A 72089-nucleotide genomic window follows, 5' to 3' on the forward strand; every position below is an offset into this window, starting at 1 on the left:
GGATAATGATATTAGGAAGGGGACCAGAGAGTCCCAGTTCTCTGAGAACACACCATAGCTTATCTCTAGGGGCCATGTCAAATGCCGCCTTAAGTTCGACAAAGGCAACATAAAGACATTCCCAGTTTAAGTCCACCACCTTCCACCTTATTAGTTGAAACCTAAAAACCTGGTCGACCATATTAGTTTTGGTGCAGAATACAGTTTGAAATGATGTTAGAATCTTAGTCTCTTTGATCCAGAGTAACAGTCAGTCTAGTGTTAGCTTACAGAAATTCTTCTGACTGTAGTCGATGAGGCTAATTGGGCGATAATTTGCCTGAACTGCATTCAGACCTTTTTTGTGATTAGGAGTAATTTCCACACCCTTCCGAGATGTAGGGATGTCAGCTCCCTCCAAGCTTACTAGTGTACTTAATCTGAAACTCTAAGGTTTCTTAACGTGGGTGGATCAATTCTCTTGGATTTAATAATTAATGCCAAACGTCTTTCTCCAGTAGTGGAAGATTAATCACTCCAATAACATCAATATGTCAATATTCATATTTGAATTTCATATGTTGATGACATATACTCATTCATAGGTATACAACCCAATGCATTACGGGTCACGACTGACCCTTCATCAGGGGTTACAATTATGGATCTACAACAAAATGAAACAGGAGGCTTTACTCAGCAATCCAAAAATGTAAGTTAAAGAGATAGGAAAAACAGTGAATTCTAAATAGACTGTGTACATTGGTCTCGTCTGGTAATAAGTGATTTCATGCAGGGATTGTTAAAAACGCGAAGTCATACACGTAGATACCGAAAATAGTGTCAGTGCCAACAGCGTGATCATACAAAGCCAAGAGAATCCCTAGAGGTTTACGAATAGCACTGAAACCTATGCTGTGTGAGACAAATAAGATGTTTATGGAGAAAGGGTACCTAATTTTTAAAAAAATGTTCTTTGGATTTGATCCTTTTAATTATTGAGGAACTGTCTAATATTCTGAAATCTTTAGAAGAAGAAATGAAAACTGTGAAAGACGAGTTATCTAAATGAACTCTAGAAAATTGGGGAGATCTCCTTGAGGAACTCAATGTAAAGTTGGATAAACACACCAAAGAGATCCACGAAAGGAAAATCAAAAAGTTTCGTAGAGATACGATTGACTATAAATTGGATTAGGTCTATACTTGGGCCGAAGTGTACAACCAACGTAAATGGCAGAAACAGCCCAATGTGAGCTCGTCACAAGAGAGCTTAGTATCCGATTGGGAATTGGCACAAAATAGACCACGTTTAATTACACACACTTCTACCCAACCTTCAACAAGCTAGGGTGATCAACAAGCTTCGAAAGCTGCTGTTTTATCTATAAGTCCGGCATCAAACGATCAACGGGACAAAGATCACCAAAAACAAGGAGGAGCAGAAAAACCTGTCACATAGAGCGACATGAGAAATCTCCGAAGCAAGACAAAACTAATTTAGTGGTGAACATCTCTAAATCAGCATTAATATCTGCCCAAATAGCGGTTCTGAATAAAGGCACCTCATTTGTGCCATCGTACCACACAAACTTAGCTGAAACTGAGATCTCTTTCTTCAAATTTGTCAGAATCTTGAGACTTTTTCAGTACTTTAGAACCTACCACAGTCGCTGTTCAAGAACCTGAATTCTGAGAATTCAAAGAGAAAAACTCATTTTGTGCACCTACCTCACACAAATCAATTGATACTTTTGAAAGATTGGTCAGATCCGAGCTTAACCAAATAAAGTTCAGGAAAACGAACAAATCCAACTTTACAGATAAAGAATGGAGTACCCTATCGTCTCTAGCAAAAAACAAACAATTAACCTTTCAGAAAACAGATAAGGGTGGAGCGTTGGTTATAATGGACACGGAATTTTATGAAAGAATGTAATAGATCATTTACTGGACACTAACACTTATGTTAAGCTCGACCAAGACCCCATGAAAGCATATCAGGACATTTTACAACAAATCTTAGCCAGAGCATTAGAGATGAATTGGATCAACACCAGCACTAAAAACTATCTCACAGTAGCCTACCCAAGAGGTCCAAGAATATATATGCTTCCTAAAATTTATAAACATATGACAAATCCACCTTTTCGGCCTATTGTTTCTGCATGTGGATCCAACTCCGAACCGATTGGAAATACCTTGCTTTTTTCCTACAACCAATTGTGCAGAATTGGGTCACCTACGTTAAGGATACCACATCCTTATTGAACTTGTTTAAAACCCTTGACACGACCGGCATTGAGGAATGGTGGCTTTGTACGGTAGATGGTACAGCTCCAAACTGAACCCGCTCTTTGTCAACGTTTTCCACAAAGTCCAATATTTGGATACCAATGATCTAATAAACTCAAAGAGCTACTTTCAAAAAAACAAGTTTTGCACACAAGAACATTCAACGGCATGCACAAATGTATGAATTGTGTTCATTGTAACAACGTGATCACTGGTAACATTTTCATTCACCTTATCAATGGAACACAAATTAAACTACAATATTCCAGCACATCTGACACAGTTTACGTGATATATGCTCTAAAATGCCCATGTGGTAAGATTTACGTGGGCAGAACAGAACACAAAAAAAAAAAGTGCGTATCACGGAACATAAAAGTAATTTCAGACTCCATAACATGATATCAACAGTGGCAACACTTTGACTAGAAGCCAGACACAACATAGCGCAACTTCAATTTGCGATTTTAGAGGCTTTGCAGCCCAAATACGACAGAGACCCTCGAAAGATGTTGGCCAGATCTGAATTTTTTGGGATCAGAAAATTACAAGCCATGAAGCCGCAAGGGATGAACGACAGGCTTGAATATAATTGTTTCCTATGAATTTCATAGCACAGGATTAGTGTCTTTGTTCATGTAACATTTGCGATTGTTTTGCCAGTAAGATTCAGTTTTTTCAACTTAGACTTCCTTTGAGACTTAGATTGTTGCACGTTTTTTCATGCATTGAGTATTTTTTGGCAAACGCTAGATGTCATTCTGAAATAATATGATTTCATGACTAGATTCAGGTAATTATTTTGTGTATAAGCAAATGTTATCGTTTTCTCGGTTATCCATTCCTTTGTGATCCTGAAGGTATGACACTCAGACATTTACCTTGAAAACACCTTTTGCTCCTGTTTCACTTTCTAGTCACACCTTTTTCACACTACAACTTTATTTTTGTTGTTAAGATTCACATTTTGCATGCACACGCGTTCCCTTCAAGACGAGAGAGTTTTGTTGCTCTCACGTAACTCGTCACATCTAATTAAGCTCCGTCACACGCCGAGCGGACACTCTTCCTTTGAGTCTTCAAGGATGTGCAACGCGATTACTTTGGTATGCATTATTTTCATCTCCCATATTTATTTATTTTTTCACCCCTATAAGTCACAGTGTCATGTTGTTATAGTTTTTCTAAATTGCACGTCTGTATTAAACTATTGATGCAAGTTACGCTTAATTTCACTACCGATCATACACCTCGTTTATGCATCCTCATTTAAAGATTGATCCACAGACACGGGCACCATTTTTCTTTGAGTGCACTGATGTCATTCGGTTCACGAGTAAATTGATTCGGTCACTGGACCCCGCTGTTCGTATGATCACGCTGTTGGCACTGCCACTATTTTCGGCATTTACGTGTATGACTTTGCGTTTTTAATGCTCTCTGCATGAAATCACTTATTACCAGGTTGGATGACGAGACCTACGTACACAGTCTATTAAGAATTCACTGTTTTTCCTAGCTCATTAACTTACATTTTTGGATTGCTGAGTAAAGCCTCCTGTTTCATTTTGTTGTAGATCCCTTATTGTAAGCCCTGATGAAGGGTCAATCGAGACCCGAAATGCATTGGGCTGTATAACTATGAATCAGTATATGTCATCAACATATACATTTCAAATATGAATATTGACATATCGATGTTATTGGAGTGATTAAACTTCCACTACTGGAGAAAGAACGTTGGCATTAATTATTAAATCCACAAGAATTGATCCACCCATGTTAAGAAACTTTGGAGTTTCAGATTAAGTGTGCCAGTCAGCTTGGAGGGATTGTCCTTCCCAGCACCCTTGTGTTATTTCAGTCGGCGCCAGTGGACATGGCGTACTGACAGGGACGCATGTGGTAAATAAAATACCGGACTGAATTTCATACGGAATCCTAAAATAAAGTAAAATAGCTCAAAATAACAAGAGGCAGAATCCGTGGTATAAGAGGTTTTCTAAATGGGCTTTATTCCATTCAAAATGGCCGACTCGAGTCGCGGCCTTCAGGTTCCGTCACCACGAGGGTTCAGGAAGTGAAGTACAATAATTTATTGACAGACATGTATTTTTATAATAAGTGCATTACAATGAAACGAATGTAGAAGGCGTAACATTTGATAAGAAGAGTGACAAAACAGGTACGTAATCGAAACTAGGCGTAATAAGGAATAAAAGAAACATGATTGGTTTGCATTATCAGACATAGGTGGATCTATAAGATAATACTTGGCATAGATGCGCGCGCAGCAGCATGACGTGTAATTGACGTGCAACTAGGGGGTGAAGGGGACTTGACATTTAGCTCTACATGTGGAGACGAGAAGTCTGGGGGGTCAAGTCAACCTAATCCCAAATCATATCTACCATCCTATGTTTGGAGAACTATGTTATCCACAAGGAAGGACTCTCGGACAGAATCTATTCTATACTAACTGTGTGTGCGTGTACAAGCGTCTAAGTGTCTATATGAGATGCGAGGGGCAGAAAACTTTCCATGGCAGCAGGGCTATGAATCACTTGCAGGAGGACGGAAAGGCTGAGTCCTTGCTTGTGAGCTAAAGGAAATGTTTACCTAAATCACTTGACAGGAATGCATCGGCTGAAGAGCAAAATAGATAATTCGAAGGTGAAATACAACTTCTTGGCAGGCAGGCGAAAACTGGCCGAGGCAGACATTGTTAGCTGCACAGGGAGTAGGACAAAGTTCATGGATACAGATGCGAGCTCAAGCTGAAGCTGTCAGAGACAGAGAGCAGGGAAAGGCTTTGAGGACAGAATCGGGCCTACTTGCCTGAACTGTAAAAATGGAGTAACTTAGCCATATAAAGTCGGTGGCCTTTCATACCTAGGAATCGAATATCCAGCCCATCGATGGCGGATCTGACAGAGAACATGTCGACGGTAGACACACATATGTTTGCGTCTTAGAAACTGGAACTGGAGGGAACATACATGTACTTGTAACATGCATATAGAACCGTTGGGGTCCAAGATAGGGGACATAACTGATCAGGAAAATCCACATTTCCACATTCCCTCCTTGTCCCCTTCTTGCCCTTCAAGAGACATCAATCTTCATTATTCCATCGATTTGCTCATGGAGCATCATTTCTTCTTCCTTCTTCTTCCGGCATTCTGAACGAGACCTTGGTGGTGGAATACACGATGTGGCACACAGACCACAAATCGCTGGTCCACATTGTAGACATAGACAGCAACTGAATAGTATGAGAAGGCCAATACCTAGGAAGGATAGAACTCTCCATCCCCAGGCTGATATCACACTCCAAAACCACCCGGACCACGTCCAAGTGCCTGGATTCTCGTGTATCTGGCTTACAATCTTATGAAGGCGTGTTATAGCTTTATATACAGATGGCGAATTTTCTGGTATGAATATGCAGCAGCTGGATCCGATGACCCTGCAAGCTCCGCCCCTATCGACCAGGATGACGTCAAGGACAAGACGATTCTGGAGAACAACAATTCTCATCACTGATTGTTCCTCTGTCAGATTGCCTAGGGCGGCTATAGTCTCGTTTACTACAGCTTCAAGAGTCTTGGTGAGTCTGCGTATCAGCTTACTATTTGATATAGTACCTATATAGGGAAAGATACCTTTATTGAAATCTACATATTTGTCCCATGCTGTCTCAGTATAATCGACAACTGGGAGATCTCTTCGCTCTCTATTGTGTACTAAATGAACATTTCGATAATAATCAGGGGGAGCTAGGAAAACAGGTGGCAAAAGGAATGCTATGTAACAGGTACCATCCCAATCTAGAGGCAGACGCATATATGCCGTCTGGCCACATATGAAGTAAGAATGGCGAGAAGCTCTAAATGAAGATTTACCTTGATCACTATATTCTACTATAGTAACGCATTGGCTATGGCCCATATGTATGGAACCAACTTTTCTCACACATAATTCACCCTTAACTGGAAATACTGACATAGTGGGCAGAATTAGTTCAACTTCGGATTTGACATTCAAAATCATAAGATTAGGCGTAAAATTACCTAATTTATACACTTCATTTTCTAAATCAGTTCCTGTTCTACTGGGGTGACCCTCCTTATTAGGGTGACAGACTTTGAATAAAACTAGATTCAAATTTCCCCATATCCAATGTTGTTGATAAACTGCTGTGTCTGGGTCTATGGAATTTAATAAACTAAACCATGCTCCACAGGAGCCATTGTGTGTGAACGGATGTGGAAAGAAAGGCAGAACTCCTTTGTTATTCTGATAGGGAGGAAGTCGGCCACACACCCAACAATTGGTGGCATTACTAGTCTGATGGAAATGATGTAACATACTAATGAATGTGTTATTGCGCAGCGCAAGTCTATAGGACAACTCATGTGGGGGTAAGTCACTAAAAGAATGTTCATCAGTTATATTGAAAGCACGTTTAGAAACAGGATAATACATATGCAACAATATACTTGCAGTAACTATTAAAAAACTCAAGAAAAACAAAATTAATAAAGTCACAATACAGTGGCTACGCAGTGATTTACAATAAGCATGTTGTTTCATTATGATTCTGGACTCTACATGATTCAGACCTAAGGGATACATGTCGGGACAGATTCAACCGCTTCACCTTGGAGAGGACTTAAACAATCAAATCGTCCGACAGTTTAGATCTGGACCTGAGTTTCTGTTTATAGAGTTCGGTGCTACTGGCCTCAGCCAAAGGTAGCTTTGAGTCAATGGGGGAAGACACACGGGGAGTACTGTTTGTGTCAGGAGGAAGTCCATGAAATTTTTTTATATGGCTGGAGTGCACCCAGCCTTTCCTCCCTTCGATCTTCACAGCTGTTCTGGTCGTCAGCAGGACCAACTTAGGAAGCCTCCACCTTGGCTCCAGTTGGGTTTTCCGATCAAAATTCCTGACGAGAACATAATCGCCGGGAATTACGTCATGAGGTTTCACCTCGGTGTTGTCAGGAAAAGCTGCGACTACCTGTGAACGACAAGATTGTAGTGCAGACATCAAGGAAGCCAGGTAATCTGTCAGCATATTACAGTCAACATCAGTTATTTTACGGGGTATAGGCGTCCCCCACATATTCGGTGGCCTACCAAAGATCACCTCATAAGGCGATAGCCCTGTTCGAGAGTGTGCTACCATCCTCATGTAAAATAGCGCAACTGGTAAGGCTACTATCCAGTCCACACCCTTTTCCTGACATATTTTAGACAATCTGATTTTTAAAAGTTGATTATGTCGTTCCACGAGACCTGCTGCCTCGGGGTGTCGGACACAGTGGAATTTCCACTGATATCCCAACAAGAGTGAGACATGTTTCATTAATTCGGATGAGAAAGGCTGACCGTTATCTGAATATACAACACGTGGTAAACCGTACCGTGGGAAGAATTCTCTAATTAGCTGCTTGGCAGTAGTCGGGGCAGTGTAATCTGATACGGGATACGCCTCTGTCCAACGGGAGAGAGCGCAGACAACTACGAGAACATATTTGAATCCTCGACAACGTTCCATCTGAATATAATCCATCTGGAGGACTTCAAAAGGATGGTCAGGAGGCTGAAATCCACCCTGCTCTACGGGAACACTCTTTCCTGGATTAAACTGACAACATATCATACAGGTACGAACTTTTTGTTTAGCTGCTGCTCGTAAATGTTTATTGAACCAAATGTGCTGAATGCTGTCTAGCATAGCCTTCTCTCCTAAATGTGCTGGACTGTGAACTGTAGCTATAATGGCTTGAACCATGGAATCAGGGAGAAACCATACAGATTTCTCCTTCGTCATCCATCCTTGATCTGTCTGGATCCCTCCTAGTTCAGTCCACTTCTTTATTTCTTCTGCTGTGGCATGTGTCTGTATGTCAATTACGTCAAGTGCGGGGTCCTTAATTGTCATACACTGTGTTGGTGTCTGAACTATTGGCTTTGTCATGTCTAATGTGCGATTCTGAGCAGTCTGTTTAGCTGTTTTGTCAGCTAAATCATTGCCTTGAGAAATGGTATCAGTAACCTTCGTGTGTGCTTTACATTTCATAATCGATATAGCAGTGGGTAGATGTATTGCGTCTAACAAAGCATGAATGAGGGGTCCGTGCTGAATGTGGGCACCATGGGAGGTTAAATAACCTCTCTCTCGCCACAGCACGCCGAAGTCGTGTACAACTCCGAATGCATAACGTGAGTCAGTGTATACATTAACTTTCTTATTTGTGGCTTGAATACAGGCTTGTGTTAGAGCAATAAGTTCTGCTGCTTGGGCTGACAAAGTATCTATACAATTTGTTTCAATAACTTCAGTGTCTGTTGTGACTGCATACGCGGCCACTAAATCTCCTGTACTTGTTCTCATGCACGATCCGTCTACATACAACGTCAGGTCTGGATCTAACAATGGAACGTCTGTCAAGTCTTGTCTAGGTTTCGTCTTTATTTCAATGATTTCAACACAATCATGAGCTAGTGGGTCTGTTCCAATTACAGGTAATAGTGTAGCAGGATTCAATGTATTACACCGTCGGATCTCTATGTGTGGTTGAAACAATGTCAGTTCATAACCGGTAAGTCTTGCTATGGTCAAGTGTTGTGTTTGTGTTCGGTTCACAAGAACCTCTACTGCATGTGGTACTTGTACTGTCAATGGGTGTCCTAATACTATGGCATCGCTTTGTCTGATTGCTAAAGCTGTCGCTGCCACTGATTTCAGGCATGCAGGCAAAGCCTGAGCTACGGGATCTAATGTACTGGAAAAATAAGCACATGGCTTGCGTGATCCTGCTTGATCCTGAGTGAGTACTGACAAGGCAGTACCTTCGCGTTCTGTAACAAAAAGTGTAAAATGTTTGCTATAACATGGCGTTGCTAAAACAGGTGCTTGACATAAAGCTTCCTTTAGGCTTTCAAAAGCTTGTGTATGTTCCTGAGTCCAAGGGAGAACAGTCGATGTGGCTGCCTCCTGTGTGGTTAACTGAATGAGTGGTTTTGCTAGAAATGCGTACTGAGGGATCCACTGCCTACAATATGAAGTGAGGCCTATGAAAGCCCGCACCTCCTTCTGTGTCTGGGGTATTGACATGTTAGCAATTAACTGGATGCGATCTGGTGTAAGCTGCCTTCCCTCCTTGGACAGCGAGTGACCAAGATAAATAACTCGCTGAACACAGAATTGCAGCTTAGAAGGGGACACCTTGTGCCCCTTGTCGGCTAGGAAATGTAAAACTGTCAGAGAAGCCTTTTCACATTCTGGCTCGCTTCTTGCGGTGATCAGCAGATCATCGACATATTGAAGCAGTGCAGTATTGACTGGCATGTGGATACTGTCAAGTTCTCGTTTCAGTGCTTGGCTATAGATGCTGGGGCTTTCTGTGAATCCTTGGGGAGCGCGTGAGAATTTAAAGCTGCGCCCATTTAAACTGAATCCGAACAAGTATTGGCTTTCCGGATCTATTGGGACGCTGAAAAAAGCATTCTTGAGATCAATTACAGTAAAGAATGTTGCTTCGGAATCAATTGCTGTCAACAATGATGATATATCAGGGACCACAGGGAATTGTGGTACAATACACTTGTTTAGTTCACGCAAATCAATAACCAATCGGTATACTGGTGGGGCAGTAGGGTCAGTTCGTTTAAGAATCGGAATTATCGGTGAATTACATATATTGGAGTCTGTTTCTATAACTACTCCCTGGGCAATCAGCTCATCAATGATTTTCAGCAAAGCCACTACAGCATCATGCGGTAACTTGTATTGTCGCATTCGTGGTAGTACCACTCCTGCTTTCAATGTAACTCGATAGGGTGTAATGTTCATGCAGCCAACATCCGTAGGGCCTTGTGCCCATAGATGTACTGGTAAAGTCTGTAGTCGGGGATCCATGTCTCTAGACACATAGTGACCTTTAAAATCCCGCAAAAACAACCTTACTCCTTCCGGAGAACAACATATTATGGCTCCTAGTGCTTTCAGAGTTTTAATTCCTAACAGATTTTCTGGGCATGATTTAGTAAGCAATAAATCTGTAGTTCGTGTCAAAGGTCCTATCGTAAGTGGTAGAGGCTGTGATACTTCATTAACAATAGGTTTTCCCGAAAAACCAAGGGAAATATTTTGAGAGCCTGAGAGGGGTGCCCCTGGAACTTCACTACGTTTTATAGTTGTTCGACTTGCCCCTGTATCGAGTAAGAATTTTCTATCTTGACCTAATAATTCACTATGTACATAAGGTCCTTCTTGATCTACAGGAATCTCGATAAGCGGTAAGTCAACTTCCCTCTCTAGGCTGGTTCATGCGTAATGCTGATATTCAGGGTATTCATACTGTGCAGTCTGATACATTTGTCGTGTTGTTGTTTGTGTGGCAGGAGCAGGCAACGGTGGTGCAGCTGGCACAAACTGTATGGGTTGCTGTGAGGCTGGCATGGACTGTTGCTGAACTGGCATGGACTGTCCATGCTGCATAGCTCCTTGTTCATTCTGATCTTGTCTAACTAATCGTGGTCTCTCTTTTGCAATACCCGTAGCTATATTACGTTTCAGGACTGGACAATCATGTACATAATGGCCTAGTTGTTTACAGTAATTGCAGGTTCCTTTTACAGGAACTGCAGAATCACCAGAATGTGTCACACCCTTTTTGTGACCATCTGCTGGTACTGTCTGAGAAACTAGCATTTTCATTTTTGTATCCTTCATGCGTCTATGCTCGTGTTCTTGTTCATCCCTAATTCTATTGTGATGATACTGTAACATTTGTAGCATTTGCGACGGAGTGTTACTTTGCCAGGTACTCTCGAATTTCAATATTCTATTCTTCACTGGAGGCAATGCATTTTCCACCAATTTTGTCACAAATAAATGTGGATATGAGTCACTACTTGCTTTTATACCACTATTTATACCAAAACATTTTTCAAATCGAGCATAATAATCGCTTGTGTCTTCATCTTGCTTTTGTTTGCAGGCTGTGATTGCACCCCAATCTTCCTTTTTTGTAGTTAATAAACGTGGCAGTACCTGTACTAGTAAACCTGGTAACAGTTTAACTTTATCCCCGAGCCCCGAACCTGCAGTTCGGCTCCTTTCTTCCTCTGCTAATGCTGTCCAGTCTATCTTTTGGTCTCCTACTTCCCACTCTTTTTCTTTCAGTTTTTCATAAATGCCAGCAGGCAAAAGCACCTTTAATATCGTCATAATATCAGGAAAGGTGTACTCTCCCATCAGTAACATGTCTTTAATTTCTCGGTGGAAACCCGCTGGGTCTTTGTCATGACTAGGTACTACTTTCTTCATTTCTAATAATTCCATTTTTGATATGGGTGTGTAAACAAATACACGATGAAACTCATTGTCTTCGCCTTTTATTGGGTGCACTTCTCGTAAAGGATTTTGTCTATCCATATAGTACGGCGTTCTTTCTCTGTGGGGCAGCGAGAGAGAATCCGGACTTACAAAAAGGACATACTGTTTACGTGACACTAATATCTCTTTAATTAGCTTATTACTAGAACCTCTCCATCTGTTTGTGAGTAGTTCCGTTAATATATCAGGTAAAGGACCAGGGTCAGCATGTTGGCACTTATATAATATGAGGAGTTGCTGAATCATATAGATTCCAGCTAAGCGTTGTTCATCTGTACTGAGATTGAGAAACGTGTGTGCTACGGTCTCATCACCGTATTTTTCAGGACTGTCAATCCAGTGAACGGCTGATCTGGCTAATTCTTGCTCATCCATGGAATCGAGGAGGTGGTAACCCCTTCGTTCTCGTAGTATCTTATCTGCGGCTTGAAACGAATGTTCAGGAGACTTCAGATTTATTACAGGCGTCGGATACGTTCTGCTGTTTTTTGGGCATACAGAATGTATTGGATCAGGAAAACATCTAGTATTTTCACAGGATCTTCCTCTGCCTACATAGGCTATGGTCTCTGACTGTCTTGCGGAATTCCCTGATTCGGACACTTCATCTTGCTCAAACTCGTCTGTTCCCAATCTTTCTTCATGAATACGCTCTATTTCTTTACGTATTTTTCGGCACATGGCTATTATACAATTTTGCTTATCGTGTCTCCCTTCTGATATATTCTGACTCCATCTTGTAAGAATAAGCATTGCATTCGGGTCTACCCCCGGACGATCTTGATTTCTGATCATACAGTTTATGAGGAAACGTAACAGTTCCCCCTGTATCTCTACTTTCTGGAATTCCATAGCTCTGTTAATACATCCTGGATCTCGTCCTGTTTGAACAAAATGATATATGTTGTCTAGATGCGTAGTCATCCCTGGTAACCTCGCTAAATACTCTGCGGCTCGCCTGATACGTAATGATGCCAGGACCATTTCGTCCTCTTTACCAACCACCGGGTCATATCTACAATTTACAAGGAGTTCCTTAAGCGTACGTTCACTTACGAATTTAGGTGTACGTGAATGTGCTGACTCTTGAAAGACAAGTTTATTTATTCTAGGTGGTGTAAAAGTACTGCTAGCACCTCCCGTGGCCCTATCTGGGGCGTCGGGTGTGAATGGGTTCGTTGAACGTGACACAGCAACTATGGGTGTCGATACCTCTGTAGAGTCGACTGCGGAGACAGATGCGGAAACAGATGTGCTTGCCGACGCTTGTGTCGGAACTTGCTGTTGCACGGGGACAGATACCTGATCCTGACGTTGAACCCCTCCGCCAGACGGTCTATGTGGTGCGGCGTTAGCATACTCGGGAGCTGCGTCATCTAGATATGAGGAAAGAAAAACATCTTCTGCGGTTCTGGGAAGCCCCTTTGGATGTACCTTAATTGGAAATAATGGGGGTGGCAAGTCTTTTGGTATCTCTGGAGCAGCCTTAGGTAATCCTTCGGCTAGTAGGGGATACATACCATTCATAAGAGCATTTCTTTGTCTATTTACTTGTTCTGATCTCACTCGGATACCTTCCTCAATTAATAGATTTTCTTGAACTTTATTTGAACTTTCTTTACTCCTCTCTTCTTGTCTACGTGCTTTTTCTGTTCGTCTATGAGATTCTTTACGCCATAACTCAACAGCGTCTTTCTGTGACTGTCTGACCTTTCTTTTCCATAACTCTTCCTCCACTTTCATGATGCACTCTGCATCCCAGGTTCCCGCTATGGGCCACCTTTGACTTTCCGGTAATCCCTTGGTATAATCTACCCATAGATCAAGAAATAATATGGCATCTAAGCCATGTTTATGGTACATAAAATGCCCTGGAGTGTCCCTAGGAGGAATAGGAACTGCTTCTTCAAGCACCCCTTTTCTGGTAGTAATCTGTCTTAACTTCGAGAAGAGCGGCATATTTACAACTGATCTGATACTTACTCTTGAATTTTCTTAATACGAAAAACACAATAAATGAACAGTGAACAATGAACAGTCATTCATACTACAATATTTTGAACACTTTAAACATTAAACATTAAACATTGTAACAATGATCGACAATGATGACAGTCTGCCTAACTAATCACCACGCTGAATTCTTGACAATAACTGAATTCTTCGGAATACTTGATATACTGCTAAACAGTACATATACACTGCTAAACAGTGCAGACCGGATTTGTGTACCCAAATCCGTCTTGACCGGCACAACCTATGTGCGCGTCAACACGCCTCCCCGGCGATGGTACTCACCGAGTAGCTCCTTGAAACGGAAGGCCTCAGAGAATGGACAGGACTCGATGACTGCGGACAGCGGACCCTCTGGACATCGGGATTTCGGAAAACCTGGTGGGCCTCTGTATACCTCGGATCTTGCTCTCTCAGCTAGGCTCTGGTCGGGATACTTCGCACTTCTCACCGCCTCGTCTGGGTTGATCGCAGCCTCAGTCGCCCCCGCTTGACCGGAGGGAGCTTACAGGAAATCCTGCTGGTACGCGTTTATGGTCCGTCCAGCTGTGGCAGGAGACCGGGCCTGCAACGCACCGCCGGCGCGTGAGATGAGAAAGTGTCCCTGTTCGGGCGCCATTATGTGGTAAATAAAATACCGGACTGAATTTCATACGGAATCCTAAAATAAAGTAAAATAGCTCAAAATAACAAGAGGCAGAATCCGTGGTATAAGAGGTTTTCTAAATGGGCTTTATTCCATTCAAAATGGCCGACTCGAGTCTCGGCCTTCAGGTTCCGTCACCACGAGGGTTCAGGAAGTGAAGTACAATAATTTATTGACAGACATGTATTTTTATAATAAGTGCATTACAATGAAACGAATGTAGAAGGCGTAACATTTGATAAGAAGAGTGACAAAACAGGTACGTAATCGAAACTAGGCGTAATAAGGAATAAAAGAAACATGATTGGTTTGCATTATCAGACATAGGTGGATCTATAAGATAATACTTGGCATAGATGCGCGCGCAGCAGCATGACGTGTAATTGACGTGCAACTAGGGGGTGAAGGGGACTTGACATTTAGCTCTACATGTGGAGACGAGAAGTCTGGGGGGTCAAGTCAACCTAATCCCAAATCATATCTACCATCCTATGTTTGGAGAACTATGTTATCCACAAGGAAGGACTCTCGGACAGAATCTATTCTATACTAACTGTGTGTGCGTGTACAAGCGTCTAAGTGTCTATATGAGATGCGAGGGGCAGAAAACTTTCCATGGCAGCAGGGCTATGAATCACTTGCAGGAGGACGGAAAGGCTGAGTCCTTGCTTGTGAGCTAAAGGAAATGTTTACCTAAATCACTTGACAGGAATGCATCGGCTGAAGAGCAAAATAGATAATTCGAAGGTGAAATACAACTTCTTGGCAGGCAGGCGAAAACTGGCCGAGGCAGACATTGTTAGCTGCACAGGGAGTAGGACAAAGTTCATGGATACAGATGCGAGCTCAAGCTGAAGCTGTCAGAGACAGAGAGCAGGGAAAGGCTTTGAGGACAGAATCGGGCCTACTTGCCTGAACTGTAAAAATGGAGTAACTTAGCCATATAAAGTCGGTGGCCTTTCATACCTAGGAATCGAATATCCAGCCCATCGATGGCGGATCTGACAGAGAACATGTCGACGGTAGACACACATATGTTTGCGTCTTAGAAACTGGAACTGGAGGGAACATACATGTACTTGTAACATGCATATAGAACCGTTGGGGTCCAAGATAGGGGACATAACTGATCAGGAAAATCCACATTTCCACACGCACACGATTTATATTGACTCTCAGTTACTTGACGAAGAAGAATTTTTGAGTGCACAGTGGCAACATTGCTCTGGGATGTCAGCTCCTGCCATAATGGCATTAGCAACACAGTCTGATGACCAATTAGAGAGTTTGGAGATGAACAGGTCCACTCAAATTCAATCGAGCCCTGGGGCTTTCTCATACTTCTGCAATTTAATGGTGTTACAAATTTCCACCAGAGTGAAGAATTCTTCATCTCTGGGGGAGTCAGAATTATGGGTAACATGGGTCTCAGGATTGGGGTGGGTGGAAGAAGGGGAGTATAGGATTTTAAAGTATGTTAACCAATCCTGGGGGAAAATGTGAGATTCAGGTTTTGCCCTCGCTGGCTTGGAGCCTTTTGCGATGACATGCCAGAAGTCTGCCTGATTCCATGCATGCACAGCGGTCAAAAATGTTGGTCCAAATGGCCTTATCCCAGTTTGATCTTGCACATTTTTGGACTGCTTTGCAGTTGGCCCTAGCAGACTGGTTGTCATGTCAAAACACTTCCTTTCACTTTGTTTCCATGGCATAAAAAGTGCATAAAATTCATATCACTATAAGCTTGATATAGTCAAGGCTAAAATCAGAACTAAGATAATGATGAAAAGTGCTCATACAGTACATTATCATCCAATCATAAAAGCTACCAAACTGTGCAAACTAGACATCCAATAAAAGCAGACTGGGGGTAATTTGGCAGCCGTCCCTCGGTGGCTCTTTGCTACTCTGTAATCTCTGTTGAACCACAAGTGTGCTGCAGTCACAGTAGAGCTCTTCTTTGAGTAGGGTTTAGCAAAACACCTGTGTCTTAACTCCTCGTACCATTTACCACGGACGTCCATTACCCTATCAGAAGGCAGCTCGGGATCGGCTGATAGGAGCAAGATAGGGACCAAGCCCTGCTGTAAATGGGCATATTTATTGTCATTGTTCAAAACGGACTCCCATCCTACCTTCCAGTGATTATTATTATTATATTATTATAGATTACCACAATGCAGTCGAGGGGCCCTGTTTTCCCTGCTGTATTGTCACAGACTGTAAGAAACAGAGCAAAATGATCCTTCTCTGCCTATGTATGGCCTCCATATCTACACAGTGTGCCCAGAGTTGGAGGTCCGCAAGGAAATAATCAAAACAACTCAGGCTGGATTTGCTTTTAAAGGTTGGGAGCCTCCCTACACCGCATTTAGTCCTGCCATTACAGGCCCTCAGGTCACAACAAACACAGAGATCCAGCAACTGCAGGCCTTCCTTAGGGGTGGACTTTAGACGAGGACCCTCAATTTGGGACATACCCCAGTATTGGTCTTCGTCACTGGGTATTTCCCTTTGTAAGGTGGTAGCTTCAAAACACATGTTAAATTTCCCTCCAACAATTACGTCTGCCTCCCGCTTTATTTTTTGAGTTAATAATATCACTCACTTGAGCAAAAACAGAAGACTCTGCTGACTTGGGAACACTCCTGCTACAAACCTCAATAAGCAGCAGCATTACAGTTTCTTGAAGGGCAGCCTCGGGGCCAAGCAGATCCGGTGAACTGATTGGCCGTTGCTTAGCATGGTGTCCCGTGGAGATCTTAACCCATGTGGATAAACCACCTGAAGTATTACCCGATTTGGGTTTGCGACGAGCAGGCACATGGAATGTCTCACACCCTTGTATATGGATGGGGACAACCTCCCAGGTCTCTTTAATCATAATAATATCTGTAATATCCATAAAAGTCCCCCAATCCCCTTCTGCATGTTTACCCCCAGTCCCATAATATTCCAGGAAATTATATAAAAATCCTTAGAAAGAGAGCTCTTGGGAGAGACTTGCGCATCCAGAGAGTGAAAAAATGGTTCACTGCGCAAGGGGCAAGGACTAGTTAGAGAAACCTGTTCTCAGGGATGCTCTCGATCATTACTGTTAATTTGTGAAGGATTCACTGGACAATCTAGTCAATCCACACGGGAAAGGGGAGAGGTGGCTCGAGGGTGCTCCTCAATCTGCAGTTGGGAGAGCCTCCTTTTAAACTGTATCTAGGAGTTTCTGGGGGTAGAGGTTCGTGCCTGTGAAGATTGTAAACCATTCACAATTGCAAACTGTAAACTAATGCAGTCAAAGGAGTTGGAGTATGGAATACGGCTAGCTCTAAATTATGCCAGAATGTATTACACTGCAGCATTTCCTCCTCAAGTCTCTAATCCACTTTATTTATCAGGGAAGCTTCATCTTCTTTGATGCGCAAGGGCAACTTTGGGACAACAGTCATATATAACATACAACTATGAGGAAAAAGCGTTGAGTTTAGTATTAGACAGTAGACAATTGAGGGTGCAGGCCTCCACAGGGGAAGTGTATTTCTTAACAGTCGGGAGTGAAGCAGGTGGGTTGGGGAAGGGTTATTTGGGGAAGTATCACATGGTTGCTCACCTCATACAGGTAGTTACCCTTGGCTACAGGTGAGCAGATTCAGGTTGGACACAGTTGACTCAAATTGAATATACTTTCATGTCCATTTGGTGTACTGTGTAATTCCTAGAAATGTGGAAGTGTGGATTCCGAGGATGATGATGAACTTTTACCAGCCTGGCATTGTAATGCTTGTGTTTCATTGGTTCTAGACCACTGCTCCAAAAGTTTGAAAAGAGTGGATTGCTCCTGGGTCGGTCTCTTGTTCAGACTAGAGCTCTGCATGTCCCCTTCAAGAGGGGATACTTTCAGAGCGCATGTAAGTCAACTTTCAATCTATATACACTTATGTCCCAAGGTTCCAAACATGATGGTGCAGTGAAAAGGCTGTGGAATGCAGGAGACAGGCAACATTGCGATGGGCCAACCAGGCAGATGGTGGGAATGAACTCCATGCACTCTGAAATTAGTAAACATTGATGTTTTCTTGTATGTATGTATGTTTTTCTTTTCTTTTTTGTTGTAACTTTTTTAAACACCACACAACATCCATTCTGATAGAATGTTCGGTAGAGGATTGATTATCAAATTTAATTTTTGCAACCATGAAGGTATCTAGTAAAGTTTGCCAAGCTAATATCACCATGTAAATGCTGATAAAAATGGTTCAACTGAGATATGTCACATGATATAACAGTTATTGTTATGAAAATGCCTCTTTTGGCATATTTCCTATCACTACAAGCTAAAGTGTTCCTTGATGAGGTATGGCTCCGTGAGCTGAGACAAAGGTCTTGGCTGTGTGAAGGTGTTTTGTTCCACTTACAAGATGACCAGCTGGGCTGTGCCCATGAATGTAATTACCTTTAAAGGATTTCTGCTCTGTCACTGGCAGATGTAGCTCACATTTGGGCCTGTCTCCTTTTGTCTCCCTTGCCAGCCAGGCTACAATACCAGCGGGAGAGGAGCTGCCTCATAAACAGTTTTAAGTGACCACAGAGGACGAGTTGCTCATATTTCTTCATACACCTCCAGGGTGAGCACATGTGCTCTGTGCAGGGGAATAAAGGTTCTACCATGTTGGATTTAGGTGGAGAATAGCACTTTGGGATTGTGTGCAGTAGGGCACACAGGCACTGGTGCAAATATGAGAAGGGTTACCCCTTGAGTCTGCACCACTCACAGACTAGTGTGAGATATAAATGTGGCACCCCTGGGTACCTTCTTCAGAACACTACTGGACCTGTGGAAGACAGAAGAAGGACTACACCTGCTGTTGAGACCGGTGAGGAGAACCCTAAGGGCTGGACCTGCTCCTACTTGTACCTAGGACAAAGACATGGACTTCAAGGGTCAGTTGGCTGACCTCCTGTTAAGCTAGAGAGACCCAAAAGCTGCAAGAAACCCACTTTCTTGAAAGAACTCTGCTGACAAGTTTCAAATGGACCTGTCCTGGAACCTGCTGGTGGCTTCCATTGGAATGAGTCCTAAAACCCAAGTGGTGCCCCCCCAGGTCCTGAACCCCTGACTATTGACAGAGTGCAATCACCATGTCCCCAAATTGCAAAATGTGGGACTTAGAAATGTCTTACCAACATTCTGCTTGGAGAACCAACAGAAACCGGGATCCCTGTTGAACCTGCAGCCATCAAATCACTGGTTAGTCTCCGCTCGCTGGTTTACCTCTCTGAAGGAGATCTGACTTTCAGAAAAGTTTCTAAGTCCGAACATAGAGGGCTTTACTGGGACCAACACTAAGCAGCATCTGATCAACATCAAGGCCTTCCTGGGTATGGACCTCAGACGCTCTTAGCTTACTGCTTTTGCCGATGGCTGCACTGGAACCCCGTGCTTCGGCAACCCATTGTCGTTGAGCCCCACTTTGAATTCCGCTTGCCGCACACCCCATTGACGAGTCGCCTATGACTATTTTTTTCCAGTAAAGTTTCTAAATCATACTTGCTGCGAGAGAAATATTCTACATACATTTTCCAGCATGGAAGTTTGTTGCAAATTTGCAGGTAGTTTGAAGTGCACCTTGCAATTCGAGTTTGGCTTGGCTGGGATCATTTAGCATGCACATAATCTCGCTATGTAGAAGCAAACAGTCCTGTAGTTTGTGCTTATTGCTTTGTTTTGGAGGGTGCAGGGCTGTTGTCTTTAAGCTGATGACTTCATAGATGGATCTGAGAAGAGGGTCCAGTGGATAAAGACGAACTGTCATCCTGCAAGGAGGCAAAACAAGCTAAGTAATAGCTGCTGACATTTCTGTGATTCAAGGCCAAATGCAAGAACCTCAGAATAGAGGAGTCAGCCTCCAATTCTCTTAAACCATTAAATTGTGCACTAGACAAACCTATATTTATTCAGAGATGAGAAACAGCAAACCTTTTGTACACGCACTACTTAAAAATGTACGTTTACTCACATTAATCAGAGAGGGTTTATAAAGAATGAAGATAGGGATCCAGAACACAATTAACTTCTGTAGTTATAGTTTCCATGGTTTTGCCAACTCACATCACATCAACCAAATAAAACAAATTATCCATATGGGTAGTCATATTGTCCTTCTTTGTAGTCCCTGTATTCTGCTTCTCAGAATTCTGGATGCAAATGCCCTACCAGCACTGAGTTTATCTCCAATCCCTCTTCGCCTGTATTTGAAAACATTAACACTGTTTTGGAAGTTCATAATATAATGCATAAATAATTCCTATTTGTAAAGCGCTGGAATATCACCCTTAAGACTTTCAAGGCACTGGTGGTCTTCAGTGAGATTAAGTCAACCATTGCCCAGAGTCACATGATGCTGAGCTGGGATGCCGCTAGCACTGGGGATCAAGCCGTGACCCCACGCTTTGGGGTCGACACCTCTGGCTGCTGCGCCACCGCCCCCCATTGCTGACAGCATCCTGGGGCATATTTACAATCCCTTATCGCCACCACAACGTCACTTTTCAGAATGTTGTGGTGCCGATAGGGGCTTTGCCTTATTTACAAGACAGTGTTAAGTCACTTAACGTGACTTAATGCTGCCTTGTAAATAAGGCTCCCATTTAACGCTATACTTAGCATGAAATTGGAGGGCACTGGGTGTTGCTGTGGGCGTTCCACCACAACCCCCATTGATTTTGTCGCTACCCCATATTTACAAGGGTGGTGTAAATATGGGACAGTGCCAGAATTATGACCAGGGAAAACCTGGCCATACCCTGGCACAATGAGGAGAAATGTTTAATTTCTCCTAGTTTCTGCTGATACCATGTGTGCTGCATTGTGCAGCCGGTGGCGGCTCCTCCGCTATGGTGGAGGAACATCGCCCCACTGCTTTCAAGCAGTGCGAAGAAGAAACATAAAATGATAATAACTTTTAGTTATTATTATTTAATGTTGCATGCTGTTTTGTGGGTGGGCGGGCTGCTCAGCTCTCGGAGTAGGGCAGGGCAGGAGTGGTTTGCCCACTCCTAAGGGAGCAATGACTTTTTGCTCGGCCACCTTGGTTTGAGTGTTGAACAAGGACACTCAAAACCGATCACAACACTGCACTTCAGCATTGTAATTGGTCAGGGGAGTCTGGGTGCTTACCAATCACAAGGCTGCATTGCAGTGCTGTGATTGGCCCGTGCGGCCTGCTTCCTGTTCTCAAGCTCCACGAGGAGAGCAGTAGCAGAGAACCAGGACCCAGTGCGAAGGTAAGATTTTATTTAATTTAATTTGCGACCCCCCCCCCCCTTCCCGGCATGACCCACCGACCCCACAACCCGTTAGTCATGCCGGCTGCCTCTGAGTGCAGCACATATGGAAATAGCAAAACGCTAATGATTGTTTATGTGCAGTAAGTTGTCCCTTCCTCCACATAAGCAATCATTAAAAAAAATTATGTTTTGCAACTTCTTTGTGTGCTGCATTAAGCAGCACACATAGAAGTTACAAAACGCCATTTCATATTGTTTATGTGCAGGAAGGTAGACCATCCTGCACATAAACAATCACTCCCCTCAATGCAGGCACCTAGGCACTAGGTGTGGGCGTTCCACCACAAAACCAATTGATTTTGTTGCTCCCCCATATTTACAAGGGTGGTGCCAAAATTGAGACGGGGGAAAACCTGGCCTTACCCTGGCGCAATGAGGAGAAATGTTTAATTTCTCCTAGTTTCTGCTGTTTCCATGTGTGCTGCGTTGTGCAGTCGATGGCTGCTCCTCCGCCATAGCCCAACTGCTTTTAAGCAGTGCGAAGAAGAAACTTAAAATGATAATAACTTAGTTATTATTGTTTTATGCTTCATGCTGCTTTGCGGGTGGGCGAGGTTGCTCTGCTCTCGGAGTAGGGCCGGGCAGGAGTGGTTGGCCCACTTCTAAGCACGCAATGTTTTTGGTCGGCCCTCTCCGTTTGAGTGTCGAACCAGGATGCTCAAAACCAATCACAACGCTGCACTTCAGCATTGTAATTGGTCAAGGGAGCCTGGGTGCTTACCAATCACAAGGCTGCATTGCAGTGTTGTGATTGGCCTGTGCGGCCTGCTTCTTGTTCTCAAGCTCCACGAAGAGAGCAGTAGCAAAGTCCCGGGACCCAGTGCGAAGGTAAGTTTTTTATTTTATTTAATTTGCGTGTCCCCCCCGCGCGACCCCCCCCGGCGTGACCCACCGACCCCACAACCCACGAGTCATGCCGGCCGCCTCTGAGTGCAGCACATATGGAAACAGCAAAACGCTAATGATTGTTTATGTGCAGGAAGGTGTCCCTTCCTTCACATAAACAATCATTTTTTTTAAAATGACGTTTTGCTACTTCTATGTGTGCTGCTTTAAGCAGCACACATAATGCAGACATCCAGGCACTATGGTGCAAGGGTGCCTGTTTTGGCGTTAGGCAGCTAAATTTAGCGTCAGCTCAGAGTGAAACGCAGGGCTGAACAATATTCTTGTAAATATGTTGCAGCCCTGCATTTCTAAAGTAACGGAGTGTTACCTTAGCCTTCATGGCTTAACGACATTCGTTCCCACTTTCCATATACATATGCCCCTCAGTTACTTAAAAAAAAATCAGAAATGCATGTGACTGGCATAATGGTGTTTATTGCTCTGTTTATGTTCTCCAGGCCTTGAGGCTGCCAGGGATCACCGAGCTGTATCCAGGATGGATAATGTATTTTATAACTAGTTTCCTTTCCTATCGCCTTGGGTACCGTTGCTTTGCAATTCAATGAGCCAAACTCTCTTTGTGTCATCCTGTTGCTACAATGGCAGCTGTGGAGCTGGTTCTCAGCAGTCTAGCTGCTTAGCTTGTGCTTTCTACACAATGCAATCGAAATGCAGGTTTTCTCATTTTACCTATTGGAGATGAAACGTGACTAACAAGAGATTGAGGTCTCACTTTTGCAGTAATATGGCGTAGATTAAGTAGATATAAACCCTTTTGAAACTCCGTGATGATATATGTATGCTGGTGGTATATCTACGACTTGACAATTTTAATATAAATTTTAGTATAGCGCCTCTACTTTGAAGTGGTCATGTTAATTAGGCCTGGGCCAAAATTCCGTTCCGTTTGCGGAAATTGCGATAATTTGGCATCTTCGCGTTCCGCGGAAAACACGAGAATGTCAAAATTTCCGCATTCCGTAGCTTAGCGATAATTTGTTTCTTGCTCGCGCTGTAAAATAATACATTCTCGCGTGCGCGCGATCACCTTACCTGAATCCCCGCATTCGCCGACAAGTTTTCCCGATCCGGTCACGTTCTCCACAAGATGTTGGATTGTTGGTAGCCATTTGCGCTGTCTCGCGACAGTTCGCGCCCGCAGTAGACGTCATGCGTCGCGCGATCACGTCTTTCTTCTCGCGATCATGCACCGCGAAACAAGTGAAAACAAGATGGCTGCGCCGACGAGCAACCGCATGGGTAAGTTGGTGAGCCGCGACCACGCAGAAAATACCGCGAACGGGCGGGAATAAAACTTCCGCATCTTCGCGATATTTCCGCGTGTTTGCGGAGATTTTTAAAATGTTCGCGATAATTTGCGAAAGTGAATTTCGCAAATTCCGCCCACCCCCAATTGTTAATCTACCAGTTTATTCCGTGAAAGATATGCAACAACATACTTGCTGAACATAAAGTGCTCAATGGACACAATACAGAATGGTCCGCACCCTTTCTTTAGGCCTTCCATGTAAAACCTTTTGTTTATCAAACAGAAACAAGCAACCGAGGTGTACGGATCACAAACTCTGCTACAGTCTACCTTCATTGTTATTCCACTTTTCCACATATGTGCCACACTGGCATGGGCAGTACTCGTCAACACTCTGTTTCAGTACATGAATGAGTGCTCCTTTGGAGCCTCATAGAAACATTATCAGAATGGAGCACTGACAGGAAGCAAGGACCAAAGAAAAGTTGTGCCACCTTTGAGACTCTTCACAACATCAGCGCACAAAGTACCATAGGGAGCATCTTCCCAGGAGATGAGCTGCAAACAGTTTTCTAATATGGATGTCGAAGGCAAAACAACACATTCTAACTGCAGGTGGCCTTTTACCATAGTGGAAAGATGTGCAAACAGGTCCCTTTAAATTCTGTTGCCTTTCCTGTGCTAAATGATAATTCCAGCTCACAGGCAGACATGCTGGGGTCTGCTGTAGCCTTCATCCACTATGGGCGCCATTGCAAGCTGGGACTCTCATTCCACCCAACGCTTCTGCTTCTCTTGGGCGGGGGTTACACCTTTGAAGTGAGACCTGTGTTGTGTTAGCAGAACCTAGTCCCTGGACAGCAAAAACAGAGGCCAATCCGAAACCAGAAGAAAGGGGCCAGAGTGATACAATTGACCGTCATGCACAGAACCTCTGCATAAGAGCAGCTGTATTTCGTTCAAGGCTTACACTTGTAAGGTATCCTCTTCACTTGAACAACTTTTCTTGCTGGGTTTCAGGATCGTTGCCTGATTCTTCACTGGATGAAAGTCTTATCTGAAAGAATCGAAACTTGAAGACAGATGGTGTGCAGTTCTGGTCTGTACTTTCGGCTGGGGCGCAAGACCCAGCCTACAAACATGGAGGCGTCCTACTCAAGTCAGTGCTTCTTGTTTACCAAACACTCTCTATTGGTGCCAATGCTTCCTTAGGCTGCGAGACTTGCAGCTTCCATTGTTCTCATCTGGTTGAACTAATCGAGGATCTACCACTAGCGCCACTGACATGCTCTTCTGCCTGAGCATGGCTTTCCCTTATGATTGTGCCACTGGATATCGACACCAACAACTTTGTGGCATACTAATATTGAGGACAGACTAACGAGGGACAACATATTGAAAGGTAAGTGCACATAGAGAGATATAGTTTCCTAACTCTGCATCCACCTTCCTTGAAGATATATATACCTCTTAGGTGCCTTTGTATGGACTTAGGTATTGAAAATCTAGACTTACTTACCTGTCAGTATTTTAATTTCAATATACTATCCTCTATATTTGGTCTAATCAATATTGATGATTTGTTATTTAGGGAGCACACCTTTCCTAACCTATGCTCCTGATTTCTTATTTAAGTGTAGAGAAAATATTGTTAAATGACACAGCACTAAAGTATTTAATTAAAACTTTTATTTACTTATACATTTAAAAAAATAAATCTAATATGTCTTCATTTGTATAATAAATATATGCATACTAGTTTTTTTGGTTAAAGAACAAGTTTAGCATTTAATATATTTAGTACTACTCGTAGTGCAATTCATTAAGTAAGTCAGCCTTATATTCATAATTATGCAGGTAGTGGAGTGAGTCCTTACAGTTGACAACATTATTAAGGGATAGCTGTGGGTGATATACTATCCTCCTTCTTCTGCCAGTTGTCTACATTCAATAGTATATACTATAATACCCTACAGCATAGTCTGCACTAACAGACTCCACAGTTAGCTATTGCATCTGCCTGTTAGAGTGAAAGATGGAAGCTGATTTAGTCTAATAAGCCTGTACAGCCACTTTGATTCAGGTTTCATAGACATAATATATTAGTATGCTAGGCCACAATGGTGGCATGCTTTCAGGAACCTACAGTGTGAGGCTTTCCCATTTAGGTACGCTAGATCAGCAGTGTGTGACCAGCATCACATTACTTTGTTGTGCAGTTGTTCACACCGGTTGTAGTAACAACAGAAACAACAGACTAGATAAACACAAGAATTTTAATACAGTAAATCTGACATACTTGGGTTGGTAGTCCCCCAAACTTTTTGCCTTAACCCCTTCTGTTTTTTCTAATTTCGTTTTTTGTTGGCATTAGGACTCTGTGTAGTGATAAACTGCGTGTGTTTTCCATAAAATATGTTAACATTGCCTACACCTGATTGGCACATGCTAATTTACTTATAAGTCTCTTATATGTGGGGCTACATATACACAGGGCCTGTAAACTAAATTATTCCAGTGGGGCTGCATCACTCATTGTGAAACCCACAGACGTAGTATATTACAGCATGTCCCAGGCCTAACACTGCAGCCTGTAGTGCAGTTTTAAACTGTCATTTCTACTTGGCAAAATAATCTTTATCTGGTCTAAACATTCATGTTTTAATAATTTAAAGTCACTCCTAAGGTAGGCCCTAAAGGTCCATAGGACAGGGTGCTTTGTATTTAAGAGGTGGGACTTGTGGGTTTGTTTTACGTGTCCTGGTATTGAAAACCCCTAAAGTCATTTGACACTAGGTTACCTCATTACATTTAAAAAGTGCTAATGCTAACCTTGGATTGTATGCAGATGGAGATGTGCTGTTTAGACTCAAATGAATTGTAATCGAAAATCCCTTTTAATGGCCGAGCCATATTTTAAGTCAGAATTCAGAAAATTGCATTTTTTGAAAGTTAATCAACCAGAGAGGATTAGGCCCTTAATAAGTAAGGCTAGGCCTGATCAACAATCACATAACAACTTGTATGCCAGTACTGATACCAATTAGTTGTAACACCTTTTTTTTTTAAAGAAAGCCTGTACAAGGGCACAATCCAAACAGTGTACCGGTAGGCTTTGAGATGTTGCTTTCTAATTACACCATAAATACATTTATATTATGAGCCTCAATGGTAAATCCTACCAACAGACACACTTGTTTAAAACCAAAACATTCCACACGTTTTGAACCCCTTTTCATGTCTCACAGGGTTCTCCTCAGGACTCAGAAAACTCTTAGAGCTGAAAGAATAATGAAATACGTATTTATTAACTGACATCCATATACTCACTTGCACCAAACCTCACATACATCATCCATACTCTATTTACCTCTTTCCTCCACGATTGCTCTCATCAGATAATTTTTTCTTCCCAGCCTTCAAAAAATGGCCACTGCTTCATCACGCTTTTAAATATACAAAACACTACAACGAAAGACCAACTCAGGACTGCATCCTGTTTTTCTTGTTCTAACAGCTTACACGACTAAAATCCCAAACTAGATTCATTTATCACAAAGATCCGTTGCAGCAGTGGCGCCAATTCTAGATCTCTAGGCGATGTGCATAAATTCATTAAATTATAAAACAAATGAAAAAAGAGTTTAGGGGCATATTATCAAGAAAGGGCGTTAACATTATCGCTGCTTTAGCGGCAGAAAACAGCCGCTAAAGCGGCGATAATGGGCTTGATAATATGCCGCGATTAATTCCAATAGAAGCCCATGTTCTGGTGTCAACATGGGCTTCTATTGGAATTCTCTGCGGCATATTATCAAGCCCATTATCGCCGCTTTAGCAGCAGTTTTCTGCCGCCAAAGCGGCTATAATGTTAACGCCCTGCTTGATAATAGACCCCGTATGTCTTTTACAACTGTCACTCCACGGGAAAACAGATCACCGAAGTGCGGAACTATCTCAACTGAAAGCCCGTTTCACAGTCATCGTGGGTGACTCGATGAAAGAAGGAAACTAATACCTTTTACTCGAATAATCCTCTGGCTTGGCTGGAACTCTCCGCAGTCGCATTCATCGCGGTGTGTGTGGCACTGATATTGTATTGTGACTGTTTCTCCTGAAATTAGAAATGTCTATGAGTCTCTTTGCAGAGTCATAGTCAAGAATAGAATTTGCATTGAATCACTCTAACAGAATAAAAAACAAAAACAACCTTTGAAGGTTCATGAGTACAAGTCCGTTTCTCTGAACTACAACTACCAGGATTCCACACTTCAAAACGTACAAGTGAAATTGGTCAGGAATCAAAGTATTGTGATTTATCATTACAGTTTTTCCTGAATTTAGTAATGCAGAGATGTGTTTACAACACGAAGATTGAGCGCAATTTTGGACAAGAGATCCGAAATTACGAGACGAGCGGTGACCCGGAAACTAACACTGGCCAGTTGAGGTCAAATATCAGTGCCACACACTCCGCAATGAACGCTACTGCGGAGAGTTCCAGCCAAGCCAGAGGATTATGTTATCCGAGTAAAAGGTATTAGTTTCATTCTTTCATTGAGTCATCCACGATGACTGAAACAGGCTGTCAGTTGAGATAGTTCCCGTGGAGTGATGGTTTAAAAGACTAAGGGGGCATATTTACAAGGGCTTTATCTCAGCTTTTTTGGCTTAAAAAGCCAAAAAATCGGAGATAAAACTATGGCCCTATTTACAAGAGGGTGCAAACATGCATAATCGCATGTTAGCACCCTTTTTCCCAGCGCCTCCCGTTGCATCTCTAATGAGATGCAAAGTGGGCATCACTGGGCTTACCCCGAATGGACTACCTTGCAAATATCGCTGATGTAGGATTTTAGCAGACGTTAGATTTTGGCGAAAACTGCAGTTTTCGCCAAAATCTAACGTCTGCTAAAATCCTGACTTACCTATGTTTGACATAGGGGGTGGATTATGCTGATACGATCAAAGGGTCGTATCAGCAAGGTTATTGCCGTTTTACAGGGAACATCGCTGGAAAACCAGCGATGTTCCCTGCAAAACGGCAATAACCTCGCTATCTCTGGAATTTTTATAGCCCTGGAGAAACACGTTGTTAATAACGCGCTACCAGGGCGATAAATTCCAGCGATAGCCTGCGATAAGAAATTTATCGCTAAGCACGGCCAGCGATAATTATCGCTGGCCGTTGATATTATGCCCCTAAAGTCTTTTTTTGTTTGTTTTGTATTCTAGTGAATTTATGCTCATCGCCTAGAGATCTAGAATTGGCACCACTGCTGGAAAGGATCTTTATGATAAGTGAGTCAAGTTTTGGATTTTAGTCGTTTAAGCGGTTAAAACAAGAAAAATAGGATGCAGTCCTGATTTTATCTTTCGTTGTCATGTTTTGTAGATTTCAAAGAGTGGAGAAGCAATAGTCATTTTGTGAAGGCTGCAAAGAAAAATAATCTGATGAGACTAATCGTGGAGGAAAGAGGCAAATAGAGTATGGATGATGTATGTGCAGTTTTGTGCAAGTGAGTATGTGGATGTCAGTTAATAAATACTTATTTCAGTATTCTTTCAGCCCTAAGAGTGTTCTGAGTCCTGAGGAGAACCCTGTGAGACATGAAATAAGGTTCGAAACGTGTCGACTGTTGTGGTTCCAAACAAGTGTGTCTGTTGGAAGCATTTACCATTGAGGCTCATAATACAAATGTATTTATGGTCAGTGGCGGCTGGTGACATTCGAAAGCGGTGCAGTGTAAAACAATAGCCATACTACAATGTTGCGAGTGAAGGAGTGGGCAAATGGTGCATTTTCCAGCAAATGTGAGAAAGAAAGAAGGTTCATAAAGCAATTGTAGTTAGAATATCATTAAGGCACAAAAGAATTTAAGCATGTAACGCGTGACACAGGCTAATACTACTTTGCATATTATGGAGCCTCTTGTGGTCTTTTAATAAAAACACCTCTGTATTCCAAGAGCGTCCACTGTCCTATCGTAAGGCAGAATACAAAACCCATGTAACGGAGGGACCTATGGCATCGGGCCCATGCAGGTGGGACCATGGGGAGGAAATATTTACAAGGCTGCACTGTGAACGAACAAGAATGGCCTGCTCACACTGTTTCCCTCAGAAAAGGTTTGAAAACCCTCCTCTTCAATCAGTGGTGAAACAAAGGTGACATGCATATTCTAACTTGTCAACTAGAAGGAGTGGTGGGTGCGGGAGGGAGCCTAGGAGAGGACGAGAGGAAGCAAGTTAGACAGAGGGGTAGGCAGAGAGACAGAAAGACAGAGAGCAGTGTGTGTGTGTGTGTCAATTAATAAATTGGTATTTGTATTGTGTGACTTGTCAACTGAGAGGGTATCCAGGTGCTGACACACTGTGTGATCGTATGCTCAGCCTTCTCGTGGTCCTGAGGGTATCGTTTAAAGTTGATGATATGCACCAAATGTACTTCCAAACTGTTTCAACTGTAAAGGCACAAAGAGACTTTCTAATTTTGTAATCTTTCATGAGTGAACTTTTCTACCTCATTTGAGCAATCCGTACATCGTGGAGAAGGGGTGCCACCATCCCTGAAGGATAACATTATTTGGTGACCCCATTAGCCTGCTGTCTCAGCAGCAGGGCTGACATGTCTATATTCATACAGAATAAAATGGCTATACCATAGTGCTTTTCACTTTAGCCCAATAAATAAATACTATGTATAACAAACCAAACCAGATGAACATTTCAGGTGAAAATAATGTGGAGCAAAGTGAGCATAGTATGGAGAGAAATAGGGCACCTATATATATGTTAGAAGGTGTGCTATTCACACCCTCTGGCTTTTAGCTTAATTGTAATGCGGTATAACTTGCAGTGTAAACACTACATGTTTGTCGTTTCAGGAGCCTCAATAGAATGATTAGACCACTGCTGTATATTCTTCTGACAGGCCTGCCTACAGCCTGGATCTCTGAATGCCAGCTTCACTCAGAGTGAGCTGCCAGGCCTCAAATTCACACCACATTTCTGCGGGGGCGACGGGGAGCCCCACTGCCTCGCACAGGCCAAGTATGAGCTCTGTTTACTCAAGCTCGCTGCTGCGCATGGGGTTTGTTCAGGGATTGTTAGAGCACTACAGTGTGTGACATCAGGGTAGTTAGAGTCCCAGAATGGGTAGAGCACATCCCTGATCCTGGGACGCTAACAGCCCGCCCACCAATGACACTAGGAATAGGATGTAGGAGCCCGTCACTTACCAGAGTGCTGTGACACTGCAGCCTTTGTTAGGTGTTAAAAAAGCCAAGCCTTGTCTCCCTAGCTGCTTCCTCACCGCCTGCAGCAGTACGCCTCCCGCTGTCTCAGCTCTGTGTACTCAATCGCATGTAACTCTCCTGCAGCCTGTCCCACCAGCATGGTCCTCTGCTGAGTCCTGTCCTGGTCAGCATCCCACTCTTCTCTGGAGCTCTCTGAGCCCGGCTCGCAGTCCGCCTCTCTCTCTCCCCCACCCTCGGCCTCCAGTGCAATCGATAGTGCCAGCCGAGCCAGGCCTCTTCTCCCAGCCACTAGCCTCCCTCAGCCAATGGCAGCCCAGGGCCCAATCCCTCATTGTGGTACTGCGAGAGGCCGCTGGCGCAAGTGTGGCAACCCCTCTGAGCCAATACAGATGCTGCTCCAGCAGCGCCAAGATTGGCTTAGCAGGGATACTCGCCGCCCATTAGGAGACCGAGGGCTGCGGCATTGATCAACCATCGCTCTCCTAATGCATAGCTGCAAGCCAGAGCAAAAACTTGTTCGCCTGACTGGGCTGGTCGGAAAAATTCTCCGACCCAAACCCCACATGTGCACTGCTGCTTGCTGTGCGCTCCGCGCCACCCCCTGGCCTGCTGAGTCTGACAATGACATGTCAGTCAGCATGACGCCGGGAGTCAACCTGCTGGCTTCCCCACCCACCCCCTTTAGACAGAGCCGCTGAGGGAGCTGAGCCTGTCTGCTAAATGACTGCCTCGGGAGTCGGCGGGCGCGGTTTGTGGGTCAACCGCCTAATGAACGCACCACCACTGTTTATGGTGTAATTAAAAAGCAATATATCAAGCCCTAATGGTACACTGTTTGGATTTTGCCCTTTTACAGGCTTACTTACAAAAAATAGGGCGTCACAACATAAAAGGGCATTGTTTTACTCTCGAGTATAAGAAGAAATAGCACCAAAAATTACAGAACTAGAGCTAATCTGTATTTTTTACTATGTGTTTTAATGTAATGTATTGTCAAAACATTTTTTGTTTGGTCTTGTGTATAATCAATGGCATATATTGTTGTAAATGTAAATTGTGCCTCTCTGTGATGTTATGCTCCATTAGATTGATGATTCTAAGTTTGACCAACTCATATGAAATATCAATGAATAATATTTTTTTTTATTGAAAATAAAAAACGTATGGTCATATTGAGTGAACCGTCTGATCATGTTGAGAATTCACTATTTGGTATCAGTACTGGCACACCAGTTGTTGTGTGACTTTTAGACACTTTGGCATTTTTTTGTCCTAATCATTTGTGACATGTGCCAGTGTCCTGGGTCACATGACTGTAAATGGCTTTGCTGTTGGTGTTTGTGTATTCTTCCCAGATAGGGAGACATAGGGTACTAGGTGCGGGCAGGATCTATTATCCTGCCAAGGGTGGATGGGAGTGGAGCTGTGGACTTCCTCACTTTCACTTCAATGGGCTTGCCTCCAGAATACACAAAGGAACCTGATGCTAGCCTTTTATCACCACAGAACCTTTGGAGCCTTGACGGGGAAGAGAAGAACTTTCCAAAACAGGATGTTGGAGTAGTACAGGGTGTCCCCTCATATGCAATGGCTTGTACCGACCTGCTGAGCCACTCATCAGAGCTCTTCTGGACCTGTGCACATTACAGAAGAAGGGCTTTCCGGTCACCTGAGGACTGCCCTGCTGCTACCAGAGGACTGACTTGCTACTTGGGGACTGCCTTGCTCTCTAAGAAGGTGAACTAACCTGCTCCCTTCATCCCAGTCTAATGTGAGTGCCTCCAAATGTCAATTTGCTGACCTCCTGTCTGAGCTACAGGGACACAACAAGTACCAGAGGCCCCTCTACAATGGCCCCAACTGACCTGCTGCACTGGACCTGCTTGGCCCGGAAACTGGACCTGCCTGAGCCCTGATGGCCTCTGCTGGAGTGTTTAACATATCCAAAAGACGTGCTTCCCCAAATCATGGACCCATGGTCGTTATCAGTTGAGCTTCCCCTAAAAAGAAAGATAAATCCTGAAGTTTTGAGCTCTCTACAACCGTGAACAGGCCTGTTCACGATGACACTCTGCCGCCCGTGATGACTGCCAGTGCAAAGCTCTGGTGAACCCAACTCTGCACACTAAAGCGATCACCAATGACAACCGCTAACGCGAGATCTGCACTTCGTGCTAAAGCAACTACAGCCCGTAGGCCCCCAACAAGAAGCTTAAGTAATGACTGTCCACAAAGCCTGAGCAGCTCTTCGCACTACACTGATGACAGCCTGCACTTTGCACTACAGAAACAACCACCTGCAACACTCTCCCTGCTTCTTCTTCCTCAAGTGTAAACGGAACTCTTTGGAGCAAACTATGAGATGGTAGATCCTTCAACTGGACTTACATGGTCCCTGTATACTGTCCTCACTCCATCGCAGTCAGCCTGAATGTATGACTTGCCCTCAGTCTAGCTCAGTGGTTCCCAATTTGTGCACCGCGGCACACTGGTGCACCATCAAAACTAGCCAGGGGCGCCATGCACAGAGTTTGGGAACCACCGGTAGCTAATTAGGGTGCCAACTGTTAGGCTCGTTTTGCTCTGGCCTACTACGGCTGTTACCAGCATTAGCGGATAAATCTGAGGATATAGGGAGCCAGCTAAGCCTTTTACCCAGGCTGAAAAACTGTGAAACCACCACATGAGAATGCCACATCGTGGCTTTTTACAGTGTTTAAAGAGTGTTGCCACTGATACTGGGAACAGTTTCATGTCTGACGATTTCTAAGAAGCCTTTAATTCTACACAAACAATATCGCTATTCTTGATAGCAGAAAAGAAAATAGAGCATTTTGGTCTGTGCCGTTTGTTTCCCAAAGCAAAAGATAAAGTTGCGTTGGAGGGTCCGATATCTTTTGCTGCTCGCTATTTGCACATTGCTCCAGTCGTCCAGTTCCTGTGTGTAACTTCTGCAGTGAAGTTTTCTAAAGGCAGCACATGAAGTACATGCAAGGCTCCATCATGCGCGCAGACTAGATTCCGCTCACTCTAGCTAATTGAACACACAGATCAGCTGGGCTTCTCCCAGATTGGTGGGCCCATCCTGCTGTGAGTGCAAGCAGCTGAAAACGATGTACAGCAGACCTGATTATTGAATCAGCTGCTGGATCTTAAATACCTTTTTCTAGAAATCTGTTTCTTGTAGTGGGGACAAAAGCTACGTGCTCTATTTACTGGGACAACAGACAACAACCACTAAGGCAGACAGAAACAATGGAATTGGTTTTAACATTTAAAATAAATATTAAAAGGAAAGAAAACTACAATATGTGTGTTAATCTGCCTTGAGGCCTTTAAAAAATGATTGACACGCAAATTCCCAATTTCAGTCATACATGTAATAGGAATTCAATTATAGTAATTCTAAATACACTTGCCTTTATTTGGAGGGAACAGAAAGCTCCAAAAGGCAAACTGTATGCACCATACACCTAACATTGGCTTTCTTGGAAGTCATATATTCTTTATATTTGATACTTGCCATTCCTAAAACTGATGTGATCGAAGATGGAGAAATTATTCCCAGGGCTTCGTTGATGAGCCTCACAATGTGATAAGCATGATATGGACGAAAGGCCAGATGTTGAATAAATGCATATATTTATTCAGGGCTTTGGCAGACTAAAGACAAAATGAACATGGCTACTTTGGTTGCAGTAAAATCTGTGCATGTTAAACTGCACGCAACTACCTCCTGCCAGCAATTCTAGATGTCCAGGTTCTCCCACAGAAATTCTTCTGGCATGCTTGGTGTTGGACTTGGCCCTTTTTGCAGGGTCATCCCTGAACTTTTTGCCTTCTTCCTATATTTTTTCTGACCTGTTGTTAGCTGTTTTATGACTCTGGGCACTTTACCACTGCTGACCAGTGCTAAAGTGCATATGCTCTCCCTATTGTAAATTAATGTATGAATTTGTGATTCCATGATTGGTTGGTTTGGTTTACCTGTCAGACCCTAGTACAGTGTACCAGGAGTGCCCAGGGCTGGTAATCTAAATACTGCTGGTGGGCTTGCAGCACTGGTTGTGCCACCCACAGAAGCAGCCTGTAAAAGTGTGTCTAAGGTCTGCCATTGCAGAGCCTGCATGCAGTCTGGTACTGTCATGCTGACTGGGCAAGTGCACCCACTTGCCAGTCCCTAAACCTTCCCTTTTCTTCATATCAGACACCCCTATGGTAGGCCCAAGGGCAGGGTGCATTGTAAGGATAAGGTAGGGCATGCCCTGGTGTGTGTGGCATGTTCTAATAGTGAATTACAGCCATTTCGTTTTTCACTATTGCAAGGCTACCTGTTCTCCATAGGCCAGAATGGGCAGTTTGGTTATTACATCTTATAATCCTAACTGAGTCAGAGAACATGGTAGAAATTCGAATTTAGTATGCCTGAACTCAGGATGATAAAATACATCTTTTAGTGAAGTTGGTTTTAACATTCTGTGTTTGAAAATGCCACTTTTAGAAAGTAGGAATTTTCTTGTCTAACCATTCAAACCTGCCTCTGCTAGGCTGTGTGTATTCCTTTGTCTGGAGTTTGAGTGACAGGGCTAGGGAATTCCAGGAGACAGGGTGAGGTGCCCCAGTGGTGAATAGAGAGATCTGCATCTAGATGGGTGGGTGGAGTTGCACCTGGGATCTGAATAGGGCTGTGCCTACCTTCCACAATGCTGGCTCCACCCCCTGGGGAGCGGCTGATGTCGCTGCCCTGCACAGTGAATGAAGAGAAGGAATCCTGTCAACAAAGTGCTCCAGGGCTGTACTTGCCTTTCACAATGCTGACTCCACCTCCTGTGGGGCGTCTAATGTTTCTGCCCTGCACTGTGAAAGGAAAGGAGAAGTCTGGTAAACAGAGTGCTCAGGAACTGGTTTGGACTGGGCAAAGACCCCTCTGCCTTCAGAGGACAAAGGATTTCAGGGTATAAAGATTGGGACCCGGATCCCAAGAATTTAGATCACTTTGGGAAAACAAGAAGAACCTCTGCTGAGGGAGGAACCAGAAGAAGCTGAGGAGGAAACTATCCCTGAGCCTGGGGGATTGGCCTGCAGTGGTTACCTTACTGCCAAAGAGAGGAGAAAGGAACTTTGTGTGTACTTTTGCTCAACTTGTGAAGGATCTCCAAGGGCTTGGAAAAGAGCTTGCCTCCTGCTGAAGTCTCAGGAACAACAGACTTCACCCCCCAGCTCCCCAGAGTTCTTTGGAAGTGCCTGCTGCTGTTGTTGGGCCTTCTGAGGGACTGCGTGTCACAAGGAGCTGGAAGCGCGACTCAAGAAGGAGAAGCGTGCCGCCGTCGGAGCTGTTGTCGTCGCATCTTGTAAAGTGTGTCGCCGCTGCAGCATCGCATCGATCGGAAGCGTCTCGCATCATCCAGGAAGTGTCCCGCAACGCCTAAGAAGCGTGTCGCCATCGCAGCCATCGTAGCTGACGCATTGCACCGCATCAAGCGAAGAGTCTCGCATCGAGGAAGAAGCGTGTCGCCATCGCAGCCATCGTAGTAGTCGCATTGCACCGCATCAAGAAAAGCACCTCGCATCCACGGAGAAGCGTGCCGCCGTCGGACCTGCTGGCGTCACATCGTGTAAAGGGGTTTCGCCGTTGCAACATCGCATCGAGCGTAAGCGTCTCGCAAACGTCGGAGAAGAGTGCCGCTGCCAAGGCCGCTGTCGTCGCATCGCGTAAAGGGTAACGCCACTGCAGCTGAAGCATCGAGTCGAGTCTTCTCGCAACATCGGAGAAGCGTGCCGCATCTGGAAGATCTTCACGTCTTTATATCTTTGCACCAAAAAATTAATCGCATCAACATTGTTGCAACACTTTCGTTGCCCTGCGTGTCGCATCTAGAAGGTACATTGACTTAAAGTGTCACATTTAAGAACTCAAGAGAACTAAGTTAAATTCCAACATCTAAAGTAACAGTATTGTGTGTTTTTGTCGTTTAATGGTCTTGTGGTAAATCTATGTAAAGAACACTTATTTTTGATATAGACCTGTGTGGTGTCCATCTGTAGTGTTGTCAATCAATCAATCAAAGAACTTTATTCGGTTATTATGAGAAAAATAACCATAAAAGCACAGTTCATAAATCATGCAAGAGAAATCCGAAAATGTAATAAAAATGATACACAAGGGCTAAAAACATATAAAAATCATATTACAATTGAAGTACGTGATTTAAATTTTTTTTTAAGAAAAGCAATAACAGAGGCAATAGTGAATACATTATCTAGAAATTGCAGCGCCAAAAATGCAGGGCGACATCGTCTCAGTCCCAATCTTTTTAACACAGGAACAATACATCTTTTTCTAGGTATAGAGTAGAATGTGCAGAAAAGCAAAATATGAATAGACGACTGGGCTGACACGTCATTGCATGGGCAGTTACAGAGTGTTCTCGACCAGTCATTTACCTCAGGGAAACTTAAGGATCTGTGTAATATGTTTAGTCTAAACCGCGTTAGCAGAAATCTATCATAGTCTCTTGTAATTAATAGAATGTATGTTTGTATAGCTGGGGAGGTAAGAGTGAGATGATGCGCTATGACCGTAGTCTTGCCCATTTCCGTCATGATTCTGGTTTCACTCAGGAATTGCATACATCTGCTTTTGAGATCCTTCCTGGGTACCTCACACATAGTGGAGGGGTTATTGTAATATTCTGCGTGGCCGATTTGAAATAGAAATGTTTTAACATATTCAAACCATCTTATATGCTTTACCCCATCAGTTGCCAATGCATCCTTCAGAATATGGCGGTTAAAAGCGGACTCATCAGTAGTCCAAACCCTATGCCACAAAAGAACAGGCTGAATCTTAATCACATCCTCTAAATATGGCAGGCCCAGTTCTGTATGACAGATATATGTTGACGTACCATCTGGTACTGCCAGAAGATACCTGAGAAAAATATTTTCAGCTGTCTGGAGTGAGTTGACATTAGCATATCCCCAGATACCTGCTCCATAAGTGGCAATCGCTATGCATTTTGCTCTGTATATGCGTAACAATTCACCAGGGGAACGTCTGCCTAGTTTTCTGCTAAAGTTTGTTAGCGCCATCATTGATTTACTGAATAACAGCCTTCTGGCTTTGATTGCCCTGCTCCAAGACCCTGATTGATCAAATAAAATCCCTAGATAGGAGAAAGTATTAGTGTTCTCCAATGCCTTCTTGTTAATAAAAATGATATTTTTCTTTTTATTTGACCCAATCCCGCTGTTCATTGAGAACATTTTCAAGCAAATAATTGTGAGACCCAGATTAGTCATAAAATTAGTAAAGGAAGTTACTACCCTTTGGAGACTGAGGGGCGTACGGGCCATCAGGACCGCGTCATCTGCGTAAAGGAGTGCAGGGATAAGGCGGGTTGCTGCTAGTGATAAGTCCCTGCATTCCTTGACTAAGGTAGATTCTAGGTCATTTATGTAAAGTGTGAATAGGAATGGGGCTAGGACACAGCCTTGCCTCACTCCTCTTGACACTCTGAAATTCTTGGTACAATCTCCGTCCTGTCCAAAACAGACCCTCGCCCTTGCCCCTGAGTAGGCTGTCTTAGAAAGGAAATTATAGAATTATCTACCCCCAGCCCCTCTAAAATTACCCAAAGTTTTTCATGGACAACACAGTCAAATGCTGACGTTAAGTCAACAAAAACTAAAAACAGCCTTTCCCTTTTCGCTTTAGTGTACTTATCTAGTAGAATATGTAAGTTTAGGCCCTGGTCAATTGTGCCAAGCCCTTGCGAAAGCCATATTGTAAGTTACTTAGTTGCCCACGTCTGTAATCTATCTAGAATCACACACCCTATTATCTTAACTGCAGAATCCAGTAATGAAATTGGGCGGAAACAAGCTGGATTCACCCTATCGCCCTTTTTAAAAATGGGGACAATTATAGATTCATACCAAGATGATAAAAACCCCCTGGAGCAGCATGCATTAAAAAGTTACGTTAAAAGTGGTCCCCACATTGCCGTATTAGTTTTAAACAGGTCAACCGGAATGCTATCCGGTCCCGGGGCCTTACCGCCCAGGCTAGCAGTTATAGCCACATTAACCTCGCACAGAGTAAAATTCAATGTAATTTTTGGGAAAGTAGGGGGAGACTCTAAGTCAAGCTCAGTATCTGAAGTTCCCTGGTCAACTAATGTTTGATTTGTATAAAACTTTGAGTAGTGTGATACCCACTCTAATTCTGATATAGCGATCTCTATAGTAGCTTTATCTTTTTCAACACAAAATGGCGCATTAAATGCCTTCCAAAATGCAGCAGAGTCGCGGTCGATCGATGCCTCATGTAGGGCATTCCAGGCTTCCTCTTTTAACTTTTTCTTCCTTGCGTTTAATGTCCACTTATAATTTCTTCTGGCTTCTCTAATAAGGTCCTGGTCCTTCTCTCTGGCCTTTAATGCATATTTAAGTTTAGTGCAGGCCTTAGTGCATTTGGAATCAAACCACCCTTCGCTATGATTATTATTCCTTTTTACGTTTACCCACAGCGTTTCTTTGATTTTATTTGAGATGGCTAGGAAGCTCTCTATAATTAATAGATGAGAAGAATTTTCATCAAGGCAAGCATAGAACATATTTTTACATCTCGTCATTAATTTAGTGACAAACTCCTCTGGGTCCAGTTTTGCCCATTTCAATGCATACCCATTTTGCCGACTCAAAGTAATATTCTTCAGGAACTGCGTAGATTTACCTTTCGTGTTAAAATCTTGTTTATATATCATGATGTCAATAATTAATGGAAAATGATTGCTTAAGGCGATATCGTGGGTAGTAAAGTTCCTAATACGGGAGCAATATCTACTAGATATCAGAATAAAATAAAATCTATTGTAGAGAAAGTGCCTCGTCCATTAAAAGTCGGGCTATATGGGACCGCTGGTGAACATAAGTTGTTAGCAAACCCCATATCGCATGAAAACATGATGTCATTCAAAAGATCTCCATATGATTTGTGCAGAAAGTGTGGAAAACTGGTATCTTTTCCATAAGTAATACCACAAACCCCCTTATCACCATTTTGACATAGAGAACAGTTGAAATCCCCGCCCCATATAACAAAAACATCTTCAGTTGGATAAGTTTGCAAATTGTTCACTTCTCTATTTAAATTTCTCAGAATTCCCTCCAACAATTCCGAAGGGGCATTGTTATAGAAGTTCAATATCATCACACATGTTACCTGATCTATGTGTATACTAATGATTTGATAGTATCGATTGCTAACAACTAGTTCAACTTTTCTCGTTTTTAGATGGTTAGAAATATAGGTGCAGAGACCCCCCTTCGCTCTACCGTGGATCGATCTTACTGCTGGGGTGTGAAATGTTTTATAACCACTCATATGGATTGGCTCCTCTGCCCATATTTCTTGCAAGCTAAATATCTCATAATTACATACATAATCAATCCATACACTATTGGTCACTTTTGATTTTAAACCAGCCACATTCCAAAACATAATCTGGCATTTAACTTTCCTGGCTTTACAACCATTCCCTCCCTCGCCTCCCTCCGCCTGCAAAGGAATATAAGCACTTTGGGATATGGGGGTGTGTGTCAAGACATCCTCCGTATCTAAGGTTGTAGGGTTAGGAGGCACTGTGGTTACCGCTATTATTTGGGCTGGTGGTAGGGTTATTGCGTCACTGGATCTGGTTATTGATGGTCCCATATTACAAGAAACATCCAGCCCACTAGATTTTACAGCTTGAGTGGAGTTCTCTGATCTCAGTCAATCAACCGCTTCGAGATTGTTAAGTCTGTCGAAGCGGTTACGAGTGGGAATATTGAACTGTCTCCTATAAAGTGGAGTATGATTTTCCCAGTTGGTCCTGGCATTGTTGCTGTACATAGGTTGGTAAAAGTAGCCTAAAGAAACTAGACTAATGCATGGACCGCCCATGGGAATATCTCCAATTATACTCAGTATCAATTTTACTAAGTTGGGGGTTTTAAATGACAGCACTGCACAGTCCCCTGGGAGTTTTTTAGGGCCTCTGCCTAACCATCCCACTCTCCTTGCCATCTTAAACTCATTAAATAAGTTCTCAGTTAGACCCGTCCTGGAACCTAGCCACTGTAAGGACTTGTTCCTTAAAGTCTCCCAGGATTCTGACGTCCCGTCTACTAATGTGGGAACGTTGACTAACACTACTACATAGGGCGCAGCAGCTGGCGGTAAGTCCAAGTGAGTGGTGTGTCGTGTCCTCTGATTCACATGCACACGATTAGGATTTAATGGTGTTGGAATTGAAGTGGGCATGATCACAGCTGATGAAGTAGTGGGTGGTTGAACCTCAGTATTAACAAGAGAAGTTTGTTGAGTTATATTAGGTGGCCTATATCTTAATATGTTATTGGTAACTGTAACAGAGCTGGTGTTGTTTGGCTTTGTGATATTAATTTGATGGTCATGGTTGCTCATTAGGGCAGGTACACACATATCCTCAGGCACTGGGGCCTGAAGTAAGTCCAAGCATTTAGCTAAAGTTGCCTCCATGGTGCCTATTCTAGTAATCAAGCTACTTAGACTCTCTGTAATTAATAAATCCAGAGCATCCAGTTTTACTTTTAACTTTCCAACCTCACTCTGTGTACGCATATTAGAGCTAGTTAATGATTTTTCCCAGTTTTCTGTTTTATTGACTGGTGTGGACTTTACTCTTTTAGGGGCCTATTTGTCACAAGTGGATACCTGTGCCAACTAGAGACCCCCAAGTCTAACATTGGTGGTCAGCGGTGAGGATTCTGGACTTGCATTTGTGACTCATGTACAGTGATTGGTGAACACTACTTAGTGAGTACAGACCTTAACGCAACCAATACTTGTTGGTAGATTTCTTTTTGGGACTTTCTATTTTTGAGTACTGCCAAGTTTAGCCACCATGGAGAAAGCAGCATCCATAGTCTCGGTTGATAATGAATGGGAATGGGAAGAAGAGAAACTGGAAAGCTACAAAGTACAACAGCTGAAATTCTTTTGCAAATAATTTAATGTTTGCACTACTGGATGCAAAAACAAGGCAGAGTTCTACAAGGCGCTGAGGGCCTGGGTAGAAGCAAGGAATGCCACTGATGCTGATAATGCAGAGGAGCAGCTGGAAGGGCCAGTGGGTCCAATAGGAAGGAGAACCCCTTCCCCTGCCGGTGGCAGTGTTTCTGGTAAAAGTCTATCTCCAGAGGAGCTGGCAGATAGAAGAGAGTGTAGGATGCACAACATGGAGCTGACCAAGCTCAAGTTAAAAGGGCAGTTAGAATTGGAATGGCAAATTAGAAAGTTAGCCCTAGAGGAAAAGAAAATGGAAATGGAGCATGAGTTGATTATGAGGAAGCTTGACTTAGAGCTCGAGAGGCTTGAGACCATGAGTGTCTCAGCCCAGCAACAAGAAATGTGTGTAGCTCAGAGATTGAGCTTTGCTGAGTGGGCAGAGGAATCCAGCTCAGATGGTGGCAGCAATATTGAATTTTCTAGTGCTGAAAGAGTAGTACACACACCCAGAGATGTCGCACCTGACTTGAAGGAGGGGGTTAATTTACAGCAAGAGGTTCAAGGATATGAGGTAGCTCCAGTGGTGCGCAGTGTTCTTGAGGTGAATTGGGAAACTGGCACAGGGGTTCATAGTCCTAGTGGTGGGAGGGATTCCCCCATGGTTGAGATCCTGGTGTGTGAGTGAGAAGACCGCCCAGAAGAGTGTGGGTTGAGTGACAGAGACAGTCGGATGCTGTCATGCCAATCTCAAGAGAGTGGTGTGGAGTACGTGTGTGAGGCACTGGATGGAGACGTGAAGATAGTTTGGTTAACCCTGCTAGGGGGTTGTGTAATCCAATTGTGGGAGAGCATATTGTAAGTCCCTGTTTTCCAGAGCTATGCCAACACCTGTTGGAGAGTGAGTTATCTGACCCCAGGGAGCTCACATTGGAGGCAGACCTTTTGGTGGATTCCAGAGGGTCTGAAGAGGCATTGGGGATTGATCCAAAGAAGAGTGGTTCAGGTATCTTCAAACCCAGTGTAGTGGAAGTGGCTCAGAGTAGGTTCTGTAGTAGTGAGAGGGGTGTAGGGCCTCATGTCCTGTCTTTAAGGGGAAGGAGTGAGAACGGGTTATGTCCCGGTAGTGCCCCACTTCAGTCTCAGAGCCTGGATGGTTCTTTAAGGGAACACCAGGTGGGGAGCCTAGTCTGTCCTGAGGGGCATCCCGTTGTGTGGGACCCCCTAGTGTCTGGTGAACGGGGAGTGTCTGTAAGCAGGCCTCCCTCAGTTCCGGCGTCTGGCAGTACCACTCCAGTTGGGAGGGTGCAGAAGTCCAGATTGAGGGGTGAGAGGGGGAAAGAGTCCCCTGTGGATGAACCAGTGGGTCAGGGGCCAGCCAGAAGGGCTGCATCACCAGTGAATGACCATGGTGACACCACTTCTGTCCTTGGGGATCTCCGCGCACTGTCAGATGGACAGGGGTCGGGAGATCTGCGCCAGGCAGACTGTCACACGACACATGAGTTATGTGTCACCCTCAGGGGGGGCATGCGTGCTCCCCGGGAAGTCCTGGTGCGCCAGGCGAGCTTTTAACCGCATGGGTTGGTCCCAGGGTTGGAAAGCCAGGTTCAGGTGTTATCTGACATGGAGGGTGAGACAACTGTAATCAGCGTCCTGACCCATGTTGCTTCTAGGGGTACCACTCCAGTTGGGAGCGTGCAGTACTCTGGAAGGGGGTGCAGAGGGAGGGTGTCCTCTCCTCTGACCCCGGTGCAGCCTAAGGGTTTAGATCCTAGGTTGGAAAGACAGGTTCAGGTGTTGTCTGACCTGGAGGGAGGGACATCTGTAATCAGTGTCCCTACCAGTCTGTCTTCTTGGTGTACCACTCCAGGTGGGAGGGTACAGCCATCTGGAAGGGGGTGCAGAGGGAGTGAGTCCTCGCCTCTGACCCCGGCTCAACTGAAGGGTTTAGACCCTAGGTTGGAGGGCCAGGTTCAGGGTGTCCCCCCTGACCTGGACGCCCACTTGCAGGATAGAACCCCTGAACTGAAGGGCGAATGGCTCAGGACACCTGCCACAGGTGCCCTGGCAATTCTGGAAGGGGGTACCACTCCAAGTGGGAGGGTACAGAGCCCCAAGGAGGAGGACCGGGTGTGGGAGAGGCCACCCCAGTCTTTGGTCCAGCCGCCGGGTACAGGCCTGGGGCTGGTGGGTCAGTGCCAGGATGTCATACCTGACCTGACAGGAGGGAGAATGGACAAAGGGTGCCAAGCACCTGGGTCTACTGCCCCCCGCTCCCGGGCGCCACAGAGGTTTGAGAGCCCTGAGAAGCATAAGGCCTGGGTCTCATCCCTGACTACTGTCAGTGGCCACTGTGGCATTTTGCTGTCTGTCTGTTGGGACACACCTGTGAGCCAGTTAAGGTTAGGTGCTGCACAGGTGGTGTCCACAGGTGAGGAGAAGGGTTCCCCATGGATTGGCTTGGTGGGCCCTGAGAGTATGGACAGAGGGATTCCAATAGGTTCAGATTGGCGTAGAACTGGAGTATGCCCCTGCAGTTGCGGGCCAGGTCCTTGTTCTATTGCCCAAAGCAGGGAAGCCCATCAAGGTAGTGATTGGTCTACATTGCGTTTTGGCTGGAAGGGGGTTGTGTTGGACTTAGCCCTTTTTGCCGGGTCATCCCTGAACTTTTGGCCTTCTTCCTATATTTTTTCTGACCTGTTGTTGGCTGTTTTATGACTCTGGTTACTTTACCACTGCTGACCAGTGCTAAAGTGCATATGCTCTCCCTATTGTAAATTAATGTATGAATTTGTGATTCCATGATTGGTTGGTTTGGTTTATCTGTCAGACCCTAGTACAGTGCACCAGGAGTGCCCAGGGCTGGTAATCCAAATACTGCTGGTGGGCTTGCAGCACTGGTTGTGCCACCCACAGAAGCAGTCTGTAAAAGTGTGTCTAAGGCCTGCCATTGCAGAGCCTGCATGCAGTCTGCTACTGTCATGCTGACTGGGCAAGTGCACCCACTTGCCAGTCCCTAAACCTTCCCTTTTCTTCATATCAGACACCCCTATGGTAGGCCCAAGGGCAGGGTGCATTGTAAGGATAAGGTAGGACATGCCCTGGTGTGCGTGGCATGTTCTAATAGTGTACTACAGCCATTTTTGTTTTTCACTATTGCAAGGCTACCTGTTCTCCATAGGCCAGAATGGGCAGTTTGGTTATTACATCTTATAATCCTAACTGACTCAGAGAACATGGTAGAAATTCGAATTTAGTATGCCTGAACTCAGGATGATAAAATACATCTTTTAGTGAAGTTGGTTTTAACATTCTGTGTTTGAAAATGCCACTTTTAGAAAGTAGGCATTTTCTTGTCTAACCATTCAAACCTGCCTCTGCTAGGCTGTGTGTATTCCTTTGTTTGGAGTTTGAGTGACAGGGCTGGGGAATTCCAGGAGACAGGGTGAGGTGCCCCAGTGGTGAATAGAGAGATCTGCATCTAGATGGGTGGGTGGAGTTGCACCTAGGACCTGAATAGGGCTGTGCCTGCCTTCCACAATGAAGGGTCCACCCCCTGGGGAGCGGCTGATGTCGCTGCCCTGCACAGTGAATGAAGAGAAGGAATCCTGTCAACAAAGTGCTCCAGGGCTGTACTTGCCTTCCACAATGCTGGCTCCACCTCCTGTGGGGCATCTAATGTTTCTGCCCTGCACTGTGAAAGGAAAGGAGAAGTCTGGTAAACAGAGTGCTCAGGAACTGGTTTGGACTGGGCAAAGGCCCCTCTGCCTTCAAAGGACAAAGGATTTCTGGGTATAAATATTGGGACCCTGATCCCAAGAATTTAGATCACTTTGGGAAAACAAGAAGAACCTCTGCTGAGGGAGGAACCTGAAGAAGCTGAGGAGGAAACTATCCCTGAACCTGGGGGATTGGCCTGCAGTGGTTGCCTTACTGCCAAAGAGAGGAGAAAGGAACGTTGTGTGTACTTTTGCTCAACTTGTGAAGGATCTCCAAGGGCTTGGAAAAGAGCTTGCCTCCTGCTGGAGTCTCAGGAACAACAGACTTCACCCCCCCCCCAGCTCCCCAGAGTTCTTTGGAAGAGCCTGCTGCTGTTGTTGGGCCTTCTGAGGGACTGCGTGTCGCAAGGAGCTGGAAGCGCGACTCAAGAAGGAGAAGCGTGCCGCCGTCGGAGCTGTTGTCGTCGCATCTCGTAAAGTGTGTCGCTGCTGCAGCATCGCATCGAGCGGAAGCGTCTCGCATCATCAGGAAGTGTCCCGCAACGCCGAAGAAGTGTGTCGCCATCGCAGAAATCATTGCTGACGCATTGCACCGCATCAAGAGAAGAGTCTCGCATCGAGGAAGAAGCGTGTCGCCATCGCAGCCATCATAGTAGTCGCATTGCACCGCATCAAGAAAAGCGCCTCGCATCCACGGAGAAGCGTGCCGCCGTCGGAGCTGCTGTCGTCGCATCGTGTAAAGGGGTGTCGCCGCTGCAACATTGCATCAAGCAGAAGCGTCTCGCAAACGTCGGAGAAGAGTGTCGCTGCCAAGGCCGCTGTCGTCGCATCGCGTAAAGGGTGACGCCGCTGCAGCTGAAGCATCGAGTCGAGTCTTCTCGCAACATTGGAGAAGCGTGCCGCATCAGGAAGATCTTCACGTCTTTATTTCTTTGCACCAAAAAATTCATCGCATCAACATGTTGCAACACTTTCGTTGCCCTGCGTGTCGCATCTAAAAGGTACATTGACTTAAAGTGTCGCATTTAAGAACTCAAGAGAACTAAGTTAAATTCTACCATCTAAAGTAACAGTATTGTGTGTTTTTGTCGTTTAATGGTCTTGTGTTTAATCTATATAAAGAATACTTATTTTTGATATAAAACCTGTGTGGTGTCCATCTGTAGTGTTGTCACTTGGTTACTGTATGTATTCACAAATGCTATGCACACTGCCTCTGAGATAAGCCTGTCTGCTCATGCCAAGCTACCAAGGGGGTGAGTAGGGGTTATTTTAGGAGTGTACCCCCTTACCCTGACTGGAGGAGGTGGCCCCTATTTGTCACAAGTGCATACCTGTGCTAACTAGAGACCCCCAAGTCTAACACTTGGTCATAAAAATGCAGGCAACACAAACCAATCGAGAACACTCCATGACTTTGAGAAGACGGCACATTTAAGAGGAGGTGTGCCTATGTGGAAGGCTATCCGAAAAGCCACAGAATGGTGCACTGTTGGCTTCTATTTCTTTGGCATAAGGGCTGGACATACACAAGACTGGATGCTAGTTCCCTGTGGGCGTGGTCTTCGGTTTGTGAGTGTAATTCTGGGGTAATGGGCGTGTTTCCATGCTTTCAGGCCATATATGATTATAATTCCTTTATCTGCTTCATCCCAATTATTTTCAGGGAGAAAAATGGAAGTACTCCCGAGGCTGATCTTGCATCCCCCCCACCCAACAAAATAAAGTAACATAATGGGGAGCCGCAGCCAGCAACCAGTAGGTCAAGGGAGCCATGGGCTGAAACAGTTTGGGAACCACTGGTCTAGCGTAACCAGATGAGCGTGAGTGGCGCATTGTGCTTTTAGGTGCTATTTTCACTAAAAACTTAAAAAATAAGCCATTAGTTGTTATCTGTGCCATTCAAAAATGCTAGCCTGTTACTGGTGCATTTCTATATATGTTCCTCCTTTGTGTGCTTGTGTGCTTAGCTCTCTTTCCAGCGATTTCACATAGGGAACATTTTGGTTGGCCATCACACTGTACAGCATGGGGTGGCCCCTCCTCCTGTATGGGCGTTGCTGCCCTATACACAGCTTGGTTCCCTCCCACGTCGCTGTTCCCAGCTGCACGGGTCTTCGATGCTTCGTAAGTGCACCTCATTCACACAACTTTTTAGGTCTCGCTGAGCCCCAGCGCTTGCGCTGGCTCGAAGAGACATTATGTATGTGAGATTTTCAAAGTGCTGCTGGCTGGCCTAGCGCTTGCGTTCACGCGATCGTGCACGCGCTCAGCCGGCAGCCAGCAGCACTTTGAAAACTCGTGTGCGTCATCGCGATCACTTTCGCTTTCAGAGCGACTGCGATGACGCACGCGCACACACAACTCCCGCTTCTCCCCCTCCCCCACCACACTTTGCGTCTCCGGCCGCTCGTTAAAACCATGCTTTCAGTTTCACGGCAAGCATGTGGCTTTCTTTATAAGCGGCTCACCGTATTTTACAGAAAAGTATTTTTCTTTATAAAGCGCCCCATGCCGTGCTTTCATTTAAATATGCTCCCCTCTCCCGCTGCACCGACAACGCGCAAAGCGGTTGACGTGTTAGTTAAAGAAATCTGCAGGAGCCATTGTTTCCCCTCTCTTCGCCATCCCTCCCCCATCAATGCCCTCCGTGTGCCTTGTTTTTTTTCCATCGGACGCAGTGTCTGCTTCATAGTGTTTGCGTAGAGTTTCTATATTGGGGCAGCCCTCTGAATCTCTGCCTCTGCAGCAGACACGGCGCTAGGTCAACTCCGGTTGCAGCCAGTGGCCATGCCCAACACCCGCCTTCATCACTTTCATGCTCGCATCCCGGCCATGGACGAGGAGGCAGAGGAAGGATCCGTGAACTTCCCCGGGGCGCGGGTAAGGTTAGCAGTTCTCAATATAATAACTCTACATTGGGTAAAGAGGTGTGTCTTTGTTTAAATAGCACTTGCGTTTTCAGCTGATCCCCGTTAATTGCTTGCAAGCTAATGAGGCTTGGCTAAAAACACAAGCGCTTGCAACTTTGGTTATCAGCTGATCATTACACCCCCCCCCCCCTCCAGCCCTTCTCTCCTGGTTTACTTTGCGAATAGCCCTTTGTACAGCTCCAGTTACTAAAAACTGCCCATTTAGTTAATCATTCTCTTCAACTGTGTTTTTTATTATTTACAGCTTTCCCTGAAAGTGACAATCCGCGTGTCACCAGGCCTTTCATTTGTTTAGCTCTACAATATCCTCCCATTACAGCAAATATGTAATGCAGGTAACCGGGGCATATGTCTGAATTGTCACCATGACACCTGCCTGAGGTATACACATCTTGCAGTCTTGAGCCAGACTTGCCGCCCGCCTTCCGTAAACCCCTCACAAAGGGTCAGTCCGTAATCTCTTATTAACTAGATCAGCCTGGGCAATGTTTCTATTGAACTTCCAGCAACAGTCCATTAAAGGCGAACAGGATAGATTATTTCCAAACCCACCTTATTTTTCATTGGAGCTCCACATAAAAAGAAAATTTCCAGTTAGTGAAAAGTTTGCCATCTCGAAAAATCACTGTTATTCTCCCACCTGTGCCGGATTATCCACGGTTAGTATACTTTACTCTGACTGCGAAGGTATACCTAATTTAATTTCTTCTGTTTGACAACAATCTGTTGCTTAATATTGCTACTTTAATTTTCAAAGCATTTTTGTTGCTATTTTACGTGACAGTATTAGTATGGTTCACTGTGGCCAAAATTAAATTACACGCATAACAGCAAGTCCAAAGCTACAATACAGACCGCTCTAACACTGCTATCAACATGCAGGACGCAACACACTTTTATCTTTTTGGGGCACAAGCATAATACTTTATTTGTCAGGCATAAGCAATTGTAACAAGGCCTGAAGCAAAACCTTTGATAGCTGGTGAAACTGCTTTATCGCGATAGACACAAGCATTTGCAATGCAAAAGGTCTTGCCTTTGCAAAAGTTTCTGCTATTGGATTGTAATGACAATGCCTTTTATTTATATGTCTTGAAACCCTGCAAGCGGTGGGTAAACACACTCTTTGTACTTACAGTCCTTGCTTACGAGAAGTAAGGCTGGCAGTAAAAGAAGTGCAGTTACTACCAGCCTTGCTTCTCGTAAACAACGACTATAAGTGCATAGTACGTGTTTAAGCATCACTTGCAGGTTTTCAAAACGTGTAAATAAAAGGCATTGCCATTTACAATGCCAATAGCTCAAATCCTCGCAAATGCGAGACCTATTGCATTGCAAATGCTTGTTTTTTGTTGGCTTGCCTTCTAGTGAGAAGTGGTTGTGTTTTATTTGCTCTTCTTCATGTGCCCTGTGCAGATGCTGCACTCTTTGTTTACTTTAGGCTGCCATCCGGTAACTGTCTCTGATCTCGCTCAAACTCTGGGTTCTGTTCAATCTTGTTAGAACTTTCAGCTATGTTGAATGAATGAGTTTCTGGGAAATGGCATCACTTCAGACTAATTTGATTCGGTTATTCTTATGCCCCTGCCTTTGTAATTAGGACAGGATGTTTAGAAAACTTAACTATTCACTGGCTGGCATTTAGAGCAGCAATTTATTTATCTAGAGTTCGCAGGCATTTGTGGTTAATTGCGACAGACTGGGGAAATCAATCAATATGTATGTTTACGGGATAAATGAATTAGAATATAATGGATTCAAATGCCTGCCCTTCTAAAAACCAAGGGCAACGATGAAGTGTGTAAGCTTCATGCTTTTCAGCGATTAAGGAAAATATGACTTAATGAGGGTGAATACAAATGCGCATGTTCACTCATTTTCGAAAACAGAAATGAGCATGTCTTGTTCACTCGTATGCTCTGGAAAGCTCGTTAGTTTACTTGTATGTATGGTTACTTCGGAGCAGGCTCTTCTCACCACAGCCTAAATTATGTCGCGGAAGCCATTCGGTGGTCCAGCTTCAGCTGGTTCTGTACATGGCCTGCACCAGGATGTTCTTTTGGCTTTTCTAGTTCACAGGTCGCTACACTAAATCAGAACTTTCAATAGTTGTAGAATGAATACCTACAATAAGTATCATTGATCAGCCCGCTATTAATTTTGCATTGAAATGTTAAAATTTTCTGGAGCCTGCATGATCGGGTAAATGTTTAAACTGCTGTAATATGGAATCAACATTGGTGATTTAATATCCGGTTAGTAGGAGTGGCCTATTTCCGGCTAACAGAGTAGAAAATAATCAAAGAGCAAGGTATATCCACCTAGGCAGGCATTGTACCATTCTGGCATTTAGTTCCATTGCAATACTAGAATTTTCTGTTTCATTCACCGGGGCCTTTTTTATTTTGTTGAAGCTTATTTATATAACGCGAGCTCGACCCGAAGGTATTGGAGCGCTTTCATGCGCATTGCGCACCGTATTTACATTACACATTCGGGCACGGGGAGATTAAATGATTTGCCCAGAGTTACAGGATGTGGACGCGACCCCGAGGCTTGAACCCTGGTTTCCAGCACCAAAGTCAGCAGTTTAAGCCGACGGACCACATCCTCTCCTCTCCCATGCCTTCTCTGTGGTACTGCGTCTCCCGTTCCCTGCCTGCGACTCATTGCTAAATTCCTGTCTTTACTACACAAATACAGCTTTCGCTCTGTGCTGTGATACCTGCACAAAGCAGTGAGAACAAGCATTTGCAATGCAATAGGTCTCGCACTTACGCGAGTTTGAGCTATTGGCATTGTAAATGATAATGCCTTTTATTAATGTTTGAAAAACAAAAACAAAAATAAAAGGCATTGTTATTTGCAATGTCAATAGCTGAAACTCGCGTAAATGCAAAACCTATTGCATTGCAAAAACTTGTTAGAATAGTGAGTAGAAACACTCCCATTCGGCCCGCGAGGCAAATTAATTAAATAAACAAGCGCAGCCGCTAAAGTGAAAGCGGACCGCGCTGCAAATAGTCTTGACCTGAAAAGTACTCCTCGTCTGGACTCACTTGGTGGGCGCAACCAACGCTACCTACCCTGCTCCACAGCCAGAGGCACAGATCACACCAGCGGGCTGTAACAGAGAGCTACACAAGGCTCTGCTGTCCGTAGTGGTGGCGCTGGTTGCTGAAAGTAATTTATTATTGTTGGACACAACAGGTCAGTCACCACTGACCAGAGTCACCTGACCTTCACTGTGTGGCCCAAAACGAGTGGTAGTGCGAGTTCAATTAAGTTGCGTGGTTCCTGAAAAGTACTGTATACCAGAGACAGACGAGATTGTGTGTGAACTTCAGCTGTAACACACAGGGTAATCAGCTAATGACCGCGCTAATACCGCTATTTGATAATTTATTGTAAACTAACCAAATTTTTATTAGCAGAGACTAGAGTGAGAGATTATATACACTCTAGAGCACTGACACACTTACTTTGCGAGGTGAGCAGAGAGTCAGTTCGGTAAAGGGCCGCATTGTGGCCGCAACAACTCCCGCAGCAAACATGCCGCCCACAATTTCTCATCATGAATTGCAAACACCCACTTGTGCCGCCGTGTGAGTCAGCAGGACCTCTGCCTATTAAAGTCACTGTGTCACTTGTCTGTTCAGTGACCAGTCACCCGGCTGGTCTCTGTAGTAGCCATTCGGCACTGCCTTTCCTGATGTCAGTGAATAAAGTTACTGCGGCATTGGCAATCCAGGCTAATATTGTTACAATGTAGCTAGCAGCTCAGCTCAACCAGCCCCCATAAGCCTGCCGGGAACAGCGAGCATGCCACAGCGCGCTGCCACTCCACCAGCTAAAGTTTCAGCCAGCACTGGTAATTAACTAGCAGTGCTACGGCTTGAGGCAGCCGAGGCACATGCTATGCCTATTATGCATGACTTTGCATTTCAGTGAGGTGATGTGGGCCACCACACTGAAATGCATTTGTCTAACGCCTGATGCGTGGTACTTGTCAGGGCTGGTCAAATCACTTAATCTCCCAGTGCCTGATAAATGAATCTGACCTTGTGTAATGTAACTGGTGCTCATGTAAAGTCTTCCAATACCTTTGGTTGGAGTTCGAGCTATATACAACTACAAAAAAAACTAAAAACTAAATGGCCTGACAAGACATATGGAAAATGATGCTGGATGTGCTGTTCGTGCTGGACTGTATGTGCCATGGTTCAAGGGGGAGTAATTCTATGTATATTCCTTTTTTTATTTTATTTTTATTTAAAAGGTTTATTTAACAAATTTCACTTTACATTGCGCAGTACACCAAACAAAAGGTTTCACAACACAAGATTAATCGTGGCTTTGGAATTTTGGCTATGTATATTCCTAACAGCTGTAGAGCAGAAGCAGAGTAGAGCTGTTGCTCATGAACAGTAATAGTCATGACTCACTCATCTTTCACATTCTGACAGCTAATTACCGCAGGCTGCAACAAGATGCTGCTACCTAAAGCAGACTGCTTCATCCACTCTACTACCTGCAGCACTTGCTGAGTGAATCCGCACTAAAACAATGAAAACATGAATATACAAGGGCAATGCAAGCATATCTGCAATGAAACTGCCTCCTACTGTGTTGTTTCATCCTACATTGATTCACTTGTGTCATTTCATCAGATCAGATGGCGCAGGATTATTAGATCTTGCCAGCCTCATGTTCTCTAAAAAGATCATACCAAAAATACATATGTATATATATTTACATACGGAGGCTTTCGGCAAGCAGTCTTCATCCGCTGGTCTGTTTAAGAATCATTTTGCTTCCGGTCACTATGAGTTAGTCCACTTCATCCGTTGTCCATCTTACCTTATGAGTGGAAGAATTTCACCTCGTCACATGCGCATTGATACTTTAAAAGGAGTGCCAGGCCTGGGGTGTATGGGCTGTTAGGCCACTCATTTATTTTCCTTTTTTTGTCCACAATTTTTTTTTTTACGTACAGCATTTTGGTAAAAATAAAATGCAGGCTTGCCAAGGCCAGACCTATTGGCCTTTTACATGTAGGGTTCATCTCTAGCAGGAGAAGCCCTCCCAGAATCCCAGCAGAGAAGACACTGACTGCCGATGTTCAGTGGTCTGAGTTCCCAGCAGGTAGGGTGTGTTGTACAGGAGACCACTCCACAGCACTGAATGACAAATCTAATAAATGCGCCCCTTAGTGCCTCCTATGCCCTTGATGAGACACGTGTAATAAAAGAGTCAACATACCTTGCGGTCAGCATCCCAACCTCCAGAGTACGAAGAGGGACTTGACAAGCTAAATATTTTTCAAAATCAAAACAGTTAACGAATATATTTATGACGCTTTCTAGAGTCAAGTTGGAACCATGCAAACAGCGCCTGCTGCCAGCCTCGTGTCTAAGAGAGAGGAAGCACTGGTACTTTTCGTAATGTTTGTCGTGGGATCCCAGCTCATAAACAACATGCGTGAACTTGGGCACTTTCTCCAGGTTGAGATGGGATTCTTTGCAGAAGTGTAGAATGCTGGTGGAACTCGCGCTGCTTCGGTAATTTCCCCGCAATAATTCTTACTTGAATACCGCGACTTTCGGTAAGAGAGGAAATAAAATATCGGTGTCTGCTTCCTAGTTCACGGACACACCGTGTGACCATCGGCACTTAATAAAGTTGCATTACGATTCTTATAATGATAGTATTGCTGTAGCCATCAATACGCAGCAAACGACGAGTACAAATGACCGAGGAGAAGGAGAAAGGTTTTCAGTAGAAAAAAAGTAAACAATTCCGTGTAGTTCTTTCTGTTTTAACGCGCGTTTAGTCCTTGGCGATGAAAGCTCAGAGGGGCCAATTCGCGCATTCAGCAGAACGAAACTGAGTTATAACAAGTGAGTGAGTCAATCCGGGGTAAAAACAGCTCTTTGATCTCAAGACTGATGATGCAAAGCGGTGTGTCGGGGAATTGATTGCCTTTAGACTACAGGATTGATTGCCTTTAGATTACAGTACACTGACAAGTGTTCACCAGGCAGCCACGGCAGAACAACGAAAGAATGCACGCAAAGTGAAAGTAATCATTTTGCGGCCGCTTTGATGTTCTCCGAGAACATCAAAGCGGCCGCGAAATGAACACACAGGCTGCCAAATGGTGCGCGCGCCCGGCGCACATGCACTGAAGTTGGCGGCCTGAAAGCACTAGTTTGCACTTCCAGATCCCCCTTTTACAAAAGCTCTCGCGAGAGCAGCGAGAGCAGCGCTAAAGCGCTGTCTCAGGCGAGACCTAAAAAGCAGCACTGCATTTTTCAACAACACTGCAACTCACCCAGCTGACAGCAGCACGAGGCACCCAGAACATCGATGCAGCATTGACCAACATGCTGTCTAGTGTTCAAACTGTGTAACATGTCGTAGCAGGTGTGGCGAGATCTGAGGTCTGACAGCCAAGGCGTGTAAGGGCTCTGATTGCAAAAGGTTTAAGGAGGCAGAGAAGGATAGATCTGCGGCGTGCCATCCCTGTCCACACCGTGCCAGCCCTGTGTCGTACTGTTGTAATTTACGATACCAGCCTTGCCAATTACCAACCAGCCTGCAACTCACCATTCTGCACATGAACACGTGTGGCTAGGTCCTGGCATCCAGGGTTATTCATTCTCAAAGTAAAGAAATAGAAATAAAACGTTTCGTCTAATTTTTACTTTTTAAGCAATCACGGCACCTGCGCGTTAGCATGAGAAATTTAAAGCTAAAGCGCAGGTGCTGCGATTGATTTGCAGTGCAATATCTCTCACATTACAGAAAGTTTGAGCTATTGGTGTCGCATTATTATTAGAAACGCCAATTGCTCAAACTTTCAGTAATGCGAGACCTATGATATCATTTTTATTTATTACAATTTACTCTATTTTTCTAAATTGGGTAGGGATTTTTCTTGTTTTGCATTTTTTCACTGATATTATTTGTGTGCTACAGAAAAAAGTACACATTGCCTCTAAGTTCATCCTGACTGCTTTGTGCCAACCTACCTCAGGGTTAACTACAGGTTAATAGAGTGACTTTTGTGGTTCATTCTGACAAGGTTGTGGTTTTTGCCTACACCCTCAACCAGTAACCCAATTTCTCACATAAACACAATAAGTTGTCTCTCCTAGAATGCCCCAATTGCCCCCTGTCAATCGACATCCGCACCCCAAACTTTCAATGCCAAATCTATTGAATGAGGATGCATGTGCACATCGACACAAGGAGGGATGTGTCGGGGGAGAGGTCAGATAAGAGGGTGGTAATGACAGCACGCACAAAAATGAAATACAGAATACTACACCTGTCTCTGTCGATAAATCCGCAGAGAAGGTTTGTGTGCCATTAGTACAGAAACTGAGAGCTCTCTAATCGTTGCAATCTTTAGCAGATCTTTACTAAAGACACACTGAAATCTACATGAGCTGGACGAGTTGATATATTGTAGTTTTACAAAGGAGGGTTTTGGAAACAGGATAGATGAAGTGAGAAGAACAAAGAACAAATGCTTTACGGTGCAAACAGGTCAGGGGAAGACCCAAAACCCCTGTATAAGGTGTGGGCGAGAGATATATTGTAGCCCAGGACCGATCGTGTCAATCCAGGCGAATTTATTTGAAGCTTAAACTTGGGATCCGTAGTTTAAATGTAGTTGACTATTGCATTGTACAAAACTAGAAGAGTTTTCAAGGAAATTGTGTCCCGGGAACCATTGAATCCCAATAGCCCTCCCAAAACAGATTTGGACTTAGACTTCCTGGTTATTAGGAGGGTTTTCCAAGTAACCAAATATTGATCAGACGCGCTAGATGCTAATATTCGCTAATATTTTCAAGAGGTGAGTGCATAAAGCGCCAAATTTGTTTTTTTCTGGTTTGCAAAGACACTTTTTACACAATAATCCTCCAACCTAGGTAGGTGGTGTTGCAGTCCAAGTTGTGCATGGTTGGGAATCAGCATACCATCAATGTAAACTAGTGTGCAGTGCCTGTTTGATGGCATTCCATTCGTAGTTATGAACTCAGTGATGATTTTGCTGATAGATTGATTAAATTAAAGTTGGGCAGTGAGGCACCCTTGCTTTAGGCTTCTGATGGTGCAGATTTTGGGGCTTATTTACAAGCCCCTTGCCCCGCGGGTGCATCACTTTTAATATGAGAAAAAGTGACGTACCGGTGGCACAAGGGGCTAGTAAATCAAGCCCCTTTGTCTATCTCTTGTTTATGTCTATGCACACCCTTGTCTACATGTTTGAATAAAAAAGTTGTATAACCTCCAGGATCTCAGAAGGCAATCATGAATTGAGTATTTTATTGAACACGTGCAGCCCTTTCACCAATATCGAAGGTGTTCTCAAGGCCTATGAATGCATTGGGGGGTGTGGGATGTCTTTTCTCAGTTCCTGACCAATCCAGTCACTCAGACAAAATTGTAGCTCTCCATGCCGAGAAAAATAGGACTGCAATGCCAGACCAGAAATCAGGGTCAGTTACCCCCCAAAGACCTGATATGCTTCACTGCCCCTAGCAGGGTTTCTGTAACATAGTTAAGGGGTCCAGCATAGGAACGGTAGCATCTGCCCCATTGCAATAGAGAGTGCTGATGCGCATTTCACATTTTATTTTATCAATCTGTGGTCATAATTTGTGATTGTTTATATTTGGACAGTCTGCCATCACCCAGCACCAGAACTTGCTCTCCGCCAGGAAAATCAAGGTGCAATACATTTCCATGCATTTTAGATTTTATATTGGATTTTTCACATGCTTAATTACGTCCTTTAAAGACTGACATGGGCATTCAATAGGTCTCTCATAACATCTGAGATTATTATGTGGCACTCCCGGAAACAATCTACCCTGCTTTTGCAAGAATGAAGAGGGATCCAATTCCTCTGCCCTAACCTAGGTTTAGTGGAATGTGTCAGTAGTGGATAGTAAATGAGATCATTAAAAGCTAACAAGGTACCCGATTTAGAGTTACAGTGGCTAGCAATACTCTCTTTGAGGTCAAATGCTAGCATGGAAGAATCAGGGATTGAGTTAGACATGGAAGGCAAACAGTCTGCAGATAAGGTTGCTCTACTGAGCTGTGATCTTGAACTGACTGATCAAGTGGAATTTGTGAACACTGATGAATGTATAGTCTACTACAGAATACTGATCCCTTTGCTCTATGACCAGGTATTCTTTCCAGTTATACTTGCTTCTGTAGCTCCCTTATCATCCCCGTGTTGGCATGGAGGAGAATAATACATACTTGGATCATCATTTTTGGTAGATATTTCAATGTCAAAATAGCAATTCCTGTTGCAGTCGACCCTCAAAATGGGACTTTGTATCAGTGTGAGAAATTCAGCTTAAGACATGTTCTAGGCAGGAAATGCCTTAACAATGCGGTCTTAAGCACATGTGGCATTTCCCCGCAAGCTGAACAACGCTTACCTTGCCCATGCATGCGCCTTGACCATGCATATGCGTGGTTAAAGCAGTCGGCGCTCTAGCTGTCTCAGCGGATGCGAGAGGAACCAGAAGGCATGCAGCAGGAAAGACGGTCCGGGATGTGGCTGGATATGTTGGGCTGGGGCCCGGGTGAAGGTGAGGGTACGTTTTAGGGGGTGGGCCTGGTTTTAGGGCTCAAGGAGGGAGGCTGGGGTCCGAGTAGTTTTTAGGGGGCTGAGCTTTAGGGCTCAGGGCAGGGAGTGGGAAAGGGGCAGTTTTCAGGGCTAGGGGAAAGGGGCAGTTTAAAGGGCTCAGGATGGGGACCGAAGTTGTTTTTTGTGGCTAGGGGGTCGGGTTTTAGGGCTCAGGTTAGAGGGTTGGGGTTGTTTATAGGGCTGGGGCAGGTAGCATACACCACAGGAGGGCCACATTTTAGAGCTCATGGCAGAGGGGAAGGGGTGCGATCTTTACCAAACATGCCCCTTTACCAATCATGTCTTTACCACAAAATTGCGTGGTAAAGGCATGCATGGTAAAGACGCGGTTGTGGTTGAGACCGCTTGGTTCAGTCATGCGGGTTTGAGGCATGCGTTGTTCCATCACACAACCGTTCAAGGCTTACTGGCTGACTAGAGGGACTGCCTCATCCATGTGTCCAATCAGACATTTACCTGCATACCGCTCACTGATGCTTCTGACATGGGGGACTCACAGGTGAACCTGGAATGCAACCCTAGACCACCAGTCTTCCAGGGGAATTGACCTGATGGCCCTGCAGGCCTTCCATGGGCCAGAGGTACTGGTGTGACATCTGAATTAATGGGCACTTGCAGAGACACTAGCTTGTACTTTAATCTCTGTAACATGCTGAATAGGCAGTCAGAACACTGTCAAAACACATGTCCTTATTCTTTCTTTCTGAATACTTATGGCTATTGGCCAAGCCAAAAACTTTTAGGTTGAGCATTCGAGACCTCTTGTATATACTTTAGTATATACTTATATGTGCAAATACTTTGTGGGCTCTGGAGATCAGCCCTAGGACTTGTCTACTTCCGCTTAGGGACTTTTTGTTTGTTAAACTGCCTCTATTTAATTGTCTTGATAGAAAATGACCAGCAGAGGTCAGTAAAATACCAGAATTGCTTTCTTCTTGTTCAACTGCCTTTATTTAACTGTCTTGATAAACAAGCATTGGCATAGCCAATAGGTCTCGCCTTTGGGACCTTGTAAGTGTTTAGCCATGCAACAGTTGTTGTTGCACCAAAGAAATTGTGCTGCATAAATAAATACTTATAAGGTCCCAAAAGCGAGACCTATTGGCTATGCCAATGCTTGTTCTTTGTAAAGAAATAGATGCTTGTTTGTATTTCTTTACTTTTGCTATAATCGCGGCACCGGCGCTTTATTTTTAACATTAAAAGTAAAGCGCCGGAGCCGCGATTATACCAAAGGTAAAGAAATAGAAACAAGCATCTATTTCTTTACTTTTGCTATAATCGCGGCACCGGCGCTTTATTTTTAACACTAAAAGTAAAGCGCCAGTGCCCGATTATAGCAAAAGCGCCTTCATGAAGCACAGTAGCCGTGACGGAGACCTATGGCGGCTGCGCGCGTTCACGCGCACATGCACGCAGGCTTTACGCCAGCGGCTGCAGCACTTTGAAAATCCCCTTACAAAAATCGCATGCGCTGTTCTAGGTTCGACCTAAAAACGACCAGTAGAGGTCAGTAAAATACCAGAATTGATTTCTGCTGAGGGACTTTCTTTTTTTTCTTCCTGGAAACTGCCTCCATTTAACTTTCTTGATAGAAAACGACCAACAGAGGTCAGTAAAATACCAGAATCACTTTAGCATTCTCTAGATTCCAGTCAATAGAAATTGTCTTCCATGAGCACCGAGCACTGGTAGACAATTATATTTTTTTCAAATCTTGTACTTTCAGTGGTATGACCACCGAAGGTCATGATTTTATATGAAAAACAGAGCTTTAGACTATACCATTTCCCACTGAAAGGCAATATTTCTCTCTGTGTGTTCCCATAGCTGGCATGTCACGCATTTTGGTGCTTACTTTCCCTCCATGTTAAAGAACAGTAGATGGTTCAGCACCCAGGCTAATGTGCTGCATAGCTAAATACATGTAAGGTCCCAAAGGCGAGAACGATTGCATTGCAAATGCTTGTTTTAGGTCCTAAAGCAAATATGGGTAGTAGTCAGTTTGCACCATTTCTAACACTTCTACTGTGGACTGATCCCTTTGGTGTCTGACACAATATTTAATTGTTTCCTTTACTGAATTGTCATAATGATTTTATGGCTCGCTTTAATCGCAATGCTGTGCAATTTGTTGCACTTGTCTGTATTTTTTCTCTTGACTGCAAATCACCTTATAAACACAACCAATCTGACTGAAAAATAAGAAATAAAGAACCTGAATAGGAGAGATGGGGCAAGAAAACATGGCAAGAGAAGAAGACCTTAGGTGAGAAGGAAAAAAGCAAAACCAGAAGGAATAGGAACGGGAGTGAGAGAGAAAGAGAACACACCAGAAAATTCAGATATAGGGTGTTAGAAAGAGACTTAAAGAGTTATAGGGATAGATATAGAGGGGAGTTGGATAAGGTGCATATAGAAAAACAGAGGAAATGGGAAGACGGAAACAGAAAGGCCATGAGTGAAATTCTGAGAAAGAAAAAGGGAACGAGAGGCGAGTTGATAGAAACAGAGGTAGCAACTTAGAAAGAGACATGTATTAATAAATGACTTCCAAAATGAGTCCTACTGCAACTTTCTTTAGTAGTCTGACATAACACGTATGTTCCACCGAGACCTAGTCGGAACAACGAAGACAGTGAACTGATAATCAACTTTTAGTAGCAATAATTTTGCCATTCTAATTCAATGATCGATGCGGGGGTGCTGCATTGTAAATATCACATTATTGTTTTTCTAATACGATAAATGGATATTAAAAGAATAAACATTTACATTTATTTCTCTCTCCACAGTCCTGTAACACACAGGTAAAAAAGTGACAATAAAGTGGCAACAGTGAAATACACGTGTACGTGGCTAAGCCTTACAAAGAACCAAAAACCTCAGACCCTTTGTGTAAAAAGATGTGAAAACCAAGGTATGTGCTGTTGCCATATTCTTAAAGCGTGGTTCAGCAAATATTATGACACAGTATTTGTTATAATCCAAAATTATTCATGGTCAATACATTCCCTTAAACAAACTCCAAGAGATTAGGATTAAGGTATTGTTATCTTGTTCTACAGAGACTTGGAAACACAAGACTTACAACAGGGAGAGCTTACTCGAGAGAGGCGAGGAATTAGAAATATGGCCACAGTGCATGGCTTTGGGCTCCCAACAATAGCAGTTTTAGTTCTTAGAGCCTGAGGTAAAATGCACCTCTCTAGACCTCTGTCTCAGTTAGATAACAGGATTAAAGCCCGCGAGGTGACGTTTCACTGCTTTCTGATCCCAAAATGAAGGCATGCTTTTTACACTGTAATCCATGCAATTTCAGTGGCTTCGAAGACGCAAGGCATTCTCTTATAACATGGCTGCCAGAAATCTCAAGGAGATTGAATATCCCCATGTCATTTTCTTATTGAAAAAGTAGATTGCAGAACTGCAGAAAAAAATCCATGGAATGAGAGCGAAAATACATTGTGTTCATTTCTGATAACATGCTCCACATTACATACCGGCTCCATGCTGGGAGGAAAATTGGTAGCGTGGCTTACACGGGGTCTGGATTTCCATTTACACTGGCTTCAGCCTGGAGCAGATGTACAAGAATAAAATTTGTGGGGGCGAAGAGACGAATGGATATTAAAGGACCACTGCATTGTCAAACCCAGTTCAATGTTGGTATTTTCAAGGTGGGTTGTAGGGTCACCTTAAGGATTTTGGGGCCCCAGGGCAAAACATAACTTTGCCCTGGGGCTTCCTTGCTTGGAACAACTCTGAATTTCTCATCCATTTTTAGCTCATTCACATCCTCGGCAACTATGGTCGGATGATTGACAACCCTCTTCACTGGTCAGCCTACATCTGGGCCCACCCCTGGAACAAACAGTCTCTCTGACTAGCTGGCACCAGAGAAGCAGAAAAAGAGTGGCCTGAAAACTCCACCGCATGTGGTGCAGTGGATTGGTGCCACGCCTTTTGAGCCTGTGCATATGGAGGGTGTTTTTGTGTTCACTGTACTCCATCCGTGCTCTCTGAGAAGCAGGGATTTGAGTCAGGTGGCACCTGGCTGTGATTGCACTGGCCCAGCAGCAGCTCCACATGGACGGTGCAATCTTGGCTGGAGCATCTAATGAAACTTTGCACTGCACATTGACAAGTGACCTACATCAAGCCCTATCTCGGCACAAGCGTTCTCCAACTGAACTGCACCAGAAGAGCAGAAAGATTAGTGCTTGGACCAAGCCTTTTATCCACAATGTGTGGTGTAGCAAGTTTGTCTGCAGTGCTGAGTGAGTGCTTTTGTTTATTGCATTGCCTATGCTGGATGAAACTGGTATTGTAAGTCAGGTGGCAGTAGGCTTTTATCGCACAGGTTTGGCTGCTGTTCCATAAGGACAATCCAGCAATAGAGTTGGAACTCAGTGTCAATCTTCACTGCACAATAAGTGTCACACACTGCAAGAAGGCAAAGACATGGTCATTTGTGCTGGGCCTATGCATTATCACAGGTTAAAGGACTTGCCTAATCTATCCAGAACTTGATAGGCACGTTTCTTTATCATTCACTATCCGAAGGTTTGGGCCATGTTGGCTAGACAGCCTGGTATGGCTATAAAAAAAGAAGAGAGTAAGTAAACCAACTAGTAATTTTAAAACAACTCTGGACAATCTGGGACTGTCCTGAATGCCTAATGATGGGACCCCTAGAATGGTGGGGGGCCTGGGACAGACCCCACTTTGGCCATGGCTTGAAATGTCTCTGATGGTTTAGTGATGCCAGCACCGTTAAGGTCTTACCAGAAAGGTAGCAGGAAAACTATCATTTCATATCCCAGTGGCAAATCTTTCACCCTTACATCTGCATACAGTATGGTAGTGCATAAAATATAACAAGTTTGGATACCCTTTGTCATTACAGAGGGTAGAAGATGAGAAGATGGATCCAATCTCTGCGCTGGATTACAGATATGCCTTTCTAGGTGGCCCTGCATGATTGGTTGGTTCGTTTAGTGCTAGCATAACTTGTTGTGTCTATAACTGAGCCCTCTCAATCAGTGTAAGCCTTAAAACATTTCATTATAAATCTTTATTTGGCTGCAAAGCCATAAAAGAACATGTTAACTGTCACACTTTTAAATACATCAAATCATTTTAAATACAATAAATAAGTTAAAACAATTTAAAAATCCATTCATATACAGTTTAATGTGCAAATCCAAGGCTGTGTCCAATATGAAATGTAAAATTACAAGTTCTTATACACACCAGAAAGGCCTGAGGAGGTTTAACAACCAGCAGGGTGCTATTCCCCTTGTATTAGATCCAGCAACACATAAAGGCCACCCTGGGTCAAAACAAATGACAGCGGAGTGTGGGGTAGTCCCTTTTATAGGACGAATTCACTCACCTACCAGTGAGTGGCATGCTTGATCATCGGGAACCTCCTCACACAGCGAACCTGGTCGCAGTGCAGACTACAACCCCCTCACTGTAAGGGAGGAGCTCAGGGATGTTTTGATTGTGATTAAAGAGAGGTATGCTAAATCCTTCAGATGAGCCGGTCATGAAGGGAGTGTGTAAATATAGTGAGGGTGAGGTTAAAACTAACTCCCTGGTAAGTTAAAAATTAATTTTAATGGAACATCCACGGTTTAGGATTAAAAGAAGTGTGCAAGCCATGACAGGAAGGTTCAACCTAGCACGGTTCCAAAGTGGTCAAAAGGTCAACATGTTTCAGCCTAAGTGCCCTCCACAGAGGTGACATGGCTTTCCTCAGGACCGAATGAAAAAAGTGAGGGGATGTGAGTGAATCTTGCCACTGTACCGAATCTGGTAAGTGGAAAAAGGATACAACCAACTGCTGGGTTAATGCACCAGTTGTAGTAGATTGATGATCATCGTCATCCCCGTCTAGTTGACCGCAATGTGGGAACCTCTAAAAAAAAAAATGCAATTCACATCTGCTACCCTCTGGCCTAAAGCACACGTTTTAAATGTAAAAAATCTCATTAGTGGGGAATCGCAAACTGACACATAATGCATCTGGTGAGCCCAAATCAATCTCTTTGGTTGAGAAGAGCAGGGTGGTTTTCACCCATATATTTAGTCCCCCTAATGTTTGTCCCTTCCCAGAGAAAAGTGCGACCTGAGTGAAGTTAGCAAAGCCAGGATGGAAATGGGGGGACAGGGAGCATCTCTTCTGGAAAAGGCAGACGTTAAACGTATTGGTAAACTGGCTCCAATCTACACCGCATAGTTTGGAAGCTATTCCTGCAAGATTCCAGGAGACAAGCTTAGCAGATAACACAGTAGAGTATAGTGCTTTCAGGGAGAAGCAGGGAGTAAATGCGAAGGCTAAAGAGGTAGAGGCGTCCCTTGAATCCTACATCCTTTGTATAATAGACTCTATGAGAGCAACTGTAATGTCTGAGTATCAGTCAATGCTAGCCAGGTCTGTCAGAGGGAGAAATCTATTTGTGTTGGGAATCGAATCTAAATAACTCAATGGCCCTTGGAGACATAGGGCCTCATGTAGGTAGCGAAATACCGGTCGGTAACGGCCGATTTTCGGTAAATATGCCGTTACCGACCGGTATTCAGACAAGTGAGATGTAGGAGTCCAAAAACCACTTTTCGGTAAATATGAGGCGGTAAATACCGATTCATAGTTACCGAATTCTAAAATACCGATTCATATTTACCGAATACATAATTAACGAATCGGTAAATATGAAGTGGTAAATATGAAGTGGTAAAAATTTAAAATGACATGTAGGAGCAGTCGGTAATTAAGAAATCCAGGAAAATCGGTAAATAAGAGTCGGTAATTAACACGGATTGAAAGCAGGTGGTAACCATCAACAATGCACATAAGCAATCCCAAAATGCAACAGCGTGGACAACATGGCCGCCATGTACGTCATTGCAAGGCGCCTACGTCTACAGGCAGCAGGACTGAGGGTGTGGCGACGGGAGGAACAAATCTACAGACAGCGCATCACACTATTACAGCTGACTGATGCAGAGATACATGAGAGGTACAGGCTACACCCCGAAACCATCATGGACCTGATAAAGGACCTGCACCCACTCCTGGACCAGCCAACAAGAAGGGCGCACGCCATACCACCACATGTGCAGGTGCTCTGCAGCCTACATCTACTGGCATCCGGCAGTTATCAGGTGGTGATAGCTGCGGTGGGTGGTGTATCCCAGAGTTGCCTGTCCCGTTTCTTCAGGAAGTTCCTGGATGCCATGATGCAGAGAATGCACCACTACATAAGCTTCCCAAACACACAGGCTGCACTGCAGAAAACAAAAACAGACTTTTATCACATGGCACAGTTCCCCCATGTCATCGGCTGTATTGATGGTACACACATCCCAATCTGTCCACCAGCTGATACAGAGCACATCTACAGGAACAGGAAGTCCACCCACTCCATCAATGTGCAGGTGATCTGTGATGCAGGGAACATCATCACAGATATTGTTGCAAAGTTTCCTGGGAGCACCCACGACTCTTACATCTTCCAGAATAGTGGGATCTACACACGACTGAGTGCCGGCGAATTCGGAGAGGGATACCTGCTGGGTAAGTAACAGTGACGCCCCTTGCAACCTGCAAATCAGAGTGTATAGAGGCATGTAACTGATGGTTCCCTTTTACTCATCCAGGCGACAGTGCATATGCATGCCGTTCATTCATCCTCACTCCCTACCTACACCCAGCAACCCAGAGTGAGAGACGATACAACGTGGCCCACAAAACAACACGCAATGTGGTGGAGCGCACGTTTGGACTACTGAAGAGCAGGTTCCGCTGCCTCCACAAGAGCGGAGGCGCACGCCAGTACAAACCCATCACCTGCTGCAAGATTATTGCCACTTGTGCAATGCTGCACAACCTTGCCACGAAAAAAGGTACAGATGTGGAACTAACATATTTTGAGGACAACGAGGATGAGTCAGGCCAGCCAGAGGGCAGCGCAGCTAGAGTGCCAACTGCAATCGATGGGAGAGAGAGACGGGCAGAGATCACATGCAACTATTTCTGAGTAAGTGAGGGGACACAGCGAGTTGTGAGAAGTCATGACGTAGTTTAATGTGGCACCACGCCATGAACACATGAACAGGCCAATCTGGCAATATACCATCTATACAAGGAGTATGTCCAGGGTTACGTCACCCAATGGGAAGTGGCTAAGCAGGGCCACATCAATGTTTGCGCATACGCGCTGCAGTGGTGGATTGCACGGCCTGTGCATCCTCACTAGAGCCAACCCCAAGCCGCCTGCTGCTCCTGTGTGCTTCGGGGACGGGGGGTGTGATGCTGCTGCTGGTGTCGATGCTCTCCGCAGCATCCCCTGCAGCAGTTGTCGACGCCTGACTAGTCAATAGCACCCCTAGTGCACTTGTCACCTGCACCATCCCCCGAGACAGGTCGCTGCAGCACTGTGTTAGGCCCTCCTGCATCGTCACAGAGCGCCGGCAAAGTAGTGAAGTCGCAGTTGCCAGACGGTTGAGTGCCCTGCTGGTAGTGTCCCTTCTCTGGCGTTCCCGGCGCCGTGCTTCGATGTCAGCATCTAATTTGCTGCACAACTGCTGGATTGACTGGGACATGTCCCGAATGCCCGCAGCCATGCCGCCAATGTTTGTGTCCATGTTGACTAAGCTTGTCTTCATCACCCGCATGTGCCTCTGGACTGACATAACTGCCTTTGATTGCAGGCGCTGTTGCTTCAACATTTGGCCCTCGAGCCCCAAGAAGACACCATGGCCGTCAGTGGGTGCTGGTGGACTCTGGACACGCGACCTGCGGCGCCCTCTTGCTCCCGTCTGTGCTGCCTGTGAGGTGTGGGGCACAGTGGGATGGCTCCCTTCCTGGTGCCCGGTGCGGTCTTCTGGGCCCATGCTGTCGTCTGACGAGGTGTCGAAGGCTCGTAGCCTGGCTGCTGGACGCCTCCTCATTCTCACACCTGCAAGCGGAGATGTGGCCGGTGATTCGAACATGAGTGGCGATGCTGGCTGTGGTTGTGGTGATGCTGGCTCTCGGTGAGGTGATGCTGGCTCTGTGTGCGGCGAGGCTGGCTGTGTTGGTGGTGCGGCTGCCAGTGGGCCTGCTCCCTGGTCTGAACTCGTGCTGGCTAGAGGTGATTTTTGTGGCCGGTGTGCCGTCTCCCCTGCAGCATGCCCTGTACTGCATGATGTCACATCTGTGGACAGAAAAACAACATTGGCTCAGTGTCCCCGAAGGGCTGCATTGCAAGCGTCACAATAAATCATTTCACATTCCAATCTGTCCTCTGTCTCCTTGTGCCTCGAGTGCGTGACATGCCTTGTTGCCCTGTGACATTTACGTCATGGTTAGTGTTGCCCTGACTACATCTCCCGGAATGCATTGCCTGTCTGCACTGACACGTGTGGACTGCAGTGTGATTCTCGTTTCACAATGGGGGATGTGGGATAGGGGTAGGGGAGGCTACATTGCTGTGCTTTCGTCTTACCTTGGTGTGTTGCGGCTCTGGCAGAGCTGTCGGCGTCCCCAAGACCCACGACGCTCTCTTGCTCGATTGTGGCCGCCACCAGCTCCTCCAGTTCGGTGAGGGCAGGTGCCCTGTTGGTTCCACCTCCGGTCTGGCTGGCCTCCTTCTGGATGTCGCCCATCTTCCTCTTGGTCACAATCCTCAGGTCATACCAGCGCTTTTTGAGGACCTCAATGTCCCTGTGGGTCACTCCCACAGCATTGACCTGCGCCTGGATGGCCAGCCATATGTTGCGCTTTTCGGCCTCAGGCACTTGCAGGGATTGCCTCCCAAACAGCTTCTGGTGCTGCTTCACCACCTCCTCCACCAGCACCTGGAGTTCCTTGGGGCTGAATTTGAGCTTCCTCCTCCTTTCCCCTCCGTCTTTCTGTGTTCTCTGGCTGGACATGCTGTTCGTTTCCCGCTCGCACATGCAACTGCTCCCTGCCTCTCCTCTGCACTCCAAGCCTCTCCAGGGTCGGCTAATTATGTACACCTGCCTGGGTGTGGCCACGTCGGCTAATTGTGTACACCTGCCTGGGTGTGGGCAGTTCCTGGTTGGGTGGGCTGTCGTTGCACAGGATTAGCTGTTTCGTCAAGTCATGTGATGTTATTTACCGATTCCGTACATACCGATTCGGTATTTTCCGATTCGGTAGATACCACCTCGGTATTTTCCGAATCGGTAGATACCACCTCGGTATTTTCCGATTCGGTAATTATCACCTCGGTATTTACCGAATCGGTGAATTCCGATTCGTATTTACCGAATGTTACCGAATCGGTAACTGTTACCGAATTTTTACCTACATATAACTTACCGATTCTAATTTACCGATTCGGTACGGCTCGGTATTTAAGAACCGGTAAAATTTATTTACCTACATGAGGCCCATAGACCCTTACCCCCTCTCTTTCCTAGGTTGTAGATGCTTCTAAAAATAACGTAGGAGGGCAATGTAGATGTCTGCACCCTGAGAGTGCCTCCTGGCACCAGATTGGATTAAACGTCGAGAAAGACCTGGGGTGTTACAGGTGATTACGAAGTAATCCCCTCTTAGATGTTTTATCGAGGGGCCAACCCACCCAACCTTCGTCACAAACAGTATATCATTATATTCTTCAATGTTACAGTTAGAGTTTTGGGTCAACTAATAACAGACTTTGGGGCATATCAGCAACAGACGGCGATAAATATCTCAAAGCATGCTTAGCGCTTTTAAATTTATCTCCATAATCCACCTCCCATGTTAGCTATGCCTTAGTCAGGAATTTAACATACGTTAAATTCCTGCGTTAAGGCATAGTTAACGGGATTTAAAATATCGCTACCCCTCATTGATGATATCACGAAGCTGGGTTAACGATATTTTCCCATGGTGTTTTGTCAGGCACGCCTTCTTTGCATCTCATTAGAGATGCAAAGCGAGGCGTGAACAAAACAGGAGCTGAATCAAGAAAACACGCGCTAGCGTGTCCTTGCAAATAATGCAATATAATTATCGCCGCTTTTCTCCCGAAAACGGACGCTAAAGCGGCGATAATTATATCACCAGCCCTTGATGATATGCCCCTTTGTTTTCACGCTGGAGTGTTGATTACTCCCTAGAGGAGTTTGAATATGGAACACTGTCATGGTGGCTACATTAGGCAAGATTTAAATAAGACTGATTGGGTAAGGGCTGGGTCTGACAGTCAGTTCCATTAGCATGAAAACCTTTCCAGGTACCCGACCTTCCTTGTGAACTTCCACCTCCCTCCCATGTTATCAAGGAATCCACAGCTTGTGAGGAGGGGGCTGAAAGACAATGGCATGTGTGACTTCTTGAGTTGGTTGTTGATTTGTAATAAAGTTGAAGCTCAGAGCCAAGGGCCTATCTGGACCAGACATGGGTCACAAGGCTGAGACCTGCTGGGCTGAGGCCTGCTTAGCAGAGGCCTGGTGGGCCAGCAGGTTAGTCTGATCCATGGTTAACTGGGAAGCACCATCGTCCAGGCTACGTATCCTGTCCCCCAAGGGAGTAACACACTCAATCCCCATGGGTTTAAATTTCTGAGAAGCCCAGCTCCAATCAGTATTAGTCGGTGGGCTCAATAAGCCTGACATTGCTCTTTTGGCCTCTGGTTGATCTGGGTAAGCCCCTTGGGTTTACATTTCCTTTTAGCTGAGGGCCCAATGTCACTGACATTCTTGGGATCTGTATTATCATGCAAGCGAGTTCCTTGTGATTGGGCTGGCATGTCAGTCAGACACGTTGGACGGTTGGCCAAAGAATACAGGGGAGTCCTTGCTGCCCACAGTCAAAAGATATGTCTGCCAGTAGGTGATTTGAGGACATCTTGGTATGCACAGAATTGCCCACTGCTCTCTCTTTCTGTGTGAACTAAAGAATTGGCAGGTGGGTAAAAGCACTATTTCAAGGGTTTTAGCGTAGAAATGGCTGTTCAGAACTAATGAAAGTGATCAACAGGTACTGAAAATTATTCAACCTTCTAATGGTGTAGAGAGTAACCATAGGGCCAAGGAAGAGGTAGGTAGGCAAAGTATTTAAAATGGAGGGTGCCTTCTGGATAGTTGGCACCCACTCAATTGTAGGTACTGTATCTCAATCTAAGCAATTAAAAGTGGTAGGAGACACAAAGATATCCAAAAACGGATATATAAAAGCAGACCAGTCCACAGGAAATGTATCATTAAGTCCCATGAAGCATCAATTTTTAAGATTTCAAGATCACCTGCAGCTGGAGTGCCAGTGCTTGCCTGTTTTCCAAGACCAGAGTGGTCTATGAGGGAGAGGAATGCGCTGGAGGGAGTGAGGTCCAGAGGGAGGTCTTGGCGAGTGGCTCTGTGAAACAAGGTGTGAGGACAAAGGCACTGATTGGGTCACAGCCTGCGTGCAGAAAGAAGTTGGTGACCGATTATGCCACCTGGGGCTGCCATGAAGATGACTGCTGTACTGATCAAGCCGTAGCCTGAGTGTGGAGTAGGGGTGGATGTAACTGGCGTAATTACTGCAAAATTACTCCTAATTATGCATAATTGTATAAGAAGCGTATAAGCATTTAGCTCTATTTTCTTACTGCAAAATGCACCCTTGCATCACAAATGGGCCAAAGGATGCATTTTGAGCTAAGAAAATAGCTCTAAATGCTACATCACATAAACAGCAGTAGCCAGCAGTTGCTCGCTCTTAGTTTATTGTTGTCTCCCTTCGGCAGGATTTTTGCCCCAAGTTACTTTTAATTACTCAAGATGGAGTAATTACATAGTTCTGGGAATGTAGCATCGCAAGAGTAATGCATAATTACTGAAATTACCCGTAATTAAAATTTTGCCCAGGCCTAGGGCAAAGTGAAGTCGGCAACACTGTATATCAGGTGGGGTCACAAGGAAAAAGCAAAGAATGTGATTTGGTCGAGACCATCGTAGAAAGGAAGAGGCCATCAAGGTTACCTGTGCAGGCCAAGCCTCAACTGGGGCTCAGCATCTGGAGTGTCAAATTCCCCTCCAACTGTGCGGGGGATTCAGGGAAACATACTAGCATTGAAGGAGCATCAAGTATCCGGCCTGGCCACTGCCTCTGCAGGACTGGGATTGAGGAACTCAAGGATGCCCAACCACTGCCACTGTAGGGTTGCATGTGAGGAACTCACCGGAGAGAGTCTCAGCAACCCTGAAGAGAGCACTCTTGGAGAATCCAGTCATGCAGGTCCTGCTGGTACAGTAAGACTGATTTATGGGCCAAAAGGCCCCAGGGGAACTTGCTTGCCACATAGCACTTTGGTGCTTGAACTCTTTTGACTTAACAAGTGTTGGAGTGGGACTCCTGAGACTCTGAATACTAATGGGGCTTTACCTAAATGACACCTATAGTGAATAGGAATAGCCAATACTGCTAGCGAGAGGGAGGTGGGACTCGGGAAACCGCATGTTAGAACACAAGAGCCTTGAACTCAGGAAATTGATTGTTTTATTTGTGAAGACCATATTTCACATTGTGTGGCATATAAATACCCTTTTTTACTTGAAAGCAAGTATTTGACTGGACAAGCATATATTGCTGCTGCTGAACGTATTTTGAGTTATGAGCCT

Source organism: Triturus cristatus, chromosome 4_1, assembly GCF_964204655.1.
Source record: "Triturus cristatus chromosome 4_1, aTriCri1.1, whole genome shotgun sequence".
NCBI lineage: Eukaryota > Metazoa > Chordata > Amphibia > Caudata > Salamandridae > Triturus > Triturus cristatus.